Source organism: Rhododendron vialii, chromosome 4a (genome assembly GCF_030253575.1).
Source record: "Rhododendron vialii isolate Sample 1 chromosome 4a, ASM3025357v1".
Taxonomy (NCBI): Eukaryota; Viridiplantae; Streptophyta; class Magnoliopsida; order Ericales; family Ericaceae; genus Rhododendron; species Rhododendron vialii.
In genome coordinates this window covers 5943483-6014465 of record NC_080560.1, presented here as the reverse complement: position 1 = coordinate 6014465, position 70983 = coordinate 5943483, and the positions used below count along the sequence as shown (strand labels likewise).

The window sequence follows — 70983 nt, the reverse complement described above, 5'->3', positions numbered from 1 at the left end:
AGGGGTTCTCGTTTAGATCTGGTCTCCTCCTGGCTAAGACTCTTGAGGGATCTCTTGGCAAGTCTAGCTCCGATGTCCTAGTCCTGCACATGCAGCACCTGCGTTAGTGCCAAACCGATCGGAGGTGACCAGAAAGGCACTCCGATAGTACTAAAGTATCTCTGGAGGAGGAGGAAGTACAGTGCTTAGGGTTTGTGAGATATCTAGAGTGTACCTTATATGGTTTATCCCCATAACTTATATAGACCGCCAAGACTTGCTCTCCAAGCTAGCAAGTGCCCAGCCTTGGCTGACGTACGCTATGATGTATTGAGCCAGGCGGTTGGTTGCACGTGAGTGAGCTGGCATTGACAATCCATGTGCTCGTAATGACCTTATCCGATATGGTGTGACGTCCGGTTCACCGGTTCGGACTGGACGTCCGGGTTCGCTAATACTGTCAGGTCTGGTATTGGCTTTGTCATTTTGGCACAAACCTCGGAAGATGCTCTGACAAAGTTGATAGAACTCTGAAAGCAAAATTTTGTATTGGAATAGGGAATGTCTTAATATTGGACAGCTGTTAAAATTTTGAACGCTGGAAGTCGTAGAAACGTTCCGACAGGTCAAAGGTACTAGAGTCTCTTTCTTGGGAAAATGCAGTCCATATTGTGTTTCCTAGGGGACAAACTCTAGACTTTCTTATCATCAACATATGCTTTTATGGACTACCAAACTAGTAAAAGGGGACATGCTCTTGGAAGTAAGACTTAAAATCTCTAATGTTCTTTCATGTCGGGTCGGCGAATAATGTCACCAGTTTCCTGAGTCCTCGCCATGATTATATACGGCCTCAGTCCCCAATTGTTAGCCCTTTTTTGGGAATTTCAACTTATTAAGGGGCATCATCGTCGCGATTTGTATTTTTTAATTTTTCCTTATTACCCTCAAAAGTAAGGAGACACCATCATTACATTTCATTTCACTGATTTCAGGGCTGCTTTTCTAATTTGAAAAAGAAAAGGGAAAAAGGTAGTCTAGTCAGCGATGAGGGTATAACATATCCATAACAAATGCTGCCAAGAACGGCGGATTTATGAATAAATTGGGCTCATCCTGCATGTGTATATGTTGATTGCTGAGTGGCCAAAACCTGGAACAAGAGTTTTATTTGAGCTTCGAGATGGACTGTAAGGAATAACGATAAAGCTATTCGGGAGCTAAGGGAGGTTGTGACTGGGAAGCACCAGGAAGACAGACTACAAGGTGAAAGCACTAGGATGTAGTCATCATTACCTCCTTCTTGAGATTAATCATGCCCACTTGTGCCTTTCCCCTCCCGAATCAATCTGTCATGATTCTTCAAAGTGTCGTGAAATAATCGATCTCATTAGCTACGACCTCTCCTCTCACTTAATGGCAGAGGTAACTAAAGGGCCTGCCTATTCTCTAAGTCAAGCATGGATAACATAATACCAGGACTTACAATAGGAAAGATCGTGTCATTATTTTTTGCCCAATGACTTATCAAAAGGGACCATATTTCCGGGGACAGCAAAAAGTATCGAAAGGGACTAAAAATTGTGGGCGGGGAAGTACTACTTTATAAAGGAAATTATGTGCTTCGCAAAGCTTAGCATGAGGTATACTCCTCCTATACGAACTTCAAATGAACCAATTAAAACAATTTAGAGAACTAGTACAATTGCAAGAAACCCTTTATACCATTACGAATAACAATGAAAAGATAGCGGCACTTACGTCCCTGAGAATGCCACAATTCCAGTAGTCAAAAGGCCTCCAAACTGCAACCAAATACTATGAGAAATTACACTCATCTATCATCAATGATATGTATGCTTGCACTCATATACGGGAAAAAAATAATGAAGAATGGGGGCCTCACAATATTGGGGCGTTGGGTGACAGGAGCAGCAACCAAAGCAGCTGTGTGAACCAAGTGGTAGAGAGATGCCGTGTGCCAAACCTTTCAAAAATTGATGTAGCAACAAAAAGGTTGTAAACCAAACATGCAGATGAAAGATTCCAATTAAAAAGAAAAAGAGGCACAAAAGAAAGGAAAACCTCTTTGTAAGTGGGATTTTTGGGTTTGAAGGCATGAGCACCATAAGTCCCCAACCCAAGAGCAGCTACTCCTGCAAACATATAGAGGGTTTTGTCAGCTAAACCAAACAGATACATAAAATTTACATGTGGGTACATCTAATTGTGTCTCTATGTGTGCATCTAGAGAGAGAGAGAGAGGGAGAGAGAGAGGGGAAACCAGAAATAGCAGCGACTTTGTGCCAGAGACGAGGATCCATTCTTCACCAGGTAACCACTTTCCCAATTCCAAGAATGGAGAACGCCCCAAATCAAGCAACGCAGTTATCAGTTCTCGACCACGTCGTATGCTATTCTCCTGGGTTATCAATTTCCGACCAATGTTCGGGAATTGATTCTCACACTGCTCTTTTATCCAAATATTTCTGTAGTGATTAAAATTATATGACTACCGTTTTTATGTGCAAAGAGAAAAATGTATATTTCTGTAGTGATTAAAATTATATGACTACCGTTTTTATGTGTAAAGAGAAAAATGTATGAAGGTAATTAATTTTACACTACCAGAACACCGGTTCCTCCTTGATTGTTCCAACTTTGATACCTGTTGTTGTTCCTAATTCTACGTGAATGAAGATAAAAAATAAAATGAACTCGGATAAAAGAGATGTGAAAATCAATTTCCTAAGTCTTTTTTTTTTTCTAGACGATAGACATTACGCTTAATTCCGCTAAGGAATTTTTGAGATTTTTGGGGCTTTTTCTTATTTTGTCTTTATTCAAAAAATTTCGCATTTGTTAGTTTTGCACCTAATTTTTCAGGATTATTGATTCGTTTAGTCAAGACGAATCGAAAAAGTAAAAAATTATGACTTTTACCCAAATAAATATTCAAGATAAACTCAAAAAGCTGATCTATAAAAATTAGGCTCAAAACTGAGAACAAAAGTAATCGAAGACATTTACTACGTAGAGAGCAATTTTCTAATATGCTATACATAAAATCAGCTCAATCGAATATCGAAAAGTGCTTGATCAATAGATCTAATATTCAGTTCAAATTTCGTAGTCCAAAATTGTGAATGAATTATTCAAGCACTTATTTATATCCGATTAAGCTGATTTTTTTATACGAAAAATAACATGTTCTAACAAAAGAATTGTTGGACTATAACAGAAAGGTAGCAGGATCATTTCATCTGTTGATTGTAATTACATACATCATCAAAATTACATGGCAAGAGGAATTTACACAGACTACACAACAAAGTAGCTGTTGTTCTTAAATAAACAACCATCAGATGAACAAACAGTACATGTAGTAGGAATCACTTGAAAGAAAGCTTAAAAATGACAAACGACATGAAAAATATTTCTTGAAAGCTAAGAGCACACACATGGACAAACAGTATAGTACAACCACTACTAATAGGTTTTAGTTTCTTCGCGCCTTCCTTTTCGGCCTCCTTTGAGTTTTCTTTGCCCTTTCGAAGATCGCAACAAACCATTCATGATACCTTGTGGTCAGCATCTGCCCAATAACCAACCCAATTATCAGTCCACTCCCATATCCCATCATTATGACCATCCAGTAGATACCTGTCGAAAACTCTAAACCATTGCCTTGCGAGCTGTGTGCTGGTGGTGGTGGGGGTAACTTTTCTGAATTCTTGCATAACCTCATCAGGGGGACACCACACAATCCAATATTCCCACCATATGAACTATTATCAAATATATCGAATTGTTTACCTTGAGGTATGGGGCCAGTGAGACGGTTATGAGAAACGTTTAAGACTGAGAGGAAATTTAGTTTGGATAGCTGTTGAGGGATCTCTCCTGAGAGGAGGTTTTGAGATAGGTCCAACGATTCCAAGTTTGTCAGATTTGTCAAGGATGACGGGATGACGCCAATCAGGTAGTTTTTGGAAATGTTTAGCACTTGAACTCCATTGAGATTTCCAAGGGATTCTGGAATTTCGCCGCTGAATTTGTTCCTTGAAAGATCCATAACTACAAATACACTTTGGATCCCCGAATACAACAGAATTCTCCCTTTGGTAGATACTGTTATTGAATAAATAAAATACCAACTGTAACCAATGTTTCCAAAATATATATATTCGGGTTTCAACGCACGCATATATGTTGAATGCCCTTTCGTGACCACTTTCATTGCTTTCCAGTTCTGAAAGTATTTTGATGGCAATAAACCAGAGAAATCATTGTAAGAGAGGTCAATGATCCGCAACTTTGGAAACTTTAAACCGATTTTAGGATTCTCAATGACACCATGAAATTTGTTAGATCGGAGTATAAGAACTTGTAACTCAGGGAGAGTTGCCAACCAAAAGGGAAAAGTGTCCTTGATCTGATTATCTCCTAGAACAAGAATTTCAAGCATTGTACAATTAGCCAATGAACGTGGTACCTCCCCATGCAATTGATTTTGACTCAAGTCAATCATCTTGATCCCCCTCATGAACATAGGAGGAACAGTACCATGAAAATTATTGCCACTCAAATTGAGCAACAACAGAGAATCATTGCTAGAACTGGTCAAGCATTCAGGTATGGCCCCACTTAAGTAATTATCGGACAAGTCAAGCGCATAAAGAAACCTATTTTGGCAGAATGATGGTGGGATTTCTCCGGTTAGTAAATTCCCAGCGATCATATAAACAAGGATAGACGGTGGTGGAAGTAGGACTGGTCCTCGCAGCCTATTAAAGCTGAAATCTAGGAGTTGTAGTGATATCCATGGAATGGCATCTGGATGCTCCTCAAATCCTGTAAGAAAGTTTCCATAAAGCTCGATTTCACTCATTCTTTCTTTACTTGTGTTCCACAACCAAGTTGGAATCTCGCCATGAATACTGTTATCAGCCAAACTAAGCGATTGTAATTCATCTTGGAACCTCAAGAAATCTGGGAACTTCTTCAAGTTGCATGACTCCAATCCTATACTTATGAATTTGGGTAGAGTAACATTGGTACTGTTTGTTGCGAGCACCGTCAATTTGTTTTCGTTCAATCGCAATACAGCAAGGTTTTGGAGATTTTGAAAGATATCTAGCTCAACTTTACCACTCAAGTTGTTTGAAGAAAGATCAAGACTTTGAAGATGCTTGAGTAGAGAGATTGATCTAGGAAACATGCTAGATAGTTGATTTTCTGAAAAGTCTAGATTGGTTAATTGGGTGAGGTTCAGAAGCCAAGATGGGATTTCACCAAGTAACTCATTGTTGCTAAGAACTAAGATGGATAGCTGGGTCAAGTTTGCAAGAGACTGTGGTAATACACCATTTATTGTTGTACCAATAAGGTATAATGTAGTGAGTTTCGATAGCTTTCCAAAGGGGAAAGATAGGGACGTTCCTGCATCAAAAGCACTAGTGCTGAGTCCTAATTCAGTTAGTTTTGATAAGTTTGCGATTGATGAAGGAATTTGTCCCCAGAAATTGTTTCCCAAAAGACCCAGAGACGTGAGCTGGGCTAGATTGCCAAGCGAGGGTGGAAGAGTCCCATACAAATTGCAGAAATGTAATTTTAACACAGTTAAGGAATGAGGATTCCTAATTGAAGTTGGAAGCACTCCCGAAAAACTTGTGTATGAAATGATCAATACCTCAAGCGGACTACCGCGGGGAAATTCAGGAAGATAACCAATGAGGTTTTCATTGAGTATAAGGTCTAGATGCCGTAGGTTTGGTAGATGAAAAATGCCCATTGGGAATTCACCGTAAAGCAAACAATTTGCAAGATTAAGATATGTCAGAGAGGTCATATTCGATAAAGCACCTGGCACCGTAGAAGATACGTTCACCACATTGAGGTTTAGTACTTTCAGGTTGGTTAGGTTTTGAACTAGGTCTTTCAGATTGGGTTTTTCAAGTTTCAAAAGATATTCAGTAGAAAGTGGGTCAAAGTGTCCAGATAGACAAAGGAAAGTCAATTGTGAAAGAGAGGAAATCTCTGAAGGGATCTGACCGGAAAAAAAAGAATTGTTGAGTTTGAGACTCCTTAGTCTCGAAAGATTTCCAATTCCGGTCGGAATTTGAGAATAATTGAAGTGATTGTCAGCAAGGTTCAACCTCCTAAGGTGAACAAGGCTGAAGAGGCTGCTGTTGGAGTTGATAGAACCATAGAGGAAGCTGCTACTGAGGTCGAGATCAATCACACGACCGGTGTCACGGTCACACTCCACGCCATCCCACAAGCAGCAATCGCTAGCATTTGCATTGAGCTTCCATGACTCAACCTTTGGATAGGCAGAAGGGTCGCCAGAAGCAAACTTCTTGACGTCAAAGCTATGCTTGAACTGCAGCAAGGCTGATCTCTCATCTTCATGGCATAGTGGCTGCGTAGAAGAGTAAGAGTTAGTCAAAACGTTAATATTAAAGCAACAGAAGATCATCAGGAACATGTGAAGATACAAAGATGAATCCATCATGTATTATAAAAGTAGCTATCTTAGAGATACAAATCTTGGATGAGAAAGCCAATGCCCTTAATGTGCTTTTATACACTTCGAGTGCTCAAAAGGCATCTAATAATGGACCCCTCCCCCTGTTTCTTTGGAGTTGCTCCAATACCTTTTTAGGTCAAGTCACGTTAGTTGTAGAAGACCTGGAAAATAAAGAAAAAAGAAATCGTGTTTACCGTGTTATATGGTCCTTAAGTTTTTGAAATTGACAAAGTATAGATTACCTCTCTGTGTTTTGAGCCTTTGACACCTCATCTCCCTAACATTTGAAAATGACCAATTTACCTCCTCATGATTTGGGGATTAAAATGCTACCGTTACATTTTCCATCCGAATTAACGAAAGGTGTAGTACACATGCTTGTGACGAGAGTATGAATGAAAAAAAAGATTTAATAAAGTTGAACTTCTATGTAAGAAGACAACATTACCCTTCTTCTTCATCACCAAACAAATTTGCAACAGTAGCCATGGCCGACCATCTGCAAATCCGATGACACCGCAGCTCGTGCTCCGGCGTATCCCTTAGCCAAGGAACGTGGTACCCCCCACGCAATTGATTTTGACTCAAGTCAATCAATTTGATCCCCATCACAGACATCTAGGGAACAATACCATGAAAATTGTTGTTACTCAAATTGAGCAGCAGTAGAGAATCACTAATAGTGGCCAAACATTGAGGAATGGCACTGCTTAAGTGATTATCAGACAAGTCAAGTGCAAAGAGCACTGTTTTGGCAGAATGATGGTGGGATGTCTCCGGTTAGTAAATTATCATTGACGATGTAAGAATGGATAGATGATGGTGGAAGTGGGAGTGGTCCTTGCAGCCTGTTAACGCTGAAATCTATACATGGCAAAGTACGGATTACCTTCCTGAGGTCTGCCAACTAGGTTTCATTAATGAACACATCACCCACCTGTGGTTTTAGAGTAAAGTGCAACTCCTAACTCCGTCAACGACAGAAGTAAAAAGACCACACTACCCTTTCTTAAATAAAGGCTTATGAGCATCTCCCAACAGTCTCCCATTTCCGGTGAGGCTCATTTCCGGCGAACACTATCTCTCCCTCCTCTCTATCTCCTCACCTAATCCATCCCTCCCACCCTCTCTCTCTCTCTCTCTCTCTCTCTCAACGCACACAGCCCCCCACCCCCCACGACACACCCCTTACCTTTCCCCTTCCCCACTCCCGGTGCCACCTCCATCTCCGGTGAGGCTCATTTCCGGTGACTTATTTTGTAACAAAAATGTCAAAAAGCTATTAGCAAATACCCTATATGCTCTGCCGAAGGACGAACAGCAACCGCATAATCAAAGAGTAACGCAACCCACTCGAATCAAACCTTCGCGAGTTCGAGGCGATTTTGAGTGTTAGGGTTTCGATTCGAAGGTTTTTGGAGTTCGATTCACATATGCGAGGCTCGACAAGTCGATTTGACTTCAAATAGGTTCGAAAATGGTTCGATTAAGGTCTGAAACAGATCAATTCTTGCAAATAGGGGGCCGAGAGGGCCGGGGAGGAGGGAGAAGCACAAAGGAGTCGACATACTCTGTTTTGGAGGAGATCACCAGCTTGGGCTACGAATTTCAGATCTTCTTTTGGGATCTCTAAACGCTGGTATATGAAATTTATTAAGCGTTAGAGATTGAGTTAATTCATGCTCTTGAAACTTGCTTCTATCTATTCTCTGTCACAGACCTCATATGTAACGGAGATTTTTGCTACTATTTGATTTACTTTCGAGTAGGTTGTTATCACGGTGTTTGGACCATATATTCACTGTCCGTCGATGATCGACCGAAATATGGCGATTATGAGAATGCAACCTATTTTTATTAGTATTGATATTTGTATTTTAATAACATGTGCAGGACACTTGGTGTGTCTCTATTTACTTGGAGGTTGAAAAGACACATGGCATTGTCCTACACACTTAGAGGTTGAAAAGAACACTTGGCATGTTCTTACACACCTTGTTGTTAGTGGGAAGTTATTTGGACAAGTGGAAGCAAAAGAGAATGAAGAAGTTAAGAAGTTATTTCCTACGCATCTTTGTTTTTCTATAAATAGCCTTTTTAGGCCTCATTGTAAGGACACACAAAAACAACGCCAACAGACCTTTATCTTTTCTTTTCTAGGAGTAGTTATAACTTGTAATTGTTCACTTGATTATCTTAATCGATTGTTCTTCTACTTTGGAGATTAATAAAGTCAATTTTATTATTCTTCTTCCACAATCCATCCACTTCATTGTTTGTTTTCAAAGAAGTCCTGAAAATGGCAAGGAACCAAACTCTACTTTTCACATCCACATTCCAACAAATCACAATATAGTTTCTCCGTCGATTTCCCGTCGATTGGATGGAAATCAAAAAATTAGATAACAATTTTGGCTCTAGAAGGAGGGCTCTTACTAGTTTGGCAGTAATAGATTATTATCCGTGTCGATTTTGGAATATTTTGTCCAATTTTGGCCTATTTTACAAGAAATGAGAACATATTTGGCCAATTATGAAGGATAAATAGTCCTCTTTTTGACATCTAATTTGCATGGGGGCAAACTCAGTACATTGGTCCTTTTGGTGGCCATAATCTTCAACAAATGGCAGTAAAGTAACCAATATGTTGATGCCTTTTGCTCTGAATTTTCCAAATATCCAAGGCTGACAAAGTTTATCCAATTTGTTTGGATATCGACGGGAAAAGAAATCAATTTGTTTGGCCTTGGATGCCAGGATATGATCCCGTCGATTGGAAAATCCATGACCCCCGTTGATTGGGAAATCCTGTGTCGATAACGGACACGGCTTCTGGTACCGGTTTTATTTGGTTTTGCCAAATGAACTTGGAGGCATAAATGTTTACACCGTAAAAAGTTATCACCCGTCAATATCGACAGAGGGGTGATTTAAAACTAGTTAAATTATTCACTTGGGTTACGTTAGCACTTCACCCAAATGAATAAGGGGGGCATTGTTTGGACCATATATTCACTGCCCGTTGATGATCGACAGAAAGGTAGCGATTATGAGAATGCAACCTATTTTTATTAGTATTGGTATTTGTATTTTAATAACATGTGCAGGACATTTGACGTATCTCTATTTACTTGGAAGTTGAAAAGACACATGACATTGTCCTACACACTTGGAGGTTGAAAAGAACACTTGGCATGTTCTTACACACTTTGTTGTTAGTGAGAAATTATTTGGACAAGTGGAAGCAAAGGAGAATGAAAAAGTTGGGAAGTTATTTCCTACGCATCTTTGTTTTTCTATAAATAGCCTTTTTTGGCCTCATCGTAAGGACACACAAAAACAACGCTAACAGGCCTTTATTTTTTCTTTTCTAGGAGTAGTTATAACTTGTAATTGTTCACTTGATTATCTTGATCGATTGTTCTTTTACTTTGGAAATTAATAAAGTCCATTTTATTATTTTTCTTCTACAATCCATCCACTTCATTGTTTGTTTCCAAAGAAGTCCTGAAAACGGTAAGGAACCAAATTCCACTTTTCACATCTACATTCTAGCAAACCACAATACAGTTTCTCCGTCGATTTCCCGTCGATTGGATAGAAATCAGAAAATTAGGTAACACATGGCAATTAATTTTGAAGCTGCATTATCCGGAATGGAATGCTCCGAAACCTATGCACTTAGGAGATGAACTCTGGGTTTCTCGACCATGGTAGCAGTGTGGGAGAGAGGACTTTGTTTGTTTGGATAGTGTTGGACTGCTGGGGAAGATGATGGGTAGGGTAATGTAGTCATCTTACACCAAAATATACCTTTATTTAATTTTTTTTTTTCATTCTCACTCTCAAAATAGGCGTGTGTGTTACACCTTCCGTAAGTTTGGAAGGAAAATGTAACGGTAGCACTTTAGTCTGAAACCACAGGTGGGCGATGTGGTCATTATTAAACCCTAGGGAGGTCATCTGCCAAACGGACAAACCTCAGGAAGGTAATCCGTACTTTGCCCTTCTATATATATCCCCATGATTTGATACTAGTGCTTAACAGGCAGAGTTCATCTTGTTGCTTGGATGTTCCGGTTCATATTTCAAAGTTCTAAGTCGTGATTCAAAAGAACATTTCGATGCAATCTGTCATTTTGGACATTTTGAACTCCGGACTGGATCAATCTGTCATTTCGATGCAAAAGAACATTTCCAATAATTAGAACAAAGGCAGTTCTCTATTTCCTTTTTTGAATCCGTTGTCACGTTGGGGATTCAAAAACCAGAAAGCGTGTAAGTAAATAGGCACTCTTTTTTTTTCATTGTTCTTTGGAAAGAGTTAAAGAGGGAATGGAGCAAAAATAAATAAAATAAAATCTGCTGGAGTGGGAAAATAATCTAGGCCGCGTGTTTCATTACCTGTTGATTGCATTAAAATGTTGAAAACGATTATGAACTACAATTTGGCAGTTGGCCTTTGTTTTTTACAAATTTTTTTTTTTTTTTTTTGTTGGGGGTTACATTTGTTAGGTGCTGGTCTGGAGCTGTGATGAATGTTTTGGAGATTTATAAAAAGGCAAACAATATTTTGCTAAGTGCTTTAATCTGTTCAGAAAGAAATTTTGGCGATATATCCACTAGAGTCGCTCCTCTTTTATTTTGTGACTACTTTTTTCATGTGCTTGCCTTGAAATTTGAATCAACTTTACTTGGCTTGCCTTTGTTGGCTCCGTTTGTTTTGATGTAAAATGTTTTTCAAAAAACAAACTTCGGACATTTATTTTTCGGTGTTTGATTGGCACATGAAAATTATTTTCAGAAATTGACAAAATAGTATGTATAGAGAGTGTGTGTGTGTGTGTGTGGGTGTGGGGGTGGGGGGGGGGGGGGGGGGGGGGGGGGGGGGGGGGTGGTGTGGGGGTGTTGGGGGTGCTTAAACGGTGGAATTCAATTCAGAAAAGAGAATAAGGGAATTGAACGTGGGTCAGAACTGACGATCGAGGAAACTGAACAGTGAGAATCACAGTAGAAGGTAGCAGGTTCATTTCGGAAAATAACTTATGGAAGATTTTAGGGAAAGTCTTTTTCATCCAATTAAAAGAAAAAGTTTTCCTCATTTTTTATACAACCAAACACCGGAAAATAGGTAAAACATTTTACCGAAAAATATTTTACGCCCAAACAAACGGAAACCTTATCAGTTATTTTTGATCTGTTGATGTAATATTCTGTTACTTCTAATGAAATATTACTTTCTTAATTTCCTGATCAATAAGATATATATATTTTTATCTGTGGACCGTAGTTTGTTTCATCCTAGTCGAATGCTAGAGTAAATTGCTTTTAGAGCTAAGGTCCCTGGCTTTTGAAATTCACAAGTCAAAAGGAAATGATCTAATTTGATAAGCATTGGTCCAATGTTCTCAAGGTATGCATCTAGGCGGGAAATAGTGCATTCGACATTGCTTTCACCTCCGGCATCCTGTCCCCCCAATATGGTAATCTTGGATGTAATTAGAGGTGTTTGTACCGCTTTAGTTGTATCTTTGTAGTCTGTAATTTGTAACTGTGAGTTTCTGAATATCATCTAGTGCCGTATGGTGACACGGAGTTCGGAGCATATTTTTTGGTGTTGCAAGCGAATTGCACATGTGCAATTCGGAAGAAAGGAAACGCGCGAGTGTTTCAGCGAAATTGATTATATCAATGATCTATCTGGGTTGCAAGATATTAGTGTTGGTTCTCTGTGTCGTCGTACTGATGGCACAATTGAATCGAGAATTTCATAGTATATTTAGAACAATGGACCCCTCCCTTGGAGTCTTTGGAGTTGTTCCATTACCCTCATTTAAGTCAAGTCCACCCCCTGAACTAGTGGGAGTAAATTGAAAGCATATTGCAATCGAATTGCACATGTGCAATTCTGATGAAAGGAAAAGCGCGAGTGTTTCAGCGAAATTGATTATATCAATGATCTATCTGAGTTGCAAGATATTAGTGTTGGTTTTCTGTGTCATCGTACTGATGGCACGATTGAATCAAGAATTTCCTCGTATATTTAGAACAATGGACCCCTCCCCTGGAGTCTTTGGAGTTGTTCCATTACCCTCTTTCTAGTCAAGTCCACCCATTGAACTAGTGGGAGTAAATTAAAAGCATATCGTGTCGCGGTAGTGTGCAGAACACCAGGGCTCGAAGATAATGGAAATCATGTTCCACAAGTGAACATAATCTAGGCCGCGTGTTTCATTACGCATTGATTGCAAAAAGGGGGGGAAAATATATATCTTGCAAGGAGTGGGAAAATAATCTGGGCCGCGTGTTTCATTACCTATTGATTGCATTGAAGTGCTCAAAGCGACTGTGAAATACAATTTGATCAAAAGGCAATTTTAGCGATATAATGCTGCTTCGAAACATCCACTAGATTCACTTTTCTTTTGTTCTGTGACTACTTTTTCATGTGCTTGCCTTATGATTTCCTCCTCCAACTTTGAAATTTGAATCCACTTTAAACCTCATCAGTTATTTTTCATCTGTTGATTGTAGTTTAGAGGTAAGGTCCCTGACTTCAGAAATTCAAACGTCGAAAGGAAATGATCTAATGTTCTCGGTATGCATCTAGGCGGGAAATTGTGCATCACTTTGACCTCCGGCATCCTGTCCTCCAAATTTGGTAATCTTGGACGTAATTGGAGGCGTTTGTACCGCTCTAGTTGCATCATTGTAGTCTGTAATCAGTAACCGCCAGTTTCGGAACATATCATTTAGTGGTGTATGTAAACACAGAGTTTGGAGCATATGTATTTTTTTGGTGCTGCAGTTCAAGCATAGTTTGGTCTTCAGTGATTCATCTAGGTTGCGGGATGTTAGCGTTGGTTCTTGCTGATCATCCAACTGATCGCACAACTAAGGTTGTGTTTAGATCAAGAATTTGGAAGGATCAAGAGTTTCCTTGTATATTCAGAGCAACGTGGTGGATCGATTTTGGAAATTGAATTCTGATGACTATTGCTATGATATTCAGTTTGGTAAAGATCTCCATCTCCCACAGGCAAGTGGGGTTTTTGGGTTTGAAGGCATGAGCACCCTAAGTCCCCAACCCAAGAGCAGCTACTCCTGTCGATTTAAAAAAAAAAAAAAAAGGGTTTCGTCAACTAAATCAAACAGATATGACATTCATATGTGGGTCAGTTTCTATCTGAGTGATATTTTTTAGATTAATCATCTGTCTCGATTAGAGGCGTCTAAACAGTACAAAATTAATCGAAAGGAAAAATAAAGTTTAATACACACGAAAAAAGTATCAAACAGCTGTTTTATTTGTCTAAAATGCCGTCCTATTTGAATCTTTTAACATTGGTCCATGTTTTTATACTTTTCTGATTTATCTCGTCGAGACGAACAATTAACCTCATAAATTATGACAAAAGCTAAACAAAAAGTTCCAAAAAATAAAAAATACCGAAATAAGTTATCAGTTTCCAACCACGTCGTATTCTTTTCTCCGGGGTTGGACATTTTTTCTGACATCACGATTGAGACGACTGAGGAGTTTAGCTCCATTAACCAATAAATACCTCTCTCTCTCTCTCTCTCTCTCTCTTTTCCCTCAGAACCGTTAACCATAAACAAAACCCAATATAGGAAGTTGAAATTATTATTTCTTGGGATCACCATTACTATTTACTAGAGTATTGTGTTAAAAACTTTCCCCCATTTTCTTCCTTCCTTCCTTTCCGTTATCAGCAATTAGCATAGCCTTTTTAACACTTCAACTTTTTCCCCTCATCGCAATGGAAGGTTGAGGACAAACCTTGACGCTTTATCTTTCATTGCCCAAGTTGGCCTGATAAACGAACCAAACTATTTAAATTGAAGTTTGTAGTTTGTACTCTCTTACCGAAAATTTGTTTGAGATCGATTACTTATATAAACAGACCGAGCGAGCGAGATAAAAAATTTTGTGACTACTTTTTTCATGTGCTTGCCTTATGATTTCCGCCTCCAACTTTCAAATTTGAATCCACTTTAAACCTTATCAGTTATTTTTGATTTGTTGATTGTAGTTTATTTGTCAGTTATTTTTCTTAGGCTGTTCCAAAAAAAAAAAAAAAGAGTTGATTTTCTTATTTTCTCCCTTCCGAAGACGTTTTGGATGGTGAGAATGATGAAAGAAGAAAAGAAATGAGAGTCCCATCATGTGTTTGGATAAATAAATAGAAGAGGCGAGAGATTAAAAAAAAAAAATGATGTATTTTTATGAGAAGGTTAGCAAAAAAAAACCCCGAATTTGTAAGTAGGAGCACGTGATGGGCTCGATTTCAGAGTCGGTTGTCGGGGATTTCGAGTTGGCAAGAGAGTTGTTGAGGAGTACTCTTCAGGGTTTGGAGAAAATGACTGAGAAGTGGGATGGGATTGTGGTCAGCAAAAACAGAGTAGGGATCAAGTCAAAAACTACAAGCCCTTACATCAAATGGGTTTGTTGGTACCATAGCCATTGAATTGGAATAGTCGTCAATCGAATTAAAATTGGGAAAATGACTGCCCAGGACGTGTTTTGATAATTAATACCCGCCAAGGACATTTTCAGCATTAAAAAATGTTCTTAGCATGTCTTTAGCGGGTATTAATTATCAAAACACGTCATTGGCCATCATTTTACCAACATTTTTTTCGGAAGGGACAACAAACATGCTACAACTTTATTGGACAACACATTGCAACAGTTATAAAGGTAGGAGTTACAAGAGCAGGTTTATATATAAGTTCCACTTCCCAGGGTCACAACAATGCTCTCTTTCCACTGAGGAATACAAAAACTAAGCTACAAAACTAAACAACCATCAGATGTAGTAGGAATCACTTGAAAGATAAATTAAAAATGACAAATGACATGAAAATTACTTCTTGAAAGCTAATAACACACACGGACACGGACAAACAGTACAGTGCCGCCATTGCCAATAGATTTAGTTTCTTCGCCCCTTCCTTTTCGGCCTCTTTTGAGTTTTCTTTTCCCTTTCGAAGATCGCAACAAACCATTCATGATACCTCGTGGTCAGCGTTTGCCCAATAACCAACCCAACTATTAGCCCACTCCCATATCCCATCATTATGACCATCCAGTAGATACCCCTCGAAAACTTTGAATCATCGCCTTGCGAGCTATGTGCCGGTGGTGGTGGGGGTGACACTTCAGAATTTCCGCATAACATCGTCAGGGGGACACCACACAATCCCATATTCCCACCATATGAACTATTATCAAATGTATCGAATTGTTTACCTCCAGGTATGGGGCCAATGAGACGGTTATGAGAAACATTTAGGACTGAGAGGAAAGTGAGTTTGGTCAGTTGCTGAGGGATCTTTCCTGAGAGCAGGTTTCGAGATAGGTCCAATGATTCCAAGTTCGGTAGATTTGCCAAGGATGACGGGATGATGCCAATGAGGTTGTTTTCCGAAATATTTAGCGCTTGAAGTCCACTGAGACTTCCAAGGGATTCTGGAATTTCACCACTGAACTTGTTGTCTGAAAGATCAACAGCTACAAATACACTTTGGATCTTCTCATAAAGTAGTTTTGTCCCTTTGCTGGATATAGTTATTGAATAGGTAAAACCCCTTGAATAAACAATATTTTCCACCGTTGTAGCTAGTGGTTTCTCCACTTGCATATATGTTGAATTCTCTTTCCCGACCACTTTCATTGCATTCCAGTTCTGGAAGTACTCTGACGGCAATGTACCAAAGAAACCATTGTGAGAGAGGTCAATGATCCTCAACTTCGGAAACTTCAAATTGGTTTTAGGATTCTCAATGGTACCATAGAATCTGTTAGATCGAAGAATAAGAACCTGTAACTCAGGAAGAGATCCCAACCAAAAGGGGAAAAAATCCTCGATCTGATTATCTCCCAGAAGAAGAATTTCAAGCGTTGTACAATTGGCCAAAGAACGTGGTACTCCCCCATGCAATTGATTCTGACTTAAGTCAATCAACTTGATTCCCCTCATGAACGTTTGAGGCACGGTACCGTGTAAGTTGTTGTAACTTAGATTGAGCATCAACAGAGAACCACTACTAGAACTGGCCAAGCATTGAGGAATGGCCCCGCTTAAGTTATTATCAGACAAGTCAAGTGCAAAAAGAGCTCTATTTTGGCAGAATGATGTTGGGACTTTTCCAGTTAGTAAATTACCAGCGACTCTATAAGAAAGGACAGATGGTGGTGGAAGAGGAAGTGGTCCTTGCAGTCTGTTAAAGCTGAAATCTAGGGATTCTAGATGGTTGAGTTCAGAGATTGAGCTCGGAAACATGCCACATAGTTGATTTTTTGAAAGGTCTAGAATGGTTAATCTGGTGAGGTTCGAAAGCCAAGATGGGATTTCACCAAATAACTCATTGTGGATGAGAACCAACAAAGATAGCTGGGTCATGTTCGCAAGAGACAGTGGTAATACATCCCTTAGTTTCGTATTGTCAAGTACTAGTATAACAAGTTTTGATAGCTTTCCAAGGGGTTGTGCATCAAAAGTACCGCCACTGAGTCCTAAGACAGTGAGTTTTGATAAGTTTGCTATTGATGAAGGAACCTGTCCCCAAAAATTATTTCCGTGAACATCCAGAAACATGAGCTGGGCCAGATTGCCTAGCGAGCTTGGAAGCATCCCATACAAATTGGACTCTCCTAATCCCAACACGTTTAAGGAATGAAGGTTCCCAATGGAATTTGGAAGCAATCCGGAAAATTTTGTCCTCGAAATCTTCAATTCCTCAAGTGGACTACCATATGAAAATTCAGGAAGATAACCAAATAGGTTTTCATTGGTTGACACGCGTAAAATTCGTAGGTTTGGTAGATGAAAAATGCCCATTGGGAATTCACCATAAAGCAAACAGTTCCTAAGATTAAGACCTGTCAGAGAGGTCATGTTTGATAAAGCACGTGGCACCATAGAAGATACGTTCACAGCACTGAGGTCAAGTTCTTTCAGGTTGGTGAGGTTTTGAACTAGGTCTCTCAGACTGAGTTTTTCAAGTTTCAAAAGATGTCCGGTAGAAGTAGAATATGGGTCAAAATATCCACACAGATCAAGGAAAGTCAATTGGGAAAGAGAGGAGATCTCTGAAGGGATCTGACCGGAAAAAAAGGAGTTGTGTAGGTTGAGACTCTTTAGTTTCGAAAGTTTTTCAATTCCGGTCGGAATTTGAGAATAATTGAAGTGATTGTGAGCGAGGTTCAGCCTCCGTAGGTGAACAAGGCTGAAGAGGCTGCTGTTGGAGTTGATAGAACCATAGAGGAAGCTGCTACTGAGGTCGAGACCAATCACATGACCGGTGTTGTGGTCACACTCCACGCCATCCCACGAGCAGCAATTGCTAGCATTTCCATCAAGCTTCCATGACTTGATCTTCGGATAAGCAGAAGGGTTGTTGGCAGAAGCAAACTTCTTGATGTCAAAGCTACGCTTGAACTGCAGCAAGGCTGATCTCTCATCGTCATGGCATAGTGGCTGCGCAGAAGAGTAAGAGTTAGTAAAAATAGCAAGATTAAAGCAACAGAAGATCATCAGGAACATGTGAAGATACAAAGATGAATCCATCATGTATAAGTAGCTATCTTAGAGATAATGCCCTTAATGTGCTTTTATACAGTCCAGTAGCTAACTTTTAAAGTCAAGTCCACCCACGGAACTTGTCGGAAATAGCTTTGTTTGTTTTTTTTGCACAGAAATAGATGGGCACATCGATCTACATCTATCCAATCTTTCTGAATTTTAATTTTATATCAGTAGTAACTAAGGAAGTTTTACTTGTGAACAATACTAACACGTAAGACGTAAGGATATTTCTAAAAAGATGGCGTGTCACTTTGGAAACTGCTACGACACTTGATCCCCGGCCGGTTATTTTGGTGAATGTATGCGTTTCGTGAATTAATTTTTCTTAAATGATCTTGATTTCTTTTATTAATTTGTTTTGACGGAATATTAATCTGCAATTCTGCATGACCTCTTGCTGTTTAAGTTATCAAATATTAAATTTTAAAAAAAATGTCATGTTACACTTGTTATTATGCATCGTTTAATCAAATTAATTTCTCTCTCTCTCTCTCTCTCTCTCTCACACACACACATATGTGTATATATATTTATATATATTTCTAGCGGATACCCTTAAAATCACGTTATGATTACATTGACAGCTCGGATCATCAAAATTTGATTGGGAACTATGAGATGTTTCCTTAGATGTTTTTATAGGTGTCTCCGGAATTGCCCCGTGTGTGTGTGTCTATATATATATATATATATTTGTAGGTATATAGCACAGTCAAGGTCTCCTCCGCGTGCCTGTCATGTCCGGCAAAATTTGAATATTTTGTCCTGTTACTTGACTTAATGCCTTCCATTGGCTCTCGGACATGTTTGATGTTCATTTTGTGGACTTCACAGTGCATTAGCGAAACATAATTACATCTAATAGGAATGGGTACCAGTTAGAAAAACGCTCTTGTCACGAAACGGTCAACACACGGCAAAAGACTTCTACAAAAGAGCCAAACATGATCGATTGATCGTGTTCTACTGGCAAGAAGCTCTAACATAAAAATTAAGAGCTTCAGATCACACCATTCAAGACACATAAAAGGTGGAAAGAAAAATGGGCAAATTTCACTCAGACCCCCTAAGGTATCTAACAATGACAGAAGGTACCCCTTAGTTTTCAAAAATGATAGAAACCTCCCCTATTTCACAGTTTGGGTTTCATTCCGTTAGTTCCGTTAGTGAAATGGACGGAAAATGTACGGAAATGTACGAAAAATGAAATCTTCAATTTTATTTAGTTCTACAGCTATCTTAGGGCTCTCATTGAAAATCCTAGAGCCAAAAATTAATTATAATCATTTAGAATAAAATGATTAAAAAAATAAAATCTTCGCACCGATTCAAACAGATTAAAATTTGGAGCATTTAAATTTTTGCTCTTCATTCAGTTTTAAGGATTTCAATGAAGAGCACATACTTAAGTGCTCCAATTTTCAATCCATTTGAATCGGTGCGAAGATCTTATTTTTTTGATTATTTTATCCTAAAGTGCAATAATTAATTTTTCGTTCTAAGATTTTCAATGAGAGCCCTAAGATAGTTGTAAAACTAAATGAAGAGGAGATATTTAAGTGCTCAAATTTTTAATTCGTTAGAATCGGTGCGAAAATCTTATTTTTCTGATTATTTTATCCTAAAGGGTCATAATTAATTTTTCGCTCTAAGGCTTTCAATGAGAGCTCTAAGAAAACCATAGAACCAAATGAAGAGCAGATACTTTAGTGCTCCAATTTTTAATTCGTTTGAATAGGTGCGAAGATTTTTATTTTTTTATCATTTTATCCTAAATGGTCATAGTTAATTTTTGGCCCCAAGGCTTTCAATGAGAGCCATGAGAGAGCCATAGAACCAAATGAAGAGAAGATACTTAAGTGCTCCAATTTTTAATCCGTTTGAATCTGTACGAAGATCTTATTTTTCTGATTATTTTATCCTAAAGGGTCATAATTAATTTTTTTCTCTAGGACTTTCAATAAGAGCCCTAAGATAGCTGTAGAATTAAATAAAATTGAAGATTTCATTTTCCGTATACTTTCCGTTCATTTTACTAACGGAACTAACGGAATGAAATCCAAACTGTGAAATAGGGAAGGTTTTTGTCATTTTTGAAAACTGAGGGGTACCTTCTGTCATTGTCAGATACCTCAGGGGGTTTGAGTGAAATTTGTCCAAGAAAAATTCATAAAAAGTAGTAGTTCATACTTCTTATCTTTAGTAACGAAATTTTCGTTTTTTCAGTAAAGGTGGTTCATACTTCTTATACAAACCTCGAGCAAATTTCACTCTTAAGAACCAAGTTGTAAAGATTGGGTGTCCAAGAACTTATATGCTCAACGCCAAACATATGATTAGCGACTTAGATATTGAAAGTGACTAACTCGATGCTTCGCTTGCGTATCGGTATGCAATATTTTGCAAAGCCAATTTATGGGTTGCCTCCTTTGAGGCTGGTAAAATACAACTTGAGTCGGAAAAAAAAAAAGCCAAGTATTTCAAATACACGTGGTTTAGGTTGTTTTTTTTTTAACAGAATAAATGGCCGCATGTATGTACATCTATACAATCTTTCTGAATTTTGCATCTTATATCAGTTGAAACGAAGGAAGTTTTACTTGTGAATAATAACGCCTAAGTAGTAAGGACATTTCTAAAAAGGCGGGGTGTCTCGTTAGACACTGCTATAACACTTGTCAGACAATCCCTCGTGATCCCCAGTTATTTTAGGTACACAACAATTCAAACATAACACCGAACACAACCATTTTAATAATACTCGTACCATTTTGGCAAAAAAAAAAAAAGGGTTATCAAATATTAAATTTAAAAAATTGTCATGTTATACTTGTTATTATGTATCTTTTAATCCAATTTCTTAAATATATATGTCTACATTCATACATGTACGTATAAATATATGGCTTGAGAATTTTTGGGTGTGGCGGTACCTGTCGGTGATCTCAGCCATCCAAACGTGTTTTGGACGACAAGATTTACTCCCTCTCTGTCCCCTAACCCGACCACTCTCTCCCCTATTTTTCTCTCTCTATAATCCGGACGTTCAAAACACGTTTGAACGGTTGGGATCGCTGACGAGGTACCATGTGCGTGGTATCCGCCCCACACCCAAAATTTCTCATATGGCTTGCAAAAATATTAATATAATAACCGAGCTCAGTTTTTGAATCTTACATACATACATAAATCTAACGGCCTGGAGTGGTTCTGTAAATCCAATAGTGGGGATCCTAGGGTCATTTTTGGGAAGATCTAAATCAATCACACACACACACACACACTCTCTCTCTCTCTCTCTCTCTCTCTCTCTCTCTCTCTCTCTCTTATTCCAAATCCGATTTCAAAATACTCTCTTTCTCTCATTTTTTTTTTAAAAATCAATACCAAACAAGAATTTCATAGATAATATGAGCTCTCTCTCTCTCTCTCTCTCTCTCTCTCTCTCATTCTTTAAAAAATCAATACCACAGTGGGAATTCCATAGATAATATGAGATTCTCATAGTCATCCCTATAGGCAAGTGTTGATTGTGAACTTGAGATCATTGTGTCAACTAGGTTTAATTACGATTATGATTTATTCAATAGGGAGAAAATATTGAGAATACTGCAGTCATCAAGTCTTAGACCATGGATTCATAAGGGTGAAAACTCCCATTAAAGGGAGAGAACCAAATCAACAAAGCCTAAAACAAACGAAATCAGAAAGAGACAGCGAAAAAAAACCTGGCCGAGAATGCTGTCGCCGAAAGCCACCACACCGAATCCGTCGGCTTATTCGCCGGATGAGCAAAACCAAGCCAATCTTCACTAGATCAGCCCCAGCAAGGCCGGACAAGCAGACAAAGGAAAGAGGGGGAGGGTGGTGGGGGAGGGGGGCAATTCATTTAGGTTTGAATGGGCAATAAAAAATCATATACCTGAACGTGTTGTTTAGGTTCTGAAAATTGTGTTTATTGTGGACGGTTGATGGTTAGGATTTGCAAATGCCTTCTAATTGCTACGTAATTGATTTGAACGATTCAGTTGTTGCAAACTCAAGATCAAGTTGCACCGAACCTTAAGGCATGGGCAGTTTGCTCACACTTAGGACACTCGAAGCCATATCGAATACCAAATTCTTCTAATGAAGGCACGGGCATGCGCTTGTAAGTTAAATATCCTATATTCAAGGTCTCTCCTCGGCATGCCTGTCATGTCCGGCATAATTTCAAAATCTTGCCTTGTTACCTGACTTAATGCCTTCCATAGACTCAATGTAGACTTAATGCTCTCGGACATGTTTGATGTGCATTTTCTCCCCAAGATGTGGACTCACTCGAGACTTTCATATTATCAACTTATGCTTTTATGGACTACCAAACTAGCAATAGGGGACATGGTCATGGAAGTAAGACTTAAAACCTCTAACTTTCTTCTTTCATTTTGAGTCGGCAAATAATGTCACCAGTTTCCTGAATCCTCGCCATGATTATATACGGCCTCAGTCCCCAATTGTTAGCCCTTTTTTGGGAATTTCAACTTATTAAGGGGCATAATCGTTGCGCTTTGTATATTTTGATGTTTTGGTTTTTCTTATTACCCTCAAAAGTAAGGAGACAGCATCATTAGATTTCTAAGTTGCTTTTCTAATTTAAAAAGAAAAGAGAAAAAGGTAGTCTTGTCAACGATGAGGGTATAACATATTCATTATAAATTTTAAGCAGAAACGCGGATTTATGAATAAATTGGGCTCATCCTGCATGTGTATTGATTGCTGAGTGGCCAAAACTGGGAACAAGAGTTTTATTTGAGCTTTGAGATGGAATGTAAGGAATAACGATAAAGCTATTTGGGGAGGTAAGGGAGGCTGTGTCTGGGAAGCACCGGGAAGGCAAAGTGACAGAGTCACAGACGACAAGGTGAAAGCAATAGGATGTAGTCATCGTGACCTCCTCGAGATTAATCATGCCCACTTGTGCCTTTCCCCTCCCGAATCAATCTGTCATGATTCTTCAAAGTGTCGTGAAATAATCGATCTCATTAGCTATGACCTCTCCTCTCACTTAATGGCAGAGGTAACTAAAGGGCCTGCCTATTCTCTTAGTCAAGCATGGATAACATAATACCAGGACTTACAATAGGAAAGATCGTGTCATTATTTTTTGCCCAATGACTTATCAAAAGGGACCATATTTTCGGGGACAGCAAAAAGTATTGAAAGGGACTAACAATTGTGGACGGGGAAGTACTACTTTATAAAGGAAATTATGTGCTGTGCAAAGCTTAGCATGAGGTATACTCCTCCAATACGAACTTCAAATGAACCAATTAAAACAATTTAGAGAACTAGTACAATTGCAAGAAGCCCGTTATACCATTACGAATAACAAGGAAAAGATAGTGGCACTTGCGTCCCCGAGAATGGCACAATTCCAGTAGTCAAAAGGCCTCCAAACTGTTGGCTTTTCCCTAGCCTAACCTTGGTTTTTTGGAGGAGGAATATCAAAGAAATTGGGACAAATGGTGGCTGCCCATTTCTTGGCAAAAAACAGGAAGAAACAGGGGAAGAGCTCTCAGGAAAGCAGAGGAAACGAAACGAGAAGTGGGGCTGCTCTCACACACTTGCCCTACGTTCTTTTCATTTCACTTTAAATACTACTAGCTTTCTTACATACAAAATGGATACGGGCTTCCCCAAACACTTGGGCCCATTAAATAAAAGAAGATAAAGCTAGCCCATTACAAATATAAAAACATGGTCCAAATACAAACATAACATTTGGTCCAATTACAAAAAGATAATAAAGCATTAATTTTAACACTCCCCCTTAATGCTTTGTTGTAACATCCAACATTTCTCTAAAATATTGAAATTTTTCCTTTGAAAGAGCTTTGGTGAAGATGTCCGCCACTTGGTCTTCGGTTGCACAATACTCAAGTTGAATCTCTTCATCTTCCACGGCCTCTCGAATGAAGTGATGCTTAATGGCAATGTGTTTGGTGCGGCTATGGTAGACGGGATTCTTTGTCATTGCAATTGCGGATTTGTTGTCACACAAAATTGGAGTAGCTTCTCCTTGCTTTTCACCAACATCTTCCAAAATCCTCCTTAGCCATATTGCTTGAGAGGTTGCCAATGATGCCGACACGTACTCGGCCTCGGCGGTAGATTGCGCCACGGTTTGTTGATTCTTAGATGCCCATGAGAAGACACCCAAGCCAAGAGAAAAAGCATATGCGGAAGTGTTCTTCATATCATCAACACATCCGGCCCAATTACTATCACAAAATCCTAGCAATTTGGTATCAACATTCTTCTCATATAAAATGCCATAATCAAGTGTTCCTTGTAAGTATCTCAAGACCCTCTTAGCCACTCCAAAATGAGTTTGGCTTGCATTGTGCATGAAACGGGATAACATGCTTGTAGCATACATGATATCCGGCCTTGTGATAGTCAAGTACAACAAGCTTTCAACCAAGCTTCTATAAAGAGATTCATCCACCTTTTTGCTTCCATCTTCTTTTGACAATTTCTCATTCACAATCAAGGGAGTTGCAACCGGCTTGCATTCTCTCATCTTGAACTTCTCAAGAAGAGTTCTGGCATACTTTCTTTGGCAAATGAAAATATCATCTTTACTTTGATAAATTTCAATGCCCAAGAAATAATGCAAGAGACCCAAATCACTCATTTCATACTTCTTCATCATGTCTCTTTTAAAATCCTCAATCATTTTCACATTGCTACCGGTAAAAACCAAATCATCAACATAGATAGAAACAATGAGAATACCGGTGTTACCTTGCCTCTTAATGTACAAGGTTGGCTCACTTTTGCATCTTTGAAATACTTTTTCATTGAAGTAAGAGTCAATCTCACTATACCATGCCCGAGGTGCTTACTTTAGCCCATATAAAGCCTTCTTCAACTTGTATATCTTTTGTTCCTTGCCTTTGACAATCAAACCTTGAGGTTGATCAACAAATACTTCTTCCTCCAAGACACCATTCAAGAAGGCCGATTTCACATCAAGTTGATACAAAAACCATCCCTTCGATGCCACTAAGGCAACAAGAGATCTAATTGTGTCATGTTGAGCCACCGGTGCAAATGTCTCTTGAAAATCAATTCCGGGTTGTTGAGAATACTCTTTTGCAACAAGTCTTGCTTTGTGCTTTTGAATGGAATCATCGGGATTGAGCTTTGTTTTGAAAATCCACTTCACACCAATAACTTCTTTGTCTTTTGGCCTCTCCACCAACTCCTAAGTTTTGTTCTTCTCGATGACATGAATTTCCTCTTCCATAGCTTTCTTTCAAGCTTCCTCCTTAATTGCTTCTTCAAAGGTCTCCGGTTCAACAACACAAAGATTACAACTTGCATACACATCACTAAGGCTTTTCATTCTTCTTGGAGTTGAACTTGGAGATGAGGAACTTGAGCTTGATGGAGAAGTTGGAGGAGTTTGTTTTGAAGCTTCAAGATCATCACATTCTTCATCTTCTTGACTCTCCCCGTTCTTCATAATTGAAAGGGACTTGGTTTTGCACCACATTTCTCTTCCAATCCCAATATGCCTTCTCATATAAAAGAACATCTCTAGAAATGATCACATTGTTTCTGGTCAAATTGAAGAGTCTATAGCCCTTTGATTGGGAGCTATAACCCACAAAAATACACTTTTGACTAGTTTCATCAAGTTTGCTCCTTTTTACTTTTGGAACATGAGCGTAAAAAATGAACCCAAAAACCTTCAAGTGATTCACGGATGACTTTCTTCCACTCCAAGCTTGAAATGGAGTAATATTTTCAACGGCCTTTGTTGGGCATCGGTTCATCAAATAGACCGCCGTATAGACGGCTTCACCCCAAAAAGTCTTAGGCAATCCCTTCTCATGTAACATTGATTTTGACATCTCCTCTATAGTTCTATTCTTCCTCTCGGCCACTTCACTTTGTTGTAGAGTGTACCCAACTGTTAGTTGCCTTTCCATGCCAATGTCTTCACAAAATTTATAGAATTCATTTGAAGTATACTCGCCACCCCTATCACTTCTCAAAACTTTCATTAGAGATAGCCACTTTGTCTTTCCACAAGGCTTTGAAACTTTTTGAAACTTGAGAAAACATCCAATTTTTGCCTCATGAAATAAACCCATGTCATTCTAAAAAAATCATCAATAAAAATGATAAAGTACTTGTTACCTCCATGAGTTAGCATATCCATAGGCCCGCACACATCGGTATGAACAAGCTCTAATGGTGCTCTAGCCCTCCACGCCTTGTCTTTTGGAAATGACTCCCGGTGATGCTTTCCAAGTGCACAATCTTCACAAACTTGCTTGACTTCATGAATAGTTGGCAAGCCATACACCATGTTCTTTTGTTGTAAGTTCCTCATGTCACGCCCTCGATTTTCAACATAATAAAGTAATACATTTCAATAAAAGAGAAACCTCGCATATCATATACGTTACCCAAATGAGTTTCCCACCTGTTTAATTTACAAACAAGTCCTTAAGTTTAGATAATTACAACTTTAGTCAAAAGAAAATTCAGTAATAATTAGTTACAAAACCACCTTTAACAAAATGAGATCTTCACAAAGATGACGAAATAACCAGTGAAGTCAGCTTCCAAAAGTCTTTTACTGTCAAGCACACAATGCATGCAATAATTTGCCCGGCATCAGAACCTGAAAAGAAAGATTTGGTTGAGCTACACTAGCCCAGTAGAAAATTCTAAACTCAAGCTATATGTAATTTGAATGAACCATGCACCGAGAATGGATGAGTACTGACAGATACGCCTATACCACAAATGACTACCAACAAGCTGCGTATTATCGCCTAAGAGTCCTAGACTTCAGATCAATGTCACTATCCGTTTACTTCTTTAACTAGTTACGTTATTAAACTCACGTCATCCCACATTTGTCTATAATCAAATCAAAATATCTTATTATTCTTCGTATGGTAGTACAATCTTTCTCGTGTCCACATTGATCTTCATTAAATCCCTTAATTGCAACACCTTTCTTTTCCTTTAATCCGGTATTTCCCATCAAATAATCACTAGGGTCACCTCGGGTCTAGTTCCCTCGAGCGCAGGGTCACCCCGAGTCTTTTCCCTCAATAACAATAATCAGGTGGGGTCACCTTGGGTCTAGTTCCCTCGAGCGCAGGGTCACCCCAAGTCTTTTCCTCCAATAATATGAATCAGTTGGGTCACCTCGGGTCTAGTTCCCTCGAGCGCAGGGTCACCCCGAGTCTTTTCCCTCAATAACGACCACTTGGGTCACCTTTCACACTTTTCACAATCGACATCATTTCATAATCAATTTCATCATCCCTTTAACGGTTATACCACTGAATTTTAATTAGTCATTATGTGACTCCACAAATATACATGTTCATGCCTCCTCTTTTGTTTACATACCCGCATCTTACATGACGTACTAAGCCCATACATAAATTCCTACAATACTCTGTCCATTAGTTATTCACTTTCATTCCGCTTCCCATTTCACAAACATCCATTCATTCAATTAAATCCAAAGACCATTTAATCAATCGCATGGTATTATAAGACCAACAATCTACCATATCGCATATACTCAAATACACACGTCCTCACCGTACCCCTAAGTACACCCCCGTACCTTCGCATACCACATATCAACCCACGACTAGGCTCTACGATGCCCGATTATCTAGTTTCTATACTCGGAGTCTGTAAAAGCATGCACTGTGGGAATCTAAGAATCTTACGAGTTAAGAGAGAAAACGGATTGCAAAACTACTCATCAAATCCCTAGACATGTTCACTCTAGTCCATTGAATGCCACTCTAAGTGAGGAACGAGTAATACTCACCAAAACACTTGGAATGATGCGTAAACAAACTCATAAGAGTCAAAGAAAAGCTTCGACATACGAGTTGAAGGATATAGGGAAGCAGCTGAAAGATACTGCAGCAGCTCAAATAAGCAGGTGAAAGCAGGTGAAACTTCTAGTCTCCTACCGGTAGGCAAGCAAGTCCTACCGGTAGAACTTGAAAACAGAAAGGCTAACATTCCGGTAAAACCTAGACCTACCGGTAGGTGAACAAGTCCTACCGGTAGAAACTCCAATTCACGTAACCTACCGGTAGGCAAGCAAGTCCTACCGGTAGAACTTGGGAACAGAAAGGCCAACGTTCAAATTTGTGCTTGACCTACCGGTAGGTAAGGAATCCCTACCGGTAGAAGTTCGATACGTTGAGCAGCTTTTGAGCTGCTGCTGTACGTTTGAGCTGGTTACGAAGGAATTTCTCAATCGTTCTACCGGTAGGTGAAGAGTTCCTACCGGTAGGGAATCGATTTTCTGGTAAAGTAACAACGTTCTACCGGTAGAAGGGACGGGCCTACCGGTAGGAAACCAGGAAAAACAGACAATTCTGACAGCAACTACGAATTTTCAATCCAAACTCAAACACAACATTACAAGCACGATTTATGCACTAAATCACTCATAAAACATATAAAGAGAGGTAGAATTCCCTACCTCAAGTGATTCGATCGAAACCCAAGCGATTGATCAAGCCCTAGACTCCGAAAACTTCAAAATCAACCGAATCTCCTCCTCCGAGCGAAACCCACGAAATTTCAAGCTCAACAACGTGAATGGATGAAGGTTTGGAGGTTATTTACCATGGGTTTTGAGTCCGGGTTGGAGAGGGAAAAAGAGAGTGTGTGTGTCGAGAGAGAGGGAGAGCCGAGAGAGAGACAGCCGAGAGAAAGAAGAAGAAAAAGAAAAAAAAAAAAATGAAAAGGGGAAAGATGTTCCCTGGGAATAATAGAGGTGAGGGAAATAATCCCATGCCCTCACACCACACACTCACACATGCAACTCTCATCTATTTACCTTTATATCCTTCCACAAATACGCCATTCCATATATCCACACCGTTTATCTCGACAAGCCGTACAATTATATAAAAAAAAAAATATAGGCCTAAAATACGGGTCTTTACACCCTACCCTCCTTAAAGAAATTTCGTCCTCGAAATTAGATAAGGCAAGCCTAATCATGCCAAGCATCACATCAACATACTCCAACTGTAACACTATCCATTATACAACAATTCAATAACCATCGAAGTCTACGTCTAGATTCATATCAAGCAGACCACAACAAACACACGTATATCTTTCGAACTTCGTACCCCCATTTCCACGTAACCATGCACTAACAACATCAGCTTACCTTTCAACAATGGACTACGCGAGTCTAAGGTACGCATCGGTTTCTCATCATAGGACACTTGAACTTCTAATTCAATTTCGGACCTTTCTAACACATGCAATGGATTTATTTCATACCTCCTCAATCTCCGTATACAGAATGCGTCATATATTTTGAAAAAGTTAGGCGGCAACGTCAAACGGTTCACAGTTTCTAAACTTTTCTTTATTATACAAATCCTATACACAATTATCTATCTCACTATAGAGATCTTACCTCCTAAGTATAACCGGATAATCCAATTGACTTCCCGAGACTTCCATCTAGAATGGGCGGTGATCAAGCGCCTCTTCCAAGTGGATTTCACCGGTTGTCGCCTGGGTATCCCAAAACATGCACATAGTGTCCGACACTTAAACTATCTTTCTTACGGTGAACGCTTCCTTTCTGCCCAAAACGAGACAAACCCCAACGCAACTATGCTTTACGAAGTTCATGATTTCCCTTCTTCAAATAACATTGGGTGACGTTGACAGTCAACACAATCCTTTGGTCGGCCCTCCGCAGTTAGCAATCTTTGACGATCTTTACCTTTCTCTTTTCGGTCATTCTCCCTCGAGCTTCCAAATATCGTTGGCGAATCGAATTAATTGTTTTAGCGGGTCCATAACACAAGCCAGTTCTTCTAAAAGTCGCACAAAATTTTCATTCTAGGTTGGGTGATTCTATATCATGAGAAGGATTCGATTTGTCATCTCAAACGAAACGAATAAGCTACAAAACTCAAGTAGTGTCAATCAAGAATTGGAAGAATGGTAACGAGGCATCCGAAATTCAAAGAACACGTGGAATCTTCAGGACGGTTTGGCAACAATTCAAAATACCTTTTTATGACAACCCAAGAAATTTGAAATGACTGATCATAACTTTCTTATTGCTTTTCGAGTCAACAGAGTCAGTGAATAACCTTTAGCAACTGAACGATGTCGATATTAAGGATAAATACAAGAAGTGAAACAAATCTCTAGTAAGTTAACTGATACAAGATCAAAAATTTGTCCAATACCGGGAAGGGTAAGACCTTCCAACAAGTTAAGGCTGAGTGTTACAGAATGAGTCATGTGCCTCCAAAGTCAAGGAACCACGACAGAGTAAAATAACACTTAAAGTAATTTCCACAATTGAATTTGTATTGAACGGTGTCAATGAATAGACATCAATAGGTATGTCACCACAAGATTGACTCCAACCATGGAAATTCGAACCAACCGAATAGGCAAGGGCAAACAAATAGATACAAAGCGGATGTGAGTTCAAATCATATGACTTCTTAGTCATGGGACCAAAATGGATGATGGCCTAAGCAGGCAATAATGGGAACAAGGTCTAAATTTTGATAATGCTAACAAATTTGTATTTCATACGGTACATAGCCAAAGGTTGGGTTCAATAGATTGATGTTGCAAATTAAATACTTATATGGAATAACGGTTACAAGCAAACGACGAAAATGGTAATTGCATCAAGGAAATCCAAACTGACCAATGAAAATTTATCTCAAGCAGGGTAATGTCAAAATAAGACCTTGAATAGGGAACGAGGAACATTTGTCAAATTTGATAGCAACAGTGTCATAAGATACTTCGCTACAAGAATTTAAATATGCCCAAGAAAAGCTAGGAAGGGATCGCATGATAATTGACTCAAATACTAAGAATTATAACAGGTCATCTACACGCTGGACTACACGGAAGAATAAATTACGATACAATTCTAACAATATTCAGCTTGGCCAATGAAAGATGGTAATAAAAGAAACAACTCTTCTAAAATCACATTTGAGATGTCACCACTCATTATGGATACGAACAATCCCTGTCCAAATCAAACCAAATCTCGATATAAGCAATTTAAAGAGGTCAAGGACAACACTTCAATATGGAATGATTAACCTCTAATCTCGGCAAATATGATCTATCGAGATTTCTCAACACGCGTGGACCAAGATTTCTTATTTCTATCCCAAACATGGATAAGAATAGGATTCTCAATGAGTGAAATGCTTCCAAATCAAAAGTATTGTAGAGAACGAGTAGAACGACTAGGAATAAATGATACCTCAAACAAGTGACGCTTCTAAGAGTTAGAGAATAGGGGGGGGGGGGTGGTAGTTTAGCGGCGGAACTGCATCTGTTGTTGTTTCGACGTATGTGTTTCCTGCTGCATTGAGCTCGACTCACCATGTACTCCCAATCCCCGAGGACAATTCCTTGCCATGTGGCCACGTTCATCGCAAGTATAACAAGATCCCCCACGCCGTGGACATTGAGAACGAATATGGCCAAACTGACGACATCGATAACACATAGTCTGACACTTGAGAAGAGCTCTTGGAGTCCCGATATAAAGAGGTGGCTTAAAGCCCTGCTGGTCCTGAGTAAAGTGATTTGATACTCTAGGTTTCTTCCTTTTTGAACCCTCAACACTCTCTGAAGATGATCTGGTGCTAACGACTCGATGCCTAGTTTCTCCCACATTCACACCACCTTGCGCACCTTCCAGAATGTCAACACTCTTCGCACACTCAACGATCTCAGGAAACATCGCTTCATTCTCCCCGTTGCACTACAGCCCTGGTGCTCACGATCCCCGGTCTCACCACACCTATCTCCACGTCTCGAAGACATCCTACTATGGAAGCATAACAAATGAAATCATCAACATTAGCCACCTAATTATGTGCTACAACTCTCCAACCTTTCCAACCGAAGTCAACAACTTTGCGCCACTCTATTGTGATATATATATATATGCAATGTCACATCGACATACCGACTCTTCATGCAAGCACACATGTGATTTTGTAAAAAGATGCAGCAATGTTTGAACCCATGAGACTAAAAGTCTCCCCACGGTCTCGAGGTATTCTAAACTTATGCTCTGATACCAAGTTGTCACGCCCTCGATTTTCAACATAATAAAGTAATACATTTCAATAAAAGAGAAACCTCGCATATCATATACGTTACCCAAATGAGTTTCCCACCTGTTTAATTTACAAACAAGTCCTTAAGTTTAGATAATTACAACTTTAGTCAAAAGAAAATTCAGTAATAATTAGTTACAAAACCACCTTTAACAAAATGAGATCTTCACAAAGATGACGAAATAACCAGTGAAGTCAGCTTCCAAAAGTCTTTTACTGTCAAGCACACAATGCATGCAATAATTTGCCCGGCATCAGAACCTGAAAAGAAAGATTTGGTTGAGCTACACTAGCCCAGTAGAAAATTCTAAACTCAAGCTATATGTAATTTGAATGAACCATGCACCGAGAATGGATGAGTACTGACAGATACGCCTATACCACAAATGACTACCAACAAGCTGCGTATTATCGCCTAAGAGTCCTAGACTTCAGATCAATGTCACTATCCGTTTACTTCTTTAACTAGTTACGTTATTAAACTCACGTCATCCCACATTTGTCTATAATCAAATCAAAATATCTTATTATTCTTCGTATGGTAGTACAATCTTTCTCGTGTCCACATTGATCTTCATTAAATCCCTTAATTGCAACACCTTTCTTTTCCTTTAATCCGGTATTTCCCATCAAATAATCACTAGGGTCACCTCGGGTCTAGTTCCCTCGAGCGCAGGGTCACCCCGAGTCTTTTCCCTCAATAACAATAATCAGGTGGGGTCACCTTGGGTCTAGTTCCCTCGAGCGCAGGGTCACCCCAAGTCTTTTCCTCCAATAATATGAATCAGTTGGGTCACCTCGGGTCTAGTTCCCTCGAGCGCAGGGTCACCCCGAGTCTTTTCCCTCAATAACGACCACTTGGGTCACCTTTCACACTTTTCACAATCGACATCATTTCATAATCAATTTCATCATCCCTTTAACGGTTATACCACTGAATTTTAATTAGTCATTATGTGACTCCACAAATATACATGTTCATGCCTCCTCTTTTGTTTACATACCCGCATCTTACATGACGTACTAAGCCCATACATAAATTCCTACAATACTCTGTCCATTAGTTATTCACTTTCATTCCGCTTCCCATTTCACAAACATCCATTCATTCAATTAAATCCAAAGACCATTTAATCAATCGCATGGTATTATAAGACCAACAATCTACCATATCGCATATACTCAAATACACACGTCCTCACCGTACCCCTAAGTACACCCCCGTACCTTCGCATACCACATATCAACCCACGACTAGGCTCTACGATGCCCGATTATCTAGTTTCTATACTCGGAGTCTGTAAAAGCATGCACTGTGGGAATCTAAGAATCTTACGAGTTAAGAGAGAAAACGGATTGCAAAACTACTCATCAAATCCCTAGACATGTTCACTCTAGTCCATTGAATGCCACTCTAAGTGAGGAACGAGTAATACTCACCAAAACACTTGGAATGATGCGTAAACAAACTCATAAGAGTCAAAGAAAAGCTTCGACATACGAGTTGAAGGATATAGGGAAGCAGCTGAAAGATACTGCAGCAGCTCAAATAAGCAGGTGAAAGCAGGTGAAACTTCTAGTCTCCTACCGGTAGGCAAGCAAGTCCTACCGGTAGAACTTGAAAACAGAAAGGCTAACATTCCGGTAAAACCTAGACCTACCGGTAGGTGAACAAGTCCTACCGGTAGAAACTCCAATTCACGTAACCTACCGGTAGGCAAGCAAGTCCTACCGGTAGAACTTGGGAACAGAAAGGCCAACGTTCAAATTTGTGCTTGACCTACCGGTAGGTAAGGAATCCCTACCGGTAGAAGTTCGATACGTTGAGCAGCTTTTGAGCTGCTGCTGTACGTTTGAGCTGGTTACGAAGGAATTTCTCAATCGTTCTACCGGTAGGTGAAGAGTTCCTACCGGTAGGGAATCGATTTTCTGGTAAAGTAACAACGTTCTACCGGTAGAAGGGACGGGCCTACCGGTAGGAAACCAGGAAAAACAGACAATTCTGACAGCAACTACGAATTTTCAATCCAAACTCAAACACAACATTACAAGCACGATTTATGCACTAAATCACTCATAAAACATATAAAGAGAGGTAGAATTCCCTACCTCAAGTGATTCGATCGAAACCCAAGCGATTGATCAAGCCCTAGACTCCGAAAACTTCAAAATCAACCGAATCTCCTCCTCCGAGCGAAACCCACGAAATTTCAAGCTCAACAACGTGAATGGATGAAGGTTTGGAGGTTATTTACCATGGGTTTTGAGTCCGGGTTGGAGAGGGAAAAAGAGAGTGTGTGTGTCGAGAGAGAGGGAGAGCCGAGAGAGAGACAGCCGAGAGAAAGAAGAAGAAAAAGAAAAAAAAAAAAATGAAAAGGGGAAAGATGTTCCCTGGGAATAATAGAGGTGAGGGAAATAATCCCATGCCCTCACACCACACACTCACACATGCAACTCTCATCTATTTACCTTTATATCCTTCCACAAATACGCCATTCCATATATCCACACCGTTTATCTCGACAAGCCGTACAATTATATAAAAAAAAAAATATAGGCCTAAAATACGGGTCTTTACACCTCAAGCTTTGGAAGTTCAAGTGCCCAAATCTTCTATGCCAAAGCCATGAGTCATCTAGCACATCCACCTTCAAGGCCACATTTTTGGAGTAGCAAAAAATGAGAGGGAAGCTTCTATTCTTCTCCATCTTGACTTTTGCTACAACTTGATTTCTCCCCCATTTGTCATAAATCTTGCAAGAGTTTCCTTCAAATTGGACGGTGTATCCATGCTCTATAAGTTGCCCAACACTCAACAAGTTTTGCTCAAGTCCGGAACAAGTAGCACATCCTAGATATTCCTTGTACCCTTCTTTGTCTCCACGGCAATAGTACCATTTTCTTTTGCTTGGACTAAGGCACCATTCCCCATTTTTACTTGAGAATTGGAGGAAGTATCGATCTTCACAAAGATACTCTCATCTCCGGTCATGTGGTTACTACAACCACTATCAAGGAACCACACATCATTCTTTTGCTCGGAAGCAGCTTGACAAGCATAAAACATGCACCCTCCACCTTCTTGCTCTTCGAAGTAATTAGCTTGTTGATTGTTTGTGACTCGGCAATCCTTTTTGACATACCCAAATTTGTTGCAATTGAAACATTGTGGCTTCCCTCGAAACCAACAATCTTTATCAACATGACTACCTCTTTTACAAATTCCACACCTTGGTTGAGTAGACTCATTATTCCCCCTTGCTTGAAAATTGTTTCTCCTTTGAAAATTATTTTCACTTTGAAAATTGTTCCTTCCTCTTCCTTTTCCTCTATCATTTCCACCTCTTCCTCGTTCAAAATTTCCACCAATTGAAAATCGCCCTCTAGATTGATTATGACTTGAAGAGGATACTTTCCCATGCGGTTTAGGTGTACTAACATTAAGCTTAGATTGAAAGGCACTCTCAATTGACTTTTCGGATTGCCTATTCAATCTTTGCTCAAATGTCTTAAGGGAACCCATCAATTCTTTGACACTCAAATTGGCTAAATCTTGAGTATTTTCAATAATGGCAACAATGGGATCAAACTTCTTCGGCAAATTAATTAAGATTTTCTCAACAATTTTTTGAGTAGCAACATCCTCCCCATATGTTTTCATTTGATTCACAACATCCATAAGTCTAGAAAAATAATCATTCAACAATTCACTATCCTTCATTTTAAAATTCTCATAATCTCTTCTCAAGGATTGAAGTTTGATGGTTTTTACCTTCAAATTGCCTCTATGCTCATTGTAAAGAATATCCCATGCTTTCTTGGCTTGGGTTTCATTGATAATTCTAGGAAAGAGGTTGTCGGAAATACCTTGTTGAATCATGGAGAGAGCTTTTGCATTCATCCTATTATCCACCTTCAATTGTTTCTTTTGCTCATTTGACAAAGCCACCTCCACACCTTGATAATCTTCAAACCCATCTTGAGCATATTCCCAAACATCATTTGACATAAGTTGGGTCTTCATCTTCACACACCAAAAATCATAGCTTTCTCCATTGAGAAGTAGAAAAGAAAGTGGTAGAGCTCCCATGTTTTGATTGCTTGAACTTGCCATTGTTGTAGACCTTCTAGGGTTTTGTTTTCCCTTCAAAAATCTGCACTCCTGTAGAGACCCGGAAAATTTTTTAATTTTTGAAATGTTATAAGTTAATGCGAAATTTGTGGAGTTATTTTGGTTTGGGGTTTGATCGATAGAATCGTAATTGGAGGGAGTGTTAGTGTGATTTGGTGTGTGTGTAAGTATATATAAAAGGGGTGTGTGTGTAGGGGATTAAAAACCCCAAAATCTCTGTCTCTCCTCACGTCTCCCTCTCGGCTCTCTCCCTCTCTCTCTCCGGCTCTCTCACTCTCTCTCATCCTCTCACCCAAAAACTTCACCAATCACTTGAAACCCATGAAATCTAACCTTCAATCCGTCTCCTACGCTAGATTTGAGCCTTGGAATCGCGTGGGTTTGTGCTAGAACTCGTTCTTGGAAGATTTCGGAGCTTTGGAAGCTAGGGCTCGTTCATTGATCTCGTGTTTGAAGCTTCAAACCTTGAGGTAGGGATTTCTTACTCACTCTATGTGTTTATGAGTTGATTTCATGCTTTAATTGAGTCTAGATCATCAACCATTGCGTCTTCGAAAAGCTGTCGAAATCTGCAGAAAATTGCCCAAAATCGCCTAGGGATCGTTCCCAAGCATGAGGGATCGATCCCTCATTCAAATCTGGAAAACATCTGACTTTTGCCCTTGGGGATCGATCCCCAAGAGAGGAGGGATCGATCCCTCCCTTCTCTGGAATTTCTGCTCGTCTTCTTGGTTTCAGCCCAACTTGAAACGGCCATAACTTTCTCGTCCGATGTCGGATTCATGCAAACTTTATATCGATTCGAAGGTCTTGAAGTTAGCTTTCATTTGCCACTAGAATCACTTTAAGAATCTTAGTACAAAAAAAGTTATGACCATTTGAGTAAAGGTGTGTCAATCTGCCGATGTCCGTGGTTAATCCTAAGGTTGTTCTCGTTCCGTGTTATGATTCTGTTTATAATTAGAACATGTTTAAGTCACTCTTGAGTATGATTGCTTACGTCCCAATAACTCATTGTTCGACCTTGTTTCATGGGGTTAGGGATCGTACCATGAGGTTGATAGGAATATCGTGGACCATAAGAGGTAATATGGTAAGTGATGTGGGTAGACATGAGTTTGTCTCGTGATTAGATGGGTAGTATTGTGACTCGTATCCTCATGCTTCGTCCTGTTGAGCTCCCTAGGTTCCTTTGGCACCCGTTTTATAAGATTCTCGTATAGAACCTAGAGGGTGGTTTGTCGTGGAGTCGCTATGGGTTCGATACATGACGTAGAGCATTGTGATAGACTTAGAGTAATAATGTGAACTTAATGTATTTATCAACGTACGATGTGACATGTTTACGAGTTTGCATTGCAAAGTGGATTTGAGAAATGTTGCCTGCTTGTACGTTGAACGATGGTTTGTGTGCTTGTATGCTTGAATTTGAGAATTTGAATAAAGGGCCCACAACGCAAGGTCTGGTAATGCGGAAACCCAGGTGGAGAGAATTCACTGTGACGCAAGTGGTGGTAACACAGTTGAATGTCTCACATGATGAAGGAAGTTATGATTGATTATGAATGTTCATGTTATTGATTGAGCTGTGTATTATTGGAGATTGTAACCGTTGAAAAAGAGAATAAATAATTGAATTTATCAAAGTTTTTTAAAAAGGAAGGAACTCGATTTTGGAAAAAGGATTTTTATGAAAATCCTCCGGTTATTCTTGAGCGAATCAACGGTTTCCGGTATTCGTCCGCAGAATCAACGGACTCCGGCTATTCAAACTCGAATCAACAGAGTTTGACCTGTAAAGGTCGAGAGTTTTCTTGAAAGTATTTTTGGCAACCAAGAAAGGAACGTTTTTATGAAAAGGGGCTTAATGATGAATGGTAAGAAATGAGGAAGCTAGTTGTGGTGTTCGTTGAGAAATCTTAAAATGGTATGAGAAATTGTCGTAGGTTATTTGGATGGATGTGTGTGTTGAATGCTACTTCCGACTCGATATATGAATGGTTAGGGATAACTATAAGATGTATAGGATCCCGTTGTCGTAGTCTGTTGGTTCATTGTGGTGCTCCTTTATACCTCTTGTTTGTCTCATTGGAATTCATTCACTCTTGTTGCATGTTTCATCACATTTACTTATAGCTTGTGTATAGAATTCTCTACTGGGCTAGTGTAGCTCAACCTACCATTTTCAGGTAAAAAAAAAAAAGCAAGGATCTTGAAGCGGAGCGCATGATGTGCATGCTTGACTTCACATCTTTTGAAAGCCGTTATTGAGTAGTGGTTCTATCATCTTTTGTTTGATTTCTTAGAAAGGTATAATTGTAAATCCATTTGAACTCTTTTAACTTTAGATATTATGTAACATTTAAATTTATCTTTTTGACTAATTATGGAATTTGGGCCATAGTGTCAATGTTGTAAAATCTCTAAACTCTGGGACTTGGTTTGTAAGTGATCTTTTAGGAACTCTCTTTTGGGTATTATCTATATTATGCGGAGATTGATTATTGAAATGGATTAGTATTTATGTTGAAAATCGAGGGCGTGACAACTCCCAAGTTGATTTGATCCACCAATGCTCTGATACCACTTATGTTGGCTTTTCCCTAGCCTAACCTTGGTTTTTTGGTGGAGGAATATCAAAGAAGTTGGGACAAATGGTGGCTGCCCATTTCTCGGCAAAAAACAGGAAGAAACAGGGGAATTGCTCTCTGGAAAGCAGAGGAAAAGAAACGAGAATTGGGGCTGCTTTCACACACTTGCCTTACATTCATTTCATTTCACTTCAAATACTACTAGCTTTCTTACATACAAAATGGATACGGGCTTCCCCAAACACTTGGGCCCATTAAACGAAAGAAGATAAAGCTAGCCCATAACAAATATAAAACATGGTCCAAATACAAACATAACATTTGGTCCAATTACAAAAAGATAATAAAGCATTAATTTTAACACTCCCCCAAAAAAGGTGACTGTGCATGCATCTCATCCATCCAACTTCATAGCATATGCAGTTCCAACAACATGGGGAAGTTGTGTACTGCAATCCAGTAACCAGCTATTGTAACTGGGGTTCCCCATTGTTGGTGCAAAATTCGTCGTAGCCGATTGAAGTGGATAAACAGAGATGCTTCAAGTCACGTTACTATGTCGTTGTCCTTAAGACGATATTCGCCCCCACCAATTCTAGAGAATTAGGTGTGCACCGGGTTACAGCGAAGCCGCCTCCAAGATAAAATGAAGCCCAGTCTTCAACTGTTGTCTAACTGCGTTATGCAAAAAACGAAGAGAGACCCGAATACCTTTGGATTTTGCGAGCCTCTTAAGTATAATCGTAAGAGATAATTCTAGAGAGAAAGAACAATCAGAATTGTTCTGATTCTCTTCCATTTTTTCAATTGGTAGAACCATTTGCCTTTTATAGGCATAGATTGCAACCGTTGGCCAAAGATTATACCTCTTTGATTAAATGCAATAGTCATATCTATTTATAATAGTCATGTCTATTTATTCTACCCCAATGGTTACACCTTTTGGTCTGGTAATGTTTATTCATTTAACCTGAATAGACACACCTTTTGTGCTTAAATCCAATATTCACGTCTATTCATTTAACCTGAATAGTCACGCCTCTTGGATTAAAACCGTTCACCAATATTTACATTTAATATTCATTAAATATTTTGGAAATGTTCCAACACCCATTACATCTAAACGAAGTTTGGATAATATCCTTTGTGCCGATTTCCAAATATACAGCATTGTATACCTTATGCAACCTGATGAAACGTTGACATAATCGTGCCTTTCCATAATCAGCTTTGTTCCCAAACCTTACTGTTAATGTAATTGGCGATTTCCGGATGTGACAAACCGTTGGAGTCTGTATTTATTCTTTTTCCATTTTGGGTTTGGGAGGTGATTTTATTTTGTCTAGATTAGATACTCCACCCGTTGGTTCAAGAGTTGATCACAAAGGCCGTGCCGTGCATTTTGCTTGGAAAGGTATATGCATCTCATGTGCATATAGCTTAATATTTTTCCATGCATCATTAAAGCTATTCGATGGCTTAATCTTTTGTGAAATATCATTTATGCACTAACCTTATATTATTGGCCTTGTTTTATTTGAGGGGAAATTTTGTCTAAGGCCTTTTTAAGTGCTTGCGCCTTAGTAGCGCCTTAGCAGTGCCTTACCAGACTAAGGCCCTTGCACGCGTGTTAAAAGAGCCTTAGTAGTGCCTTAGCCGAGTAAGGCCCTTGTGCGCGTGCTAAGAGCGCCTTTGAAGGGCTCTCCAGGATTTTTCTTGCTTGGTCATATATAAGCTTGTTTTTCATTATTCTAGGGCAACAAGAGTGATATAGCCCACTTTAGAGAGAGAAAACATTATCTCTTTTGCTCTTGTGCTTTCATTTGCATTTTGATGATTTGAATCTAGCATTCAATCATCTTTGTTCAATCTAGAGAAATACTTTCTTAATCCATGCATTCTCTCTAAGTTGATTCTTTTGCATAAAAATCTTCACTTTACAAAATCCGTACTTTCATGCCTATGAATCTACATGGCCGGATGATACCAGAGCCGTTCTAGAGCGGAGATCGAGGTGGTGTTGCTCGAGGAGTCCATGGAATCAAGAAGGGGCACGGGGTGCTAGGCAAGAAGTGGAGTTAGGTGTGATTTGGGGTAAAAGTCGGTAATTCCTAACTTGTAGTCTTTTTGCCTAACCTTTTGATTTATGGAAATTTGAGTAGATTAGGCTGTGGTTTTATGCTTAGGCTATGTTGACCCTAAGTAGTTTCCACGTATATCTCGTGTTTGCGTTTTTTAGTTTTATAGCTTTTTACTTATATTGTTGAATTGAATAGTTTGGCATGAAGGTTGGATAGTTGTTTAAGTTAGTGGTTGAGTTAATTTTAAATCGGTCGTCCCATTCACCCCCCTCTGGGACTTTGTAGTTCATTAGATAATTTCACTTACAAAGAAGTACAACAGCAACACCTAATCAATACACTTCATCAACAAGAGACACATCCCAGCCCACCAACAGCATCCTCCACAAGCTTATTTAGACTGGCAGTAAAATAACCTAAGATCATTGTTACACATAGCTTGACTGCTTGAGCATGCATCTTCCCCAACCGCTGATACGCCTACAGTACAGTTGGGCTCCAATAGTTAAAACTACACATATTCCAGTTCCTCTCCTCTGCAAACACCAATTCTGGAAAACCATATCCGAACATCCATTATTTTTCCCGATTTGATGATCCCTTAACTTTGAAGATGAGTTATCCAACACCAACACAAATTCTGAAACCTCTTTGTTCGGGAGCAAAAAGAAGAAGAAGAAGAAGAAGCCGAACAAAAAGGAGGAGAACAAAAAGAAGTCATGTTTCTCTGGTTGCTCCTTGCCTTGCTGCACCTCTATTTTGCAGGTATGACAAGGAGGAGGGACAGGTTTTGCCATACACAATCAGGCAATGCATGGGTAGAAGGTGGGTTGTTAGTCCAAAGGCCACATTGCATAGTTGTGCACGTGCATTGCACGTTTTTTTGATAATACAGTGTAGTTAGATAATTTTTAGTTTGATTTAGGTTCCTATCAATATGTTTGGTGGTTTTGTTGTTGTTTATGCATTTCCGGGTAATTTAATCTGTGGCTTTAGCTTTGGCCTAACATTAGGATTGCTACGTTTACTTCGCTAAGTACCATAGATGAGATTTCTTTCTTTCTTTCCTTTCGTTAAGTACCATTGCTGAGATTTCTATGACATAATATTTTTATTTTTTTTAAGCTGTGAGTTTTATGTTCAGGTGTCCACCGACAAAGGAGAAGCCACCCACATAGCCCTAGAGAAAGTGCAATGAACCACCAAGTGCATAAATCAATTGCGGACCCAAAAAAATGTGCATGAATCAATTACTTCAATTCTTGCTTTCAAATGAGATTGTCTATGCCACATATACACTTATTGATCAGAATCATCAGTTTGTCTGTCTCAGAGATACAGTTCCACTATTAGTACTAATCTTGATACATTTATAAAGCTTTCGCAATCCTTTCTAGAATACATCAATTCATTTTCTATAAGGCTAATAGTCTAATAGATGGAGTTATGTTGAATGCTACCCAAATACTTTGCTATTCGAAAAGAAGAGGGAAAATCATAATAACAATCAAAGTGAGAGAAGTAAGTGTGAAGAAATAAAATGACAGAGCCACGATGATCCCCAATACTTGGCTATTCCCAAATGTTGATGAAAAATGCAACAGAAAAGAAGAGGAAACTAATACTCCAATAAAGATGAAAGTGAGGGAAGTACAAAGTAATAAAATGACAGAGCCACAATGGCTTTATTTAACTGAAAACTAAATAATTTTTATCTTCATAATTTGTATTGGGGATCGATATACGCAATGCTATATATCTTACTTGCCTCTTGAATATGCATGAATTACATCAATAGCAATTTTGTGTCTTGCTTGGTAGATTATATATACGGCTATATGATGATAGGAGAACAATTATAAAGCTCTCGCAACCCTTTCTACGCCACATTCAAATGGTCTTCACCAAATAGTCTATAAGCCAAAAGAAAAAGGAACCTTTCATCATACAATTTCTGTGCGAAAATTATGGTCGACATAGTGGGTAATTAACATAGAACACCTTTGTGGATTCGTATTCGATACATGTGGGGGATTATGTTCCTTGAATCAGTGGCGGCTCCATGAATTTTTCCAAGGGTGTTCAAAAATTACACTGTACTATCTTGAGAAACCACAACTATATATATAAACAAAAAGTCATGCATAACATCTAAAATGCGACCCAAAAATAGCAACGTATATAAGCTATTACAATTGTCCTCGACGAGTTTTCATATTTTGAAACCTTTGCATGATATCCTCATTATCAACGGTATCAAATACATCACTCTCTATATAAGTAACTAAGCAATCATTCATCCATTAATCGGCTAATATAATCCACTTCCTGACTTCCACCTTTTCAAATTAGCCTATATATAAAATAATCAATCTTTCACCAAATTTGACAAAGTGTTCTTAGTAATCTATAATCTAATTGCTCAAAATAAATGTAAAGAGATTAGGAGAGATAGTGGTGGTCTTACTTTTTAGGGTAAAACTCGATGAATGTCAGAATGTGTAGAGACAAAGAAACACCCAATATTCAATCTTTATCCATATTCTTGAAGGTTGAAGCTCAAAACCCTGAACAATTGGAAGAAAAATCAATTAAACCCAAATAGAAATTAGAAAATATACAACTTAGGGTTTACCAAAAGCTCAAATCCAAAACCTGTGAGTAATTGAGAGAGAGAGAAGGAGAAAGGCAAAGAGAAAGAGAGTCGATCGAGAGAGGGAGAGAGATACGAATCACAAACCTGTGTGTACCAAAGTTTAAACAGAGAGCCAGAGAGGTCGGAAGACTAACGAGAGCCAGAGGCTGATTTTGCTTCTGTCTTCTGCGTGTGTTTTTTTTCTCTTTCTTTCATTAACTTTCTTATTTTCTTTTTTCATTTTGTTATTGCTGAAATTGGGTTAGTGGGCTGAAATTTGGGCTTTCAATTTCAAGTGGATTAATTTGTGGGCTATATTTGGGGTGAATGTTCAATAATATTTGGGTTGGGTGTTCAATATTATTTGGATTGGGTGTTCAAAATAAGGCTAATCCAAAATTTTTACATGTATCCTAAGCAAAAAAAAAAATTTTGGGTGGTCAGTTGACCATGGTTTCTTAAGAGTGGAGCCGCCTCTGCCTTGAATGATGATCGACGTAGTGGTCCATTCAAAGGGGAAAGTGATTGCAATTAGAGGCAAGGAGGAAAGTCGAATACATGTTTTTACCTGTCTTGGGTTTCTGTTTGAAACAGCCTGGTATGTTTTTTTTTTATCCCTCTGCGTAGAATCACTGTGTCATGCAGCGGAGTACGTGAATGGGGTAGTCAGCGCCCTTGGTTGTCAGCTGCCAAATTTTAGTGGATGAGAAGAATGGAGCGCTGGAGCAATTTTGGGAAGCGTTTTCTGTTTCCCTGCCTAGTGAGTTGTGTCCTTTGGAAGCCAGGATCGAGAGGTTGTCGTTGTTTTGTATCAAATCCGTTGGAGCCGTGTCGTTTGGGGAAGAGTCGTAGGGTGGTGCAAGTACTAATTGCAAGTGTTTAGGGGCATTTGTGGAAAATTAAAAGTAGAAAACATCTTCGTACATTTAAAAGAAGTAGTATAGATGAAGACAAAAAAATGAAATGCACTCGATAAAAAGAATGTGAGAAATCAATTTCCTAAATCTTTTTTTTTCTTTTTTTTTTTTAGACGATAGACATTACACTTAAATTATGCTAAGGGATTTTTGGGATTTTTTTTATTTTGTCTTTATTAAAAAATCGTATTTGTTAGTTTTGCGTCTAATTTTTCTGAATTATTGATTCATCTAATCAAGACGATTCGAAAAATTAAAAAAATTCTGACTTTTACCCAAGTATTTTTTTGAAATATGCAAGATAAAGCACAAAAAGTCAATTCACAAAAAGTAGGTGCAAAACTGATGGTGTGATTTACTATATGTAGAGAACAAAAGTAATTGAAGACAATTACTATGTAGAGAACAATTTTCTAATATGCTATACATAAAATCAACTCAATTGAATATCGAAATGTGCTTGATAAATAGATCTAATATTCAATTCAAAATTTGTAGTCCAAAATTGTGAACGAATTAATCAAGCACTTATTCATATCCGATTAAACTGATTTTTTTTTATACAAAAAGAACACTTTTTAACAAAAGAATCGTTGGACTATAACAGAAAGTAGCAGCATCATTTCATCTGTTGACTGTAGTAATTACAAACTTCATCAAAATTACATGGCAAGAGGAATACACAGACTAAACAACAAAGTAGCTGTAGTTCTTAAATAAACAACCATCAGATGTACAAACAGTACATGTAGTAGGAATCACTTGAAAGAAAACTTAAAAATGACACATGAAAATTACTTCTTGAAAGCTAAGAGCACACACATGGACAAACAGTATAGTACAGACACTGCTAACAGATTAGTTTCTTGGCCCCTTCCTTTTCTGCCTCTTTTGAGTTTTCTTTGCCCCTTCGAAGATTGCAACAAACTGTTCATGATACCTCGTGGTGAGCGTCTGCCCGACAACCAACCCAACTATCAGCCCACTCCCATATCCCATCATTATGACCATCCAGTAGATACCCCTCGAAAACTCTAACCCATCGCCTTGCGAGCTGTGTGCCGGTGGTGGTGCGGGTGACGTTTTTGAATTCTCGCATAACATTGTCAGGGGGACACCACACAATCCCATATTCCCACCATATGAACTATTATCAAATGTATCGAATTGTTTACCTCGAGGTATGGGGCCAGTGAGACGGTTATGAGAAACGTCTAGGATTGAGAGGAAAGTGAGTTTGGTTAGTTGGCGCGGGATCTCTCCTGAGAGTCGATTTTGAGATAGGTCCAACAATTCCAGGTCCGCCAAATATGCAAAGGATGACGGGATGATGCCAATGAGGTTGTTTTCGGAAATATTTAGAGCTTGAAGTCCACTGAGACTTCCAAGGGATTCTGGAATTTCACCTCTGAACTTGTTGTCTGAAAGATCAACAACTACAAATACACTTTGGATCTTCTCAGAAAGTAGTTTTGTCCCTTTGCTAGATATTGTCATTGAATAGGTAAAACCCTCAGAATAAACAATATTTGGCACCCCTAAATCTATTGGTGTCTCCACTTGCATATATGTTGAATTCCCTTTCCCGACCACTTTCATTGCATTTCAGTTTTGGAAGTACTCTGACGGCAATGTACCAGAGAAACCATTGTGAGAGAGGTCAATGATCTGCAACTTCGGAAACTTCAAATTGGTTTTAGGATTCTCAATGGCACCATGAAATCTGTTAGATCGAAGAATAAGAACTTGTAACTCAGGAAGAGATCCCAACCAAAAGGGAAAAAAGTCCTCGATCTGATTATCTCCCAGAAGAAGAATTTCAAGCGTTGTACAATTAGACAATGAGCTTGGTACCCCCCCCCCCATTCAATTGATTATGACTCAAGTCAATCATCTTGATCCCCCTCATGAACGTTTGGGGCACGGTACCATGGAAGAAGTTGTAACTCAGATTGAAAAGCAACAGAGAACCACTACTAAAACTGGCCAAGCATTGAGGAATGGCACCGCTTAGGTTATTATCAGACAAGTCAAGTGCAAAATAGGATGTTGGTACTTTTCCGGTTCGTAAATTACTAGCGACTCTATAATAAAGGACAGACGGTGGTGGAAGAGGGAGTGGTCCTTGCAGCTTGTTAAAGCTGAAATCTAGGTATTCAAGATGCTTGAGTTGAGAGATTGAGCTCGGAAACATGCCAGATAGTCGATTTTTTGAAAGGTCTAGAAAGGTTAATCTGGTGAGGTTCAAAAGCCAAGATGGGATTTCACCAAATAACTCATTGTTGTTGAGAATCAACGTATAGAGAGCTGGGTCATGTTAGCAAGAGACTGTGGTAATACATCCCTTAGTTTTGTATGGTCAAGTGCTAGTATAATGAGTTTTGATAGCTTTCCAAGGGGTTGTGCATCAAAAGTACAATGGCCGAGTCCTAAGACAGTGAGTTTGGATAAGTTTGCTATTGATGAAGGGACCTGTCCCCAAAAATTGCTTCCGACAACATCCAGAAACGTGAGTTGGGCCAGATTGCCAAGCGAGCTTGGAAGTGTCCCATAAAAATTGGACTCTCCTAAATGTAACTCCTTCAAGGAATGAAGGTTCCCAATGGAATTTGGAAGCAATCTGGAAAAATTTTGTTTTCCAAATCTTCAATTCCTCAAATGGACTACCATACGAAAATTCTGGAAGGTAACCAAATAGGTTTTCATTGACCGACACGCGTAAAACCCGTAAGTTTGGTAGATGAAAAATGCCCATTGGGAATTCACCGTAAAGCAAACAATTTCCAAGATTAAGATGTGTCAGAGAGGTCGTAGTCAATAAAGCACCTGGCACTGTAGAAGATACGTTCACCACATTGAGGTCTAGTACTTTCAGGTTGGTTAGGTTTTGGATTAGGTCTCTCAAACTAGGTTTTTCAAGTTTCAAAAGATACACATGAGTGGCATGCACGGGTTCAAAGTACCGAGACAGATTAAGGAAAGTAAATTGGGAAAGAGAGGAGATCTCTGAAGGGATCTGACCTGAAAAATAAGAATTATATAGGTTGAGACTCTTTAGTCTTGAAAGATTTCCAATTCCGGTTGGAATTTGAGAATAATTGAAGTGATTGTCAGCAAGGTTTAGCCTCCGAAGGTGAACAAGACTGAAGAGGCTGCTGTTGGAGTTGATAGAACCATAGAGGAAGCTGCTACTGAGGTCGAGACCAATCACAGGACCGGTATCATGGTCACACTCCACGCCATCCCACGAGCAGTAATCGCTAGCATTTGCATCAAGCTTCCATGACTTGATCTTTGGATAAGCAGAAGGATTGCCAGAAGCAAACTTCTTGATGTCAAAGCTATGCTTGAATTGCAGCAAGGCTGATCTCTCATCTTCATGGCATAGTGGCTGTGTAGAAGAGTAAGAGTTAGTCAAAACATTAAGATTAAAGCAACAGAAGATCATCAGGAGCATGTGACGATACAAAGATGAATCCATCATGTGTATAAGTTGCTATCTTAAGAGTTACCAATCTTGGATGAGAAAGCTTATGCTTTTTGGCGGTTTTATACATTACAAGTGCTGCCTCCTATTGTTTAAAAAAAATGCTCAAAAAACGCAGCTAACAATGGACTCCAATACCTTTTTAAGTCAAGTTCACCCACTGAACTTGTTGGATTAATTGTGTCACTTTTGTCTGAGAACACCAGGAAATTAAAGAGAAAGGAGACTGTGTTGGACCCCACCCCTGGTGTCTTTGGAGTTCCCCCAATTCCTTCTTAAGTCAAGTCCGCCCACTAAACTAGTGTGATTAAATAAAAAACAATACTTTGTCGCATGATGGAAGGTTTAACCAATTCCACCTATTTCCATGATAGATGGTAATTTTTATTGTGGTAGTGCATTGGCCCGGTCTTTACGCTTGTAGAGCGTTGGTCTAATCTCATGACCATATAGATTGTTGAGCGTTCAAAGCAGTTTATATTTCCTCTTATACTAGCATATATTGCTTTTGAAATTCGAACTTTTTTGTTTCATAAATCTTAGATCCAAATACAACATTGTTCATAAGAACAAGTAGTCCGTGTGTTGATCCGATTCATATTTGAAAGTTCCCAGAAGTCATTTTGAACTCTAGACTGGAACAATCTGTCATTTGGATGCAATAGAACAACGCTGCTGATTATGCATATTTACTTACAGAAGACATGCAAGTAAACACTAATAACTTCTCCATCTTCTCAAAGTTTGTTCAATGAATGTTTCATATATATTGGGAGGCAGACTATTGACTAGAATATCACACAAGAATGTTTCATATTGAGAAGGTTGTCCCTTTAAACCCGTCATAGTACCTCCTGGCCAGCATACTAATGCTAGAAAAATATGCCCAACTATTGCAAGAAAGACCATTCAGGTGGGATTTCCGGTTCAATAACCTAATTTATATGTCGAAAACGTCTTAGCAAGTGACTTCGACACCGAGATATGGATGTAACAGATGTGCTAACAACCAGCATATTGGATATTTTATACTCGGAATAAAAAATTTGAAAATACTGCCACTTTTCTATTTTCTGTTTTCTATTTGCTGAAATCAGTTTTTACTTTTCCTAAAAAAAAGTGAAAGCAGAAAACATGTTTGTGTCAACCTGTTTAAAAAAAAAAATCATTTTCTGAAACCAGTTTTTATTTTTTCTAAAATGGTCTCTTGCAAATTACTCCACTAGTTCCCAAACGATACAGGAATCCTAGTCTTTGCAATCACGTTAGAAACAAATTCCATACTTGATATTATGAAAGAAAGGGCCGGGTAGATAGACCACGCAGAGCCTGCTTAGAGGGGAAGCTGAAGAAGCTGTCTCTTCCGGCCCTGCAATTTTTTAGCTCGAAGAGGCCAGGGCTCCAACAAATACAGTTTTTTAGTTTTAAATAATAAGTAAGTTTCAATTTCTTTGCTTTGAGTAACATCTTCTTGAACAACAATCAACTATTCTCAACGCTATAATTCTTGAGCAGCTACAATTCTCAATGCTATTCTGGAATGTCATGGGAATCAAACACAATTATTTGAGAATATTCCCTTCATTTTAACAACGTAAAAGAATACTATTACGAGATATAGGTGTACAACTGAGCAGAGCTTTACTCTCAGCAATTCTTGGCCCAAGGTTCATATATGAAAATATCAGATTCAGCCATAAATCCAAATTATGTGGCAGAAGGGAAAATGATGGTTCTATTGTATCCCCGTGGATGGAGAGAGAGAGAGAGAGAGAGAGAGAGAGAGAGAGAGAGAGAGAGAGAGAGAGAGAGAGAGAGAGAGAGAGAGAGAGAGAGAGAGAGAGAGAGAGAGAGAGAGAGAGAGAGAGAGGAAATTTAAAAGACCTCCAAGGAATTGTAGCAGAGTCTTTTAGGCAGCCTATTTTTTGCTTTTGAAAATAGTGAAAGTTGAGTTTTGTTACTTCCTCAAATTTTGAAAATAGTGAAAGTGATTTCCAGAATTTGCAATTGGAAGTAGGCACCAAACAAATTTTCAAAGTTAACAGAAAACAGAAAATAGACTGGCTATCAAACATGCATGACCATTGGATTTGGATTTTATCCTTGCCATTGAAGCAAACACCACTTCTCTTCAATCCGTGTATCAACAATATATCATTAATTAGGAGACTGCAGCCAAATTTATGACATTATTAGGTTGCCCGTATTATTGGATATGTGGTTGATCTTTATTGTCATAAGGAATTGGGCAAAGTCCTCTTTGACTCTATGTGGTTATTGCCATGTACGGATACCCCCTCATGGTTTAAAATTGAGCATATAATCTACCTGTGGTTTTTAAAAATGTGCGGATAGACCCCCTGCCGTCATATTTTTCATCTATATTAACGGACACAACATTAAAAGACCGATATATCCTCATCATGTCCATTGATTCTTCATCTTTTTTAAATTTAACCACACTATCTCCTATACCAAAAATTGAATCTAAACTATTGATATTGTAAATTTTGACAGGTACTACATCTATGTCAAAATTCAAGTCAATCAAAATATGAAAAACTCATGGTCGAATCGATTTTGTTATGAAATTAAAATTTTAAATTTGAATTTACTAAAAAATAGATCACTGGGTTATTGATTCCTGATCAAGATGATTTTTTACAGAGATACTTTATTCTTTATTTAATACATTATAAACGACTCAAATTACATTCTAGAGGCGTATGAGATACACCTCCATTAATATGGATAAAAAATATGACGGCAGGGGGTCTATCCTCACATTTTTAAAACCACAAATAGGTTATGTGCTCAGTTTAGAACCATGAGGGGGGTATCCGCACATGACGATAACCATAGGAGGTGAAAGTGGACTTTGCCCTAAGAAAGGGCATTAACCATTTGATGCATGCTTTGGATGGACCAGCTAAGCAATCTACAGAAATCTAAAGAAAGGAGAAGACGGGCGCTTTGATCCGTTGGTCGTTATTACCAGGGTCCATACAAGAGAGAGTAGAGATCGCAATTGGTAAGGCCATGCACAGTGAGGAATCCAGAAACTAAATTATAAACTAAACAACTAGTAGCCCGCTCCTATATCCCATGAATATTGACCATCCACTAAGTACCCCTCGGGAACTCTGAATCATCGGCCTGCGAGCTGTGCAACAGCGGTGAGGCCTTGGAATTTTCACATGATGTTGACAGAGGGACACCACACACAATCCTGGATTTATATCTATTGAGGTAGAAGATTATAAAGGAAGAGGCTTGGAAAATGAAGAAAAAGGTCAAGAATCAGCTAAGGACATTTCCAAGAGGATTGGAAAGCTGTGTTATTGAGTTGCTTCCAAACTTTTGATTTGACTTTCTCGGAAGCTCAGTGTTTTATTTTTGATCGTTTGAAGATATCTAGTACTAGCACTTGTTTATTTCAAGCTCATTTCAAAGCACTTGGGCAAATTTTCTCAAAAGTAGCTTGTGTCTTTTTGAACTTTTCAAGGAGCTCCGATCGATTTGGAGAGGATCATGGGATGTTGTCCTGACCATTTTTATCAAAGCTATCTAGTATTTTGCAATGGGGCAATGTTATATGTGAATCATGAGAATATTGATGAGATCTAACTTTATGGTTTCTGTGAAAAGACTAAATGGGCCTCATAAGATATATCCACTAGCCCTCCTATAAAACGTTGCCTCGGAAAATAGTTTGAGTCGCAACTGTTTGAGATCTGCTTGTTTCATAATCAAGCCAAGCTTAAAATAGTTGTTTAACGTTCAAACCAAACATAAATTCGGCTTGCAAAATTTCGGTCTTAGCCGCAATCGGCCGCTTCTAGTGCAATGGAATATTATTGCTCCCGATTCGTAAGATTCTGAACTGCCTTCATATTGCATTCAAAGTGTTTGCAAGACACTTCTTAGAAACTATTTGCTGCTTTCTGTTTCTTCCTCATTGTTTCATGCATGGTAAAAATGGTATAAGGTTCTGTTACTTTGGTAAATAAATTATAAAAACTACAGTTTGTACCATTTTGGAGTCGGATTATGGGTACCGAAAAATATACATACCCCATTTGTGGGGTCCACCCCAGGTACAATACAGTACATTATACTTTTCTTTTGAGGAATTTCTGTATCGGTAAACATGTGTGTTTACCAATTTTTCCCTCAATCGAAATCGACGGAGATTTCGGGAAACAAAGCCAACAACAAAAATAAAGGCGAATTCGGCTTGTCTCCACAAACGGATTTGAGGTTCCTTGCCGTATTTCAGGACTTCACCAGAAAAGAAATGGCGAATGAATCAAATGCTATTTTTTGGTGGTGATGAATTGACTCGAAAAAGAAGACCGTCACCCCGCCAATCTTCAAGAACAGAATCGACCCATCGATTGGGCGGAGTGGATTGATGGTTTAGTGAAGTGGGGTGGAGCGGAAGAAAAAATAACAAATGGACTTTGTTATTTTTCCAAGGTAGATTTACAATCAAAAAGGACGGATCCCCATTGAAAGTAAGAGAGTTAAGTTAATCCTACTCCTACTCCTAGTTATAACCCGAATGGGTTGGTAGACAAAAATTTATAACAAAGTTGATTTGTTGAAGGAGTTTACAATGAAACCAAAAGAGGCTATTTATAGAAAATACAATGTGTAGGAAATAACTTCCTAACTTCTCACTACTCTTCATCATCTTCCAAGTGTCCAAATAACTTCCCACAAACTCCAAAGTGTGTAGGAGCATGCCATTTGTCCAAATAACTTCTCTTCAACCTCAAAGTGTGTAGGACAATGACAAGTGTCTTTTTAAATTTCAAATGTATAGGAGCATGCCAAGTGTCCTGCACTTTATTAAAATACAAACAAATAAAAACTAGTTATATTATTAATGCGAAATAATAAAATAGGAAGCATTCCCATAAACGCCACCTTTCGGTCGATCGACAGGCGGTGAAATATGGTACAAACAATGTGTTAACAATCACCTCATGTTACTTTCCCCCCCCCCCCCCCCCCCCTCTTTTCTTACTATTTTGTAGCTAAAATGCAGAACAACCACACACTCTAACAGAGCAAGCATGGGGCTATATGAAAAGTTAACATCAATTTTCTGGTATTGTCACGCCCTCGATTTTCAACATAAATATTAAAGGTTTTTCATAAATAAAAATCCTCACAATAATACAATTATTACCCAAAAGCCATTTCTAATCCCCTTGTTCGCAAATCATCTCCAAACTCCAAAGCATTTCCAAATTTACATCTTTGGCCCAACGGCCTAAAACCACTAGATCACGTTAAAAGAAAGTTAAGAGTTTATAGGGATCCTTCATTTAACAAAAAAATAAAATTTAATAATAATAATAATAATAAGATTACAATTTCTTCATCCGGAGATAAAGTTTATAAGAGATGCAAAATTAACTCTCTGAAGTCGCTTTCAAAATGTAGGATCACATGCAAGCACAGCAACCCATGTCACAGCCTCTGATTTGTACCTGAAAAATGATAGGTTGAGCTACACTAGCCCAGTAGAAAAATCTATGCTAACTTTATGTGTATACGAGAAGACAAGTGCGAAAAGAAGGAGATTCACGTCGATAGACAATAGCAATTAGAGCCAAATATGAATATACTACACAATCAAGACTTCTAATCAAGGAATTTCCCGCATTAACCCTCTTTTTCTCGTGCCACGTCTCATCGTTTAACACATCCTTACAATTAGATTCCGTTTATAGCCTAACATGCGAATGCCTATACCGGTCTTCCTCAACGTGTCACACTACGGTAGGTCATCTATGCCTCTTTGGCAAACACTCTACCAAATGAGAAATCGAACGACAGATAATAATAAGAATAGCATACTTAAAATCCCACACGAAACCTGTTACCACAAGTCACCATACACTACAATTATATCCCAAATTCTTAGTTCAATACAACCAACATTGCCCTTAGAGTCACCACGGCTTTCCCCGGGTCTTTTCTCTAAGTCGAACCGGAAGAGAGTCACCGTGGCTTTACCCAGGTCTATTCTCAAATCCGCAGAGCAGTTGGGTCACCACGGCTTTACCCGGGTCTATTCCCACTCTCACAGAGTAACAGGGTCACCACGGCTTTACCCGGGTCTATTCCCACTCTCACAGAGTAACAGGGTCACCACGGCTTTACCCGGGTCTATTCCCACATCTACGAGGCACTTGGGTCACCACGGCTTTACCCGGGTCTGTCCCCATAATCACAATTACTCACAATGCAAACTTGTCGATACGACTTCATAACAGGGTCTAATGTACTGCAGTCATTAAGGGGGCAACACCCACATACCAACGAGTATAACAATCAACCCATCTTGCATTAACATAACTCATATCAACAATAAGTCGTCACATCACCATTTCTGACGTTAATTTACCAATTAACCATTTCACCTCGCATTTTCCATGATCGTCATCATTTCACAATTATTGTTCATGTGTCATCGTACCACATTTCAACCAACACTCATCATAAATTCATAACTCAACATTTGTGCAATATTTTAAGTCTATCGAACTCATTCTTAAGTTGAGGCAACTAACCACCCTCCACTTCTATAGTCCTAACTTTTTGTATACTTAACCTGTCAACGTAATTTCAGTGGCAATTAAAAGATGACTTCAAAACCTCGAAATCGATATATAATTTGGGCGTTTTCGATATCGAACGAGGAAGTTATGACTGTTCGAAGTTGGGAAAAATCTCAGAAAAATGGGCAGCAGCAGAAAAACGGGACAGCAGCAGATTTTGGGGATTTCAAAGGAATTCAACAACAAATCTCAATACAATGATCGATAGCAAGTCTCAAACACTATATCAACTCATAAACACATAAAATTAGTTAGATTTTCCTACCTCAAGTATCAAAGCCGAACTCATGAGATCAAACAAAGCCCTAACCTCCAAAACTTCAAAATCAGCCGGTTCCTCCTTCCCCGAGCTTGACCCACGAAATTAAGGCTCAATAATGCATATAGAAGTTAAAATGGAGATGGGTTTGTGTAGGTTTCATGTTGTTTTGATGGGTTTTTGGTTGAGAGCAAAAGAGAGGGAGAGAGAGCCGAAGAGAGGGTTTCGGGAGTGGGGAGAACGAGAGTTTGAGGTGTGTGTGTGTCCTGTGTTGAGATATAAGAATGGGGAAAACTATCCCCTACACACACATCCACCCATACACTCATGCATCTTACACTAGCACCCTTCCACTAACCTGCTATCACATTAACCCCAAAACAAATAATTACAACGCATATCACATTTGATCCATATTCTAACATTTTTATGAAACGTCGGGATTATATAATATATATATATATATATATATATATATATATATATATATTTTTAACGGGTCTCTACAGGTATCATCGGAAAGTACTTTTGATCTGCTGATTGCCATAATTGCTTCATTGAAAATGGATAGCAAGGGCCAAGGGGAATAGAAAGACTAGTACTAATTACAAAGTAGCTATAGTTCTTAGCACAAGGGTCCATACTTAACATCATGACTGAGAAAGCCACAATGAGGAATACAGAAACTAAGCTACGAAGTAAACAACTACTTAGATGTTGTAGGCATCACTGGAAAAGAAAAAGCAAAATTGACAAAAGACTTGGAAATCACACACATGGACAAAAAGTACAGTATAAGACACTGCTTGTAGATTTAGTTTCTTCGCCCCTTTCTTTTCTGCCTCTTCTGAGTTTTCTTTCCCCTTTCAAAGATAGCAACAAACCATTCATGATACCTTGTGGTAAGCTCATGCCCAATAACCAACCCAACTATCAGCCCACTTCCGTATCCCATGATTATGATCATCCAGTAAATACCCCTCGAAACCTCTGGATCATCATCGCCTTGCGAGCTGTGTGCCAGGGATGGTGGGGTTGAAGTTTTTGAATTTCCACATAACATCGTTAGAGGGACACCACACAATCCCATATTCCCATCATATGAACTATTGTCAAACGTATCAAATTGTTTGCCACGAGGTATGGGACCCGTGAGACGGTTATGAGAAAGGTTTAGGACTGAAAGAAAAGTGAGTTGGATTAACTGCTGAGGGATCTCTTCTGAAAGCAAGTTTCGAGATAGATCCAACGATTCCATGTCCGTCAAATTTGACAAGAAAGATGGGATGGTGCCAGTGAGGTTGTTGTTGGAAATGTTTAGCGCTTGTAGTCCACTGAGGCTTCCAAAGGATTCTGGAATTTCGCCACTGAATTTGTTGCTTGAAAGATCAACAACGACAAACACACTTTGGATCTTCTCAAAATACCTTTTTGCCCCTTTAATAGATATCGTTACTGAATAGGTAAATTCCCATCCGAAAATAATTTTTTTGAACCTTGTAAATAATGGTTTTGACACCTTCATATATGTTGAATTCCCTTTCTTGACCATTTTCATTGCATTCAAGTTTTGGAAGAACTCTGATGGCAATGTACCTGAGAAACCATTTTGAGAGAGGTCAATGATTTGCAGCTTCTGAAACTTCATATTCATTTGAAGATTCTCAATGGCACCATGAAATCTGTTAGACCGGAGAACAAGAACTTTTAACTCAGGAAGAGTTCCCAACCAATATGGAAAAGTGTCCTCGATTTGATTATCTTCGAGAAGGAGAATTTCAAGTGTTGTACAATTAACCAATGAACGTGGTACCATCCCATGCAATTGATTTTGACTCAAGTCAATCACCCTTATCACCCTCATGGACATATGGGGAACAGTACCATAAAAATTGTTGCTACTCAGATTGAGCAGCAACAGAGAATCGCTGCTAGAATTGGCCAAGCATTGAGGAATGGCCCCGCTTAAGTAATTATCAGACAAGTCAAGCGCAAAAAAAGCTCTATTTTGGCAGAATGATGTTGGGACTTCTCCGGTTAGAAAATTACCAGCGACTCTGTAAGCAAAGACAGACGGTGGTGGAAGAGGGAGTGGTCCTTGCAACCTGTTAAAGCTGAAATCTAGGGATTTTAGTGATATCCACGGAATGACATATGGATGTGCCTCAAATCCTATGAGAGAGTTTCCATAAAGGTCGATATATCTCATTGTTTCTTTACTTGTGTTCCACAACCAAGTTGGTATTTTGCCATGAAGACCGTTATCAGCCATATTAAGCGATTGTAATTCATCCTGGAACCTCAAGAAATCAGGGAACTCCTTCAAGTTGCATGATGCCAATCCTATACTGATGAATTTTGCTAGAGTAGCATTTGTACTGTTTGTTACTAGCACTGTCAATTTGTTTTCGGACAATCGCAATACAGCAAGGTTTCGAAGATTTTGAAAGATGTCTAGCTCGACTTCACCACTCAAGTTGTTTGAAGAAAGATCAAGAATTTCAAGATGATTGAGTTGAGAGATTGAGCTTGGAAACATGCCGGATAATTGATTCCCTGAAAGGGTTAGAGTGGTTAAGTGGGTGAGGTTTAGAAGCCAAGATGGGATTTCACCAAGTAACTCATTCCTGTAAAGGACTAACACGGATAGCTCGGTCAAGTTTGCAAGAGACCGTGGTAATACGTCATTTAATGTTGTACCAACAAGGAATAATGTGGTGAGTTTTGATTGTTTTTCAAATAGGAAAGATAGGGTTCCTGCATCAAAAGCACCATCGCCGAGTCCTAATTCAGTGAGTTTTGATAAGTTTGCGATTGATGAAGGAATCTGTCCCCGAAAATTATTTCCAGACACATCCAAAGACGTGAGCTGGGCTAAATTGCCAAGCGAGGGTGGAAGAGTCCCATACAAATTGGAGAATGCTATGTCTAACTTGTTTAAGGAATTAAGATTCCCAATTGAAGTTGGAAGCACTCCTGAAAAGCTTGTGCATGCAATGAGCAATACCTCAAGCGGCCTACCACGTGGAAATTCAGGAAGATAACCAATGAGGTTTTCATTGAGCGAAATGCCTAAACTCCGGAGGTTTGGTAGATGGAAAATGCTCATTGGGAATTCACCATACAGCAAACAACTCTGAAGATCAAGACTTGTTAGAGAGGTCATATTTGATAAAGCTTCTGGAACTGTTGAAGATATGTTCACCCCAGTGAGGACAAGTACTTTCAGGTTGGTTAGTTTTTGAACTAGGTCTCTCAGACTAGGTTTTTCAAGTTTCAAAAGAAGTTCAGGAGTATAGTCAAAATATCCAGACAAATCAAGGAAAGTCAATTGGGAAAGAGAGGAGATTTCTGAAGGGATCTGACCGGAAAAATAAGAATTGTGGAGGTTGAGGCTCTTTAGTCTTGAAAGATTTTCAATTCCGGTCGGAATTTGAGAATAATTGAAGTGATTATCAGCAAGGTTCAGCCTTTGAAGGTGAACAAGGCTGAAGAGACTGCTGTTGGAGTTGATAGAACCAAAGAGGAAGCTGCTACTGAGGTCGAGACCATTCACACGACCGGTGTCATGGTCACACTCCACGCCATTCCACGAGCAGCAATCGCTAGCATTTCCATCAAGCTTCCATGACTCAACCTTCGGATAGGCAGAAGGATTGCCAGAAGCAAACTTCTTGATGTCAAAGCTATGCTTGAACTTCAGCAAGGCTGATCTCTCATCTTCATGGCATTGTGGCTGCGTAGAAGAGTAAGAGTTAGTCAAAACATTAAGATTAAAACAACACAAGATCAGGAACATGTGAAGATACAAAGCTGAATCCATCATGTATAAGTAGCTAATCTTAAGAGTTACCAATCTTGGATGAGAAGGCTTATGCCTTCGATGTGCTTTTATACACGACAAGTGCATCCTCCACCTGTTTAAATTAAAAAGCACATTTTGTGTCGCGTTTGTGTGAACACTTGGAAATTTAAAGGAACAAAAATTGTGTTGGACTTGGACCCCTCCCCCGGTGTCTTTGGAGTTGCTCCAATTCCTTCTTAATTAAGTCAAGTCCGCCCACTAAACTAGTGGGATTAAATAAAAACAATATCTTGTGTGGCGCTAGCTGGTAGAACTACATGAAATTAAAGAAAAAGGAAAGTTGTGTTACACTTGTGATACGGTCGTTAATAGTGTGATTCTAAGCCCCAGCTAGATTTGAAAATCCTATAAGATATAATAACTGGAAGACATCATTTTCTTGTGTATATATTTCGGGACTTCCACTTGACTTTCAAGTCTTTTTTATGTAAAGAAAAAGTTTGTTCTTTTCATTTTCGCAGCACTTCACAGAAACATTTTGCCATAATCTTGTCTTGAGCTGGTATTATTTTCCACTTCCACGCATGTTAGCCAATTCCACCAATTTCCATGACGACAGTAATTTTTAATGTGGCAGTGCATTGACCCGGTCTTTACGCATGTATATTTTTAATGTAGAGCGTTCAATGAAGTTTATATTTCCTTTCATACTACTAGCGTATATTGTGTTTGAATTCTGAGTTTTTCACCAAATTCAGGTGTATTCTTTACTTTTCATTTTTCTTCCATAAATTTTAGATCCAAGTACAACGTTATCCTTAAGAACAAGCAGTCTGTGCCTTGATCCGATTTGGAATCTGTCATTTGGATGCAACAGAATGGCACCTCTGGTTTTATGCATAGATAAGCTAAAAAGGAGCCAACGTGGAATGGCATCTCCCTTAACGGTGTCAATGCGATTCATGCACCTTATTGCTGTTGTGAAATTTTAAAGTACTCGCAAGCGCACGAACCGTATCGAAATATAGTTATGCAAGAGCGAGGTCAATCCCACAGGGACTTGTAATTTTTGTAGAAAAATAAACTTAAACTGATTAAACCCTAACCTAGTTGACAAAAATTGTGATTGATTTTTAAACTAAGAACTAAACAAGCAATTGTAAAATAAATAAATAAGTTGACTGTTGAACGAACTTGATCAAAAGAAAAATGACTAAGGTTTCAGAATCCACACACATGTATTCATAGCAATTACTAACAAACTCTTATTTAATTTCCTACTTTTCTTCACAGTAAATTGGTAGCTAAACTCTATTACCGTGGAAAATATCATTGTTACGACCTTTTAGAAAAATATGCATGCTCTTTTTCGCCTTAATGTTCAAGACCAAAAAATCATATGTATCCATTCGAAAACAAATCACAAAAGATATGTAGTGCTTGAAATCAAGAGTTACGTAACGGGGGGCTGTATAATTAGCTAGCAGTCTCAAATCATGCAAAAAACATGGTTGAATCCATATCCAAAATTACTAACTTAATTAAACTGAGGTAAGAACGATCATTCGATTAAACGAAGCATTCGGAAAATAAATAAAGAGTCTGCAAATACTTACTACAAAACATGAGGTCTCATCCTCAATCTTAGCCTAAAAATCTAGCCTCTCAAAGAGGCTTTTTCTCTTTTTCCAGTCACAGCTGTAGCTCGTCCGAGTGGTTGCATGTTGTGCGGGGTAGCTAGCCGCCTCTCCAAGCCATTGGGATAGTAAGGACTACTCCAATAAGTTACACAACCGAACCCTCAACCAATCAAATCATCCACTCAAAGATTTCTTGTTCATCATACTCTGGTCCCATTTCCCATTATCATCCGGTCAGTCGTCGTTGCTCAAAAGAGCATGGCAATCAAAAGTCATGGCGAATAGTATGTATTTCACCATTCTAACTGACGGAGCATAGGTACGAGACTACGAGTAAATCACCAAAGCGCAAGACATGTCCACATATGCCACACACGATCGTCAATTGCAACTATTGGCCCAATAAAATTCAACTTCTAATTGTTTCTCGCACACATGCATCTAGGTGAACGATTCAAAACTTATGCAACTAAAGAGATACATACCGTAATCCCTCTCAGCCTGATGCTGTAACTTGCACAGTATCCAGGACTCCATTGTGCCCTCTAGTATCTGTGCATTAGCTCTTTAGCTATTGCCGTGTTGCTTACAACTGAACCTTCAAAGCTGACATGAGTGATGATTGACCACGATTTTTTGGTAATTCCTGCTACAATAATCTCAATGGTCGTCAGGAACAAATAATTTAGAGTATTGCTGCAGGTACCGACCGGTACCGTAGGGAAATCGTAGGGACGGCCGCGCCGGGCCGTCTCCGGCCACCAAACGGCCGATCCGAGCCGTCCAAAAATTCTGAACAAAAAAAAAACGAAGGGGCCATCGCGAGATTCAATGGCATCCAACACGTGTAGGGTGCTCGATCCAAACACTTCATTTTCGTATATATATGTATGCAAAAATGGAGTGTTTGGATCGAGCACCCTACACGCGTCGGATGCCATTGAATCTCGCATGGGCCCCCTTGTTTTTTTTTTTTGAATTTTTGGACGGCTCGGATCAGCGGTCCGGTGGCCGGAGACGACCCGGCGCGACCGTCCCTATGATTTCCCTACGGTACCGGTCGGTACCTGTAGGACTTTCGAATAATTTATGTCCTACAGCTTAAAAAAACCATTTAGCAAAAGGATACTCCATTATGATAGAATACAACTCTTTTCAGATAACTATAGTGAACAACTGAAGCAAGCCCAGTCGGGAAGTGTACTTTAGATAAACAAATTATGTAGAGGATCAAGGGCTCTAGATTTAGTGGTTCAAATCGTGGCTCAGTAACCTTCTAACGTGTTCCGTACAACAAATGTGGACAAACCTTGCTCGAATTGCTATGAGAGCTGTCAAAGCCGCATTAATTATAGCAAGATCTTTGCAAAACACTACTCGATAGGTCTTCCGAAAGCCTGCTAAAAAACGGTGTTGTCAAATTTGATTCGACAATTGGCACTGCTGTACCTGCCACATTATTTCTTCTATCTACCTCTCTCTTTATGGAACCCACAAATATCTTTTCCATTTTACATTTTGTGAGAACAATAGAAGATATTACATTTGGATAATTGAGCAACACTGTCAAATTATGGCATTTTTGCTATTGTTGCACGTCAAAATTTGACCTCAGCATTGCCATTTTGGCACTAACCATTGGAGATGCTTTGACAAAGTTTATCGAACTCTGAACACTTACAAAGATAATGTCAAAAATATTTGACTTTTCTGTAAATTTTGAACCCGGAACTTGTAAAAATAAGCATCTGACAAGTCAGAGGGACTTGAGTCTCTTTTTCGGGAAAATGAAATCGAAACCGCTGTGGGGTTTCCTAGGGGACAAACCCCGGACTTTGCTTTTGTCAACATATCCTTTAGGGACTACCAAATACAATTAGAAGTTACATTCATCAAGCATGGATATGTACGTACACAATATTGGGGTGTTTGTGACAGGAGCTGCAACCAAAGCAGCTGTGTGAAGCTAATGGTGGAGAGAATGCAATGTTCCAAACCTTGAAATTGAGCTACCAACAGAAATCAAACATGCAGATGAAGGAATCCAGAGTAAATAGAAAAAGAGGCAAAAATAAAAACGGCTTTGCAAGCGGGTTTTTTGGGTTTGAGGAATAGAAAGACTAATTACACAAGTAGCTACAGTTCTTGAATCTTGATCATGAGTTAGAAAGCTGACCGGGTCGTTCCGTGTCAAAAATATATTTATAAAATTTAGAATTAACTACTACTCCGTAGAATAGTGGTCAAGTCCGAGTATCGTTCCAACGGAGATAGTATGGCTGAGTTACGACAAATTCGATTAATTTTTAGATTAATTCGGGCAAAGGAAGTTTGGTTGTTTGAATTTGGAGAATTTATTAAATCTAAGAGAATAAATTAAATGGAAAGTTTGTAACGATTGGAGAGAAAATCTAGGGTTCGAATCCACCTTGACCGTGTAACTCCAACATGCATAGGCAAGATTAATTATTCGAATCAGAAGGGATTATTACTAGGGCTTGCAAACCCTAGCAATAATCATCTAGAAAATAATTGAGTTGTTAAAAGATATAGATTATCCCAAAGCACGGACCGTCTCAAAAGTACGGTCTGGCCGCCTAACGGCACGACCCGTCTTACGAGTATAATCTATCTCAGAACTCCAACTACAATCGATGAAAACCATTGCAAAACTAGGTATTTGAAATCCGGAATACAAATACTCAATAGATAGGAAAAAGTAAAATCATTCCATTCAATTGAAACGGAAAGGATTCTTAGTCTCACAATCGATTCGAATAATAAACCTAAGACCCATACATAAAATAGAGTTACTTGGTGTGAAGTTTCATCTTCCCCCTAGAAAAGGGGTTTAGCTGGCCATGGAGAAGAAAGATGCGATCGAGATTGAAGAAAACATGGAAGACATGAACAAATCTTCCTATCTCACCTCTTTCTGTCGTCTCTAGAAAAGTAAAAGTAACCTAAATAATAAACTAAAGTCTCCTTTTATAGTTAGCCCAAAACAATAAGACTCCAAAATGTAAAGCTGATTTCCGTTTGCACCATCTGCTGTCCGCTGGTCCGGACCAGCAATTACATTGGCCGGACCAGAAAAACAGCTTTGTTCATATCGTGCCCAACCTTGGTCGTTCGGACCAACCATGCCTTGGCCCGGACCAGCGAGACCAATCTTCACCTTTTCGCTCCTCTTCTCATCGTGGATCCTTCCGGAACATCCTTAACTCATGATTATTACTCCAAATCCTTTCCGAATGCTCCGTAAGCCCTGAAACAACATAAACCAATTAAAGCTCGTTAAATAACATTAGATAGGACTGACAAAACCTAAGTTAATGGGAATAAACGGGTGCTTTTCAGCACCTATCACGCCCCCCAACTTACACTTTGCTAGTCCCTAGCAAAGAAAAGAACTAAACAACTAAAGAAAGCAATGAAAGATAGGACATTTGAACCCCCGGGTGCTCCGGTAGGACAAGTTTAGTCTCGTAAAAGTGCGAGGGTTATCAGCAGTAAACACCCACAAACACGGGGAAAACCTTTCAACACAAAGAACACAACCTGTCATGCAACTCATTGACATATCAAGCAAAGGACACAAAGCTACCACAAAGATATAGCAAGGCAAACTTAGTTCCGAACGCTAACAATTAAGAATAAACTGTGGCACTGAAGCTTAGCGTGTGTGAATACGGGCCTCAATCACATATGAACAATAACCAACCGCTTTCTGCGGACCGAGCCTTGACTTCAATTCTTACTGTGTCATGGACTCACAAATGAAATCACTCGAAACAAAGTGCATTATGAACTCTCGAGTGTGCGGTTTGGAGGTTACGTAAATAGAAAGCAAAGTACTCCGCACACTATGACACGAAAAGAACGCTTTATATAGTGGACACACAATCTCATGAACAAAATGCCAAGTATTGAAACTCTCCACCAATCAAACCTCAACCCAACACCCCTAAGATCAAACAGGACTTTATTCAAGGTCATAGCATTAGGGATGGGATAATGTATGAAGGCTAGGGTAAAAATAGATTCAAGTGTGAGAGAATAGGCGAGTATTTCAACTAAACGGGGCAAATATGCAATGTGTACCCTGCTAACATTAATTCAACTCCACCTTATCTCTCATTCCAACCTTTCAACATTTTTCAATTACAAAGCAACCATTCCTCTTTTTCCCAACTTATTGGTGCCCTTTTTTTCTTTTCTTTTTCTTTTCTTGTATTTTGTTGTGTATTTTTTTTAAGGGACACCACCAATACTTCACAAAATTCAACAATCTATCCAAAAATTAACCTTTACATTCTCACCTTTCTCCAAACACAATATGGAAGGTGGAGCTAACCAAGAAAAGGCTAAATCTGTAAGGCTCAATGTAGCTCGCAAGGGATAAATGTGAACACAAAGGAACGAACTGGCCCAAATATCAAGAAAGTGCCTGTAATCCTCTCCCAGGGGTGTAACATCCATGTGACAAACTAAAACCAAGAGATAATGTTATGCATTCAAGTTCCAACACTCGGCGACCAAAAATGATGAGATTGACAACAAATGTGTTTCTTTCCATGACAAACAAAGAGTTTATTCGACACCACTCCAATAAAAGATAAGGCTCAAAAGCTCACAAGGGTATAAGTCTTCACTAATCATAGCCTTTAAGAACAGTCAAATCACAGCTCAAAAACAATCAAGGCTCGACGTGCAATGTGCAAAAATGCTAAAACAAAAGTGCCAGCAGTTTAGCAAATTGAAACTACTCTGCCAAAGAGATATCAAAATGGTAGCAGAATGCTTATACTCAAGTAATCAACAAGTGAGCACAACAAACAACAATCTCATGCAAAAATGCTCCCATTTTTTTTAATTTTCAATTTACTTATTTTTTTCAATTTCAATTTCAATTTTTATTTTAAACAAACTACTAAAGAAAGCACCCGAAGTATGCCCCACCCCCTAACTTAAACTAGTCACTGCCCTCAGTGATTGCAAGGCACTAAAAGGAATAAGGCAATGGAAAGAAAGAGGGAGGAAGGATATCACCTCGAGTGGAGAAATAAGTAGAGCAGAAAAGATATGACAGCCGAGAGGCCCCCCAACTTGAACGAAACAACCTGCAATGCGTTAGTCTCCACAAAAACAAGATACGAAAATAAATTACAAAACTAACTAACAAAACAAAAACTAAGCAAAAAGAAAAGAAAAGTCATGAGATTGCATAAAAAAATAAAAAAATAAACAACAATTAAAATCCATCACTTTCTTCACGCGAAAGACACGGGTACTACTTTTCTCCCTTGTCAAAGACTGTGGTTCCCTACTTGTTGGAAGAGCAATATGCGTAGGAATCAACGATATCTTGAGAAGTGGTGCCATCATCTAATAGGCTGTCACTCCCTCTGGGGCTGCCAGATTCCTTACCCACCACTTGGCTTATGAAGCAATCTCCGCCAAGCTGGACACTAAAGTCGGATGGTTCAGACAGATTTCTCACTGCTAACTACGCGCCTGCCGCCAGACCCAACCTCCTAAGTACTACATACATAGCTTTGCCAAGGTGGCGATACCAGACCGTTAGAAGCCGTTCGAGCACGGCAAACACTACAGGTATTTCACCCTCCAAAAATTTGAAGTTCCCTAGACCTCTATCGAAAATACGAGACCAAAAGAACCTTGGGTTGCCTCCCAAGAAGCGCTAAGTTTTATGTCTTCAGCCAGACATCAATCACTCCAAAAACCATCATTCAACAGAGCATTACAATCCAACTTTGCATGTGAACACGCTGTTGAGACCAAAGGAGGTCTCCATGCTAATTCCGGTGAGTGCGCACTACACGGAGCTAATGGTGTGCTAGAAAGCAAATAAGGTGGCAACTTTAAATCATTTTTTGAAGGAGGAACCTCGGAGTCAACCTCATTCACCTTAGACACATCATTAATAGTGAGAGGTGGATGTACCTCATCATTGGAGTGGTGTTTTGCAGTGTTGTACACATTCAACTTAAGGGTCATATTCCCAAAGGTCACCTCCATCTCCCCACTCCTCACGTGAATATTAGCATTGGCCGTCACTAAGAAGGGGCGACCAAGAATGATGGGAGTTTGCTTTTTGAGGATTTGCACTGGTTCCGTGTCAAGTACTATAAAATCAGCTGGAAAATAAAAATCGTTAACCTTGACAAGAACATCCTCAACTACCCCACACGGCACCTTAATGGATCGGTCTATTAACTGAAGGGTGACTGACATGGGTTTCAACTCCCCAAGCCCCAATTGTTCGTACACCGAGTAAGGTATTAAATTAACACTAGCCCCTAATGTAGAGACCCGTAAATTTCCTTATTTTTTTTAATTTTAATATTTTATAAAGGGATAAGTGATGGTTTAGTGTGGAGATTGTGGTTGTAGGTTAATGTGCAAGAATATGGAAAATATGGGTGTTAGTGTAATATAGTGCATGTGTGTATATGTGTGTGTGTGCCAGGAGAGAAAATTCATTTTCTCTCCTCCCTCTCCATCTCTCGGTTCTCTCTCTCCTCTCCCGGCTCTCTTCATCTCTCTCACTCTCTCACCCAAAAACTCGCCTCTAAACTCAAAACCCAAAACTATCAACCTCAACTCCATTTTCTACTTGTGTAATCGGGCTCGTATCGCATTGGATAGAGCTCGGTTCGGTGTATTTAGCTCGGTTGGGATTCCGGAAGCTAGGGCTTGCATAATCTCTTTGGTTTCGGCTTGGATACTCGAGGTAGGGAATTCTACCTCTCTTTATATGTTTTATGGGTGATTTGGTGCTTGAATCGTGCTTGTAATGTCGTGTTTAAGTTTGGATTGAAAATTCGTAGTTGCTGTTAGAATTGTCTGTTTTTCCTAGATTCCTACCGGTAGGCCCGTCCTTTCTACCGGTAGAACGTTGTTACTTTACCAGAAAATCGATTCCCTACCGGTAGGAGCCTTTTCCCTACCGGTAGAACAATTGAGAAATTTCTTCGTAACCAGCTCAAACGTACAGCAGCAGCTCAAAAGCTGCTCAACGTATCGAACTTCTACCGGTAGGAATTCCATACCTACCGGTAGGTCAAGCACAAATTCGAATGTTGACCTTTCTGTTTCCAAGTTCTACCGGTAGGACTTGCTTGCCTACCGGTAGGTTGCGTGAATTGGAGTTTCTACCGGTAGGACTTGTTCATCTACCGGTAGGTCTAGGTTCTACCGAAATGTTGGCCTTTCTGTCTTCAAGTTCTACCGGTAGGACTTGCCTGCCTACCGGTAGGAGACTAGGAGTTTGAGCTGCTTTCAGCTGCTTCCTTGAGCTGCTGCAGTATCTTTCAGCTGCTTTCCTATATCCTTCAACTCGCGTGTCGAAGCTTTTCATTGACTCTATTGGGTTCGTTTACGCATCATTTCTAGTGTTTGGAGAATAATACATATTTCATACCTAAAAACATGCCCGATGGACTTGAATGAACTTATTGAGTTAATTATCACGGAAACTAGGATCAACGGATTGACTTTAATGGATTACGAATATAATGTGATATGCTACCGCCTAATTTGAACTGAAAACCGCAGTGAGTAGTTGATGCGTGGGTCATGGGTTTAACTTGAAGTAAAAGGTTAGTAGATCGCTTAAAGGGGAATTAATGACGGTTTCAGAACATGTGAATGATAAGATGACAGAAACGGTAGCTAATCAATGAAACGAGAAACATGTAATGTAAGGATTGATTTCTGTTGAACCTGAAGCTGGGAACGAAACAGGTGATCAAATGTACGGGGCCTAAAGAACCCGGAATGAAAATCGGATATACGGGGTCCCGAGAACCCGGAATGAGAATCGGATATACGGGGTCCTGAGAACCCGGAATGAGAATTGGATGTACGGGGTCATTATCACCCGGAATGTAAATTGGGTATACGGGGTCCTAATGCCCGGAATGTCTTTTGATTGATATCGTGATGCGACGATGTGAAGGATTTCTTGTGTGCCCATCAAGGATCCATAGGGAACTTATGAGATACTAAGCGGTTGTAACGTAACCATATGAGGTGGATGCGTGAAGATCGAAAGATGAGTAAAAAAATGAATTCGAAGGACAAAGATAGGTTAACTGTCAAGAGTGAAGTGTTCGTTTACGTTCTAAATTTCTAATATAGTACTTGTGTCTCATCCATGCTCCCTTTGTTATTCGAAAGTCTATGTTTCATCGACATCTTTCATCTCATTTGCACATAGAGTTTGCGTAGACTTTTCTACTGGGCTAGTGTAGCTCAAGCCTTATATTATTTTCAGGTGCTAACCCGGAACCATAGCTTGCATTGCTTGGCGTGCTTGGAGTGTGGACATTATTTTTGAAAGTTAACCGAAGGAGTTGCCTATTCATCTTTGTAAATTTATTTTGAAAGATGTATTTGTAACTAAAATTGTAATTCTTTTGACTCGAAATATTGTAACCACTAATTCTTTTTCGAACTTCGCTACTTATGATAATCTGGGGCCGTCGAGCCAATGTTGTAATATGTTGGAACATTATGGACTTGGAAGCTTAATTGAGGGAATGGGAACACAGTGATCTTTTGGGTACAGTACGGATATTTGTGAGTATTTTTATTATGAAAATCATTTATAATTATGTTAAAATTCGAGGACGTGACAACTTGGTATCAGAGCGTCTAGGTTTGAATACTTTGAGACCGTGGGGAGACTTTAGTCTCATGGGTTCAAAATCATAGCAAAATTTTTACATGATATGTGTGCTTGCATTAAGGAGTCAGTACATTGGCATTACATTGCATTTACGATAATGTAGATTGTCAAGGCATGGTTGGCTTGTGTTGGGAAAGTCGGACGTTTAGTCTCACGATGTAGTCGTGGTTGTTATTGTTGATAGTTGTTGTCGTTGATTGTGTTATGTTTTCAATCATTGTAGCGCGATGCCTCCGAGACGTCAAAATAACCTTGCTAGGGAAATTGTAGCGGCACTTGCAGAGTCAAACCTTCTGAACCCAGCACTTAGGGCTAACACAAATGACCGTGCCATGGAAGCAATGAGGGCATTCCATCGTATGAAACCACCTCAATTCGATGGGGAGAGTAGCGATCCTCTTGTGGCCGACCATTGGCTTGCACAAGTTCGTAAAATCTTTAACGCTCTTAGGATTACTGAAGATGACCTACGAGTGAGCATTGTGGCCATTCAACTTACTGGCGAGGCGAATGAGTGGTGGGAATCAGTTTTAGGAGCAAGAAGAGACATTAGGAGAATGTCAAGGACGGTTACTCGAATAAATGAACCTGATGCAGAGAACTTGACTTGGGCTGAGTTTGAAGAACTCTTCGAGAATCAATATTTTCCAGAAACGTATCGCGAGCAACTTAGAGAACAATTTGAGAAACTAGAACAAGGTAATATGACCGTCTCCGAATATGCTACGAAATTTCAGTCTCTGTCCCGTTTTGCTCCGGAATTAGTGGCATCAGAAGAAAGAAAGTGTAGGCGTTTTGAGAAGGGATTACACCCATCCATTAAGTTGTTGGTTGTGAGCCAGCGCATTGGAAGGTTTTCCGAGATTGTTGAATGTGCAAGGAGTGTTGAGAATCCAGTGGGTGCGCAGGGAGAACCAAAAGTGTGGGAAACTAAGCAACCGACCTCTAGTGCAAGTTTGCCTTCGGGAAGTTCTGAGAGCCAAGGGAGAAAGCGACAGCGAGAACCACATCAATCATTGCATGTTCAACAGAGTTTGGGGCCGCCTACTTCTTCGGGAAGTCATGGAGCTTTTGTCAGACCACAAATTGTGTGCCATCGGTGTGGTCAGTCAGGTCACTTTCGTGCTCAGTGTTCGCAACAGCGGAAGACATGTTTCATTTGCGGTGCACCTAATCATCTTGCGAGAAGATGCCCTCAAAAAGTAGGAGAGCATAGTGGGCCTAGTTCAGTGAGACCAGGGCAGAGTCTAGTTCGACATCACTCCCAATTCCAGTCTACTTCGGGTCAAGGGTCACGCGCTGAGCGAGGAGCGAGTTTTACCATTTCTCAAACTCCAGAGACACCAGATGTGTGGGGTAATTTCTCCTCTCTCGTTTAATCCTTTGCTAGGATTCTTTTAATTTGGGAACATATCATCTTTCCGTGGTTTGCATCTTTTCTTTTACTTGAATTTGAACACCAAGGATTCCTAGACCATTCTTATTTGTTGAGTAACACCTCCAGATAGTATTAGCCGAGACAATGAGTTGGTTGTTTCAGGTTATCGTTTTGTCTGTGATCTCAGTGTCTTACGTGAGGTGAGGTTTGGTCTTGTCTTGAGAAAAGATTGGCTATGCCAGTGATTGCTTGCTATATGTCGAGCGTGTCTTCATCCGAGTTTTTCTTTTCCCGCTCTTCTCTCTATGGTTTAGTTGAACCTTGATTGAAAATTGTATCTGGGCTTGCTATCCATGAAGTCGTTTGTTCATTAGCTTGAATAGATT

The 70983-nt window shown here is 39.2% G+C and overlaps 8 protein-coding genes and 1 long non-coding RNA gene across 10 annotated transcripts in view; all 9 read right to left on the bottom strand.

The window, feature by feature from the left end:
• LOC131322886 (uncharacterized) overlaps nt 1-2472 on the bottom strand; it is a 4125-nt gene extending 1653 nt beyond the window's left edge. The window contains exons 1-4 of one of the 2 annotated variants that reach the window (XM_058354443.1): nt 2264-2472; nt 2065-2135; nt 1886-1966; nt 1741-1784 (exon numbers count right to left, since the gene is read on the bottom strand). In XM_058354443.1, coding sequence (XP_058210426.1) covers nt 1741-1784; nt 1886-1966; nt 2065-2135; nt 2264-2303 — 236 coding nt within the window. In that variant the 5' untranslated portion in view covers nt 2304-2472. The remainder of the gene's footprint in view (nt 1-1740; nt 1785-1885; nt 1967-2064; nt 2136-2263) is intronic. The other variant, XM_058354444.1, reaches the window with a different exon arrangement.
• Nucleotides 2473-3478: 1006 nt separating this feature from the next.
• On the bottom strand, nt 3479-6493 carry LOC131323588 (receptor-like protein 7). The gene has a single exon (XM_058355440.1). It carries the CDS (start codon nt 6491-6493, stop codon nt 3479-3481), a length of 3015 nt encoding a protein of 1004 aa, XP_058211423.1.
• An 8975-nt stretch (nt 6494-15468) lies between these two features.
• On the bottom strand, nt 15469-18105 carry LOC131323587 (receptor-like protein 6). Its single transcript, XM_058355439.1, has one exon. The coding sequence runs from the start codon at nt 18103-18105 to the stop codon at nt 15469-15471; it is 2637 nt and encodes an 878-aa protein (XP_058211422.1).
• Nucleotides 18106-23935: 5830 nt separating this feature from the next.
• LOC131323586 (uncharacterized mitochondrial protein AtMg00810-like) lies at nt 23936-25302 on the bottom strand. The gene is made up of 3 exons (XM_058355438.1): nt 25260-25302; nt 25014-25173; nt 23936-24950 (listed from the first exon to the last, which is right to left on the bottom strand). Exons 1-3 carry the CDS (start codon nt 25300-25302, stop codon nt 23936-23938), a joined length of 1218 nt encoding a protein of 405 aa, XP_058211421.1.
• Nucleotides 25303-35172: 9870 nt separating this feature from the next.
• Nucleotides 35173-36435, bottom strand: LOC131323584 (uncharacterized). The gene is made up of 2 exons (XM_058355437.1): nt 35761-36435; nt 35173-35451 (listed from the first exon to the last, which is right to left on the bottom strand). The coding sequence occupies exons 1-2, from the start codon at nt 36433-36435 to the stop codon at nt 35173-35175; spliced, it is 954 nt and encodes a 317-aa protein (XP_058211420.1).
• Nucleotides 36436-45535: 9100 nt separating this feature from the next.
• On the bottom strand, nt 45536-46276 carry LOC131323583 (putative receptor like protein 25). Its single transcript, XM_058355436.1, has one exon. The coding sequence runs from the start codon at nt 46274-46276 to the stop codon at nt 45536-45538; it is 741 nt and encodes a 246-aa protein (XP_058211419.1).
• Nucleotides 46277-46282: 6 nt separating this feature from the next.
• On the bottom strand, nt 46283-48897 carry LOC131323582 (receptor-like protein 7). Its single transcript, XM_058355435.1, has 4 exons — nt 48862-48897; nt 48190-48249; nt 47095-48068; nt 46283-46400 (listed from the first exon to the last, which is right to left on the bottom strand). Exons 1-4 carry the CDS (start codon nt 48895-48897, stop codon nt 46283-46285), a joined length of 1188 nt encoding a protein of 395 aa, XP_058211418.1.
• Nucleotides 48898-53361: 4464 nt separating this feature from the next.
• Nucleotides 53362-55305, bottom strand: LOC131322887 (uncharacterized). Its single transcript, XR_009199002.1, has 2 exons — nt 55065-55305; nt 53362-53665 (listed from the first exon to the last, which is right to left on the bottom strand). It is a non-coding gene; the product is annotated as an uncharacterized LOC131322887 (long non-coding RNA).
• A 463-nt stretch (nt 55306-55768) lies between these two features.
• LOC131323581 (receptor-like protein 7) lies at nt 55769-62013 on the bottom strand. The gene is made up of 5 exons (XM_058355434.1): nt 61953-62013; nt 61777-61834; nt 58912-58975; nt 55955-58794; nt 55769-55787 (listed from the first exon to the last, which is right to left on the bottom strand). Exons 1-5 carry the CDS (start codon nt 62011-62013, stop codon nt 55769-55771), a joined length of 3042 nt encoding a protein of 1013 aa, XP_058211417.1.
• Between the last annotated feature and the right edge of the window lie 8970 nt (nt 62014-70983).

Bases quoted from the DNA above. Each gene is read 5' to 3' on its own strand.
- LOC131323583 (XM_058355436.1), bottom strand. From the start codon at position 46,276: ATGAAAGTGGTCGGGAAAGGGAATTCAACATATATGCAAGTGGAGACA.
- LOC131323587 (XM_058355439.1), bottom strand. From the start codon at position 18,105: ATGGATTCATCTTTGTATCTTCACATGTTCCTGATGATCTTCTGTTGC.
- LOC131323581 (XM_058355434.1), bottom strand. From the start codon at position 62,013: ATGGAAAAGATATTTGTGGGTTCCATAAAGAGAGAGGTAGATAGAAGA. The intron at 61,835-61,952 runs GTACAGCAGTGC...CGGCTTTGACAG, and splicing joins TAGAAGAAATAATGTGGCAG to CTCTCATAGCAATTCGAGCA. The intron at 58,795-58,911 runs GTAACTCTTAAG...TCTTCTACGCAG, and splicing joins AGCCTTCTCATCCAAGATTG to CCACAATGCCATGAAGATGA.
- LOC131323584 (XM_058355437.1), bottom strand. From the start codon at position 36,435: ATGGCAAGTTCAAGCAATCAAAACATGGGAGCTCTACCACTTTCTTTT. The intron at 35,452-35,760 runs GTTAGTACACCT...TATGTCAAAAAG, and splicing joins CCTTTCAATCTAAGCTTAAT to GATTGCCGAGTCACAAACAA.
- LOC131323588 (XM_058355440.1), bottom strand. From the start codon at position 6,493: ATGGATTCATCTTTGTATCTTCACATGTTCCTGATGATCTTCTGTTGC.
- LOC131323586 (XM_058355438.1), bottom strand. From the start codon at position 25,302: ATGATTCCATTCAAAAGCACAAAGCAAGACTTGTTGCAAAAGA. The intron at 25,174-25,259 runs GTATTCTCAACA...TTGTTGCCTTAG, and splicing joins GCAAGACTTGTTGCAAAAGA to TGGCATCGAAGGGATGGTTT. The intron at 24,951-25,013 runs GTAAGCACCTCG...AGTATTTCAAAG, and splicing joins AAGGCTTTATATGGGCTAAA to ATGCAAAAGTGAGCCAACCT.
- LOC131323582 (XM_058355435.1), bottom strand. From the start codon at position 48,897: ATGGAGAAGTTATTAGTGTTTACTTGCATGTCTTCT. The intron at 48,069-48,189 runs GTAACTCTTAAG...TCTTCTACACAG, and splicing joins AGCTTTCTCATCCAAGATTG to CCACTATGCCATGAAGATGA. The intron at 46,401-47,094 runs GTACTTTTGATG...TCGATCTAACAG, and splicing joins TGTCTTAGGACTCGGCCATT to ATTTCATGGTGCCATTGAGA.